This window comes from Mastacembelus armatus, unplaced genomic scaffold (assembly GCF_900324485.2).
Source record: "Mastacembelus armatus unplaced genomic scaffold, fMasArm1.2, whole genome shotgun sequence".
NCBI lineage: Eukaryota > Metazoa > Chordata > Actinopteri > Synbranchiformes > Mastacembelidae > Mastacembelus > Mastacembelus armatus.
The window spans coordinates 1-60688 of record NW_022872866.1 but is presented as its reverse complement, the minus strand read 5'-3'; the positions used below and the strand labels follow the sequence as shown (position 1 = coordinate 60688).

At 41.2% G+C, this 60688-nt stretch overlaps 2 protein-coding genes across 2 annotated transcripts; both read right to left on the bottom strand.

Annotated features, from left to right (window-relative positions):
• Nucleotides 1-234: 234 nt before the first annotated feature.
• On the bottom strand, nt 235-25442 carry LOC113140146 (equilibrative nucleoside transporter 1-like). The gene is made up of 13 exons (XM_026323888.1): nt 25332-25442; nt 24553-24600; nt 22720-22801; nt 22341-22513; nt 20157-20296; nt 19949-20083; nt 19637-19734; nt 16532-16604; nt 16034-16101; nt 15470-15578; nt 13545-13630; nt 13169-13368; nt 235-655 (listed from the first exon to the last, which is right to left on the bottom strand). The coding sequence occupies exons 2-13, from the start codon at nt 24576-24578 to the stop codon at nt 544-546; spliced, it is 1302 nt and encodes a 433-aa protein (XP_026179673.1). The 5' UTR covers nt 24579-24600; nt 25332-25442; the 3' UTR covers nt 235-543.
• Nucleotides 25443-26939: 1497 nt separating this feature from the next.
• On the bottom strand, nt 26940-41194 carry LOC113140145 (zinc finger protein 850-like). Its single transcript, XM_033325101.1, is given in 4 exon segments — nt 26940-27039; nt 27041-28074; nt 38067-39560; nt 40982-41194. Coding segments are annotated over 4 exon segments (2820 nt in total). The 5' UTR covers nt 41174-41194.
• Between the last annotated feature and the right edge of the window lie 19494 nt (nt 41195-60688).

Sequence of the window (60688 nt, the reverse complement as noted above, 5' to 3'; positions counted from 1 at the left end):
CATACACATGGTGACAGAAAAGTGAAATGGAAAGAAAAACAACACATCAACAAAAACAAAGATTTTAATTATTTTCAGTGTTAATACTCTTTTCATTGTCAAAGTTCAGCTGTTACTCTTCTGGGTACATACATTTCCAGACGGTGGAATCACTCACAGTTTGTCAGTTTTCAGTGTGTTGACAAATGAATATGAATTATACAATAGATTAGGGGCGGACAATTAGATGATCGTCCTCACAATAAATCCCGCTTTCTCTCACACCACCAATAGGAAAAATTTTAATCTGTCACCAAGTGTTGCTCATAAGGGAATTTTTTTTTTGTAAAGTGCCTTGAGATGAGTGTAGTGTGATTGGGCGCTATACAAGTAAAACTGAATTGAGTGGGTTTGTAAAAGTTCCAGGCTCATCTTGACACAGAAACAAAACTGCTTTAGTGAAACATATGAATATTTGACCGTTATCTGTAAAGTGATTCTCAATTTTGAATCTAGTCCAGACCAATTTTCCAGATAAACCAGTTGTAAACCGGTATTTCCCCGTTAAACCAGTGCTCTGAAGAGGAAGGACAAAGCAGCTCCTGAAGCCAAACCCAGAGACAGAAAGAAAGCCATGATGGCTCCAGCTGTTTCTGCTTCATGAGGGAGAACTTTTCTGTGGAACGAGAGACAATTGTATGACTATAATTAATACAGCATGGTTTGGTTTTATCTCAACATCTACTTTAAACCCTTTATTGTTTTTAGCTGTAAATTCTTAACACAAAGCTGATATTTTTCAGCATCTAGCAGTGAACATTTTACAGAGGGACTTCAATTATTTTAGCACTAAAATAGAAAAATGCTCTTACCGAACTTTCGGATGTCAACTCCATATTTATATTTAAACTACACCCCTCCAGCCAAAAAACAATCACTGCTTTAATTACAGCCTACATTTGTTGTGGCATTGCTTTGGGAAACCAAGGCAAAGTCACAACATTTATTACTGTCCCAACTTCCATAGTTTTTGGCTGAAATCTTGTATTAATGATGGTGGAGTCAGACCCCTGTGTCATGTCTTCTCCAGTAACTCCCTAAAACTTTAAATGGGATTCAGGTCAGGACTGTGGTGGCCGTGCATGTGTGAAAAATATTCTTTGTGCTCTCACAACCAGTTGAGCCTGATGAATCTTGGCAGTGTGGACCTGGATTATTGGATGTCTGTGCATTCAAGGATCCACTGATGGGATAACTTGGTCACTCAGTAAATGCAGGTCATCACCTGACTTCATTTTATTGCCAGGTAACACTGCTAAGCCTGGACCCGATCAAAGACCATAGAAAAAAACCATAGATGATGATATTGACTCCAGTGGCCTGTACAATGCACACTGTTACTTCATGTGCTTCCCTTCTTATGCCCATCACTTTAGAACAGGGTAAATCAAACCACATCACCTTTTTCCATTTAACTTAGTCCAATATTTTCCTCCCTAGCAATCGAAAGCCTTTTATTCCGATTAGTTTAATAAGTTATTAGTAGTAATATACTGGTCCCTTTTGCTGATAAGATCTATAATTTGATATGAAGTTAATAATTAAGGGCCCCTCCCATAATAAAGGGTGTTTCCCTATTAAAAATATAGCCTACGCCCAATTAAAGGCGTTACCCCCTAATTAAAGTTGCCTCCCTTAATAAATAAATAAATAAAAGTTGCCTCCCATATTAATAAAGGGTGTAGTTTAAAATGAGTGTATTTAATACCCTATTAAATATAGCCTACGCCCAATAAAGGGTGTCAATCTAATAAATGATGTTCCCTTAATAATAAATAAATAAAAGTAGCCTCCCATGATAATAATGGGTGTAGTTTTCATTTTAAAATAAAAAAATATGAGGGAGGACTGAAGGGTGTTACCTATAACGATGCAGTAATGCGAGTGTTTTTTAAAGATAAGTAAAAGTTCGTTTTGCTGTGAGTGGGTGTGTGTGACGTATAGGGTGAAAGGGGAGTGACCTTGCCGTTGGAATTATAGACCATTAAATAATTTCTCCTACTAATTTACATTAAAAAACATATAAACCATTAAAATAATTTCCGCTACTCCTTTTTAAAAATCTCGTAGACGCCATTTTAGTGATGCGTCATAGTGACGTCGGTAGGTATGAGCGTGCCTCGCTACCGTTAGCAATGCATTAGCATTCAGACCGCAGTGTCGTTCACACCGTTTGTGCTACACTGAATCGCGTAAAACAGCGGAGAATCATGTTCATCTTTCACAGAGGTAAGTCTTGTCTATATACCATTTTAGCATTATAGAGAGAGTGGTATCTTTTGTATTGAACGAAAATTAATGTTGGCATAATTGGAAAAAAAAGCTTAACATCTAACAGGTGACGATGCAACCAGCCTGCGCGAGAGCAAGTCATTGTCTAAACCTGGTGTGTAGTTTTCTTTACTTTTCAATCATTAGCAATGTTCTTAACATTAATACATGTAGTGATAATGAAAAAAAACGAAATACGTGTTTTCGCCAGGTGATGAAAATGCAGTGACGGGTTTGGTAAATGAGCATGTGGTTGATGACGTTAATAAAGGTGAGAGATTATTTTTGTAAATGTTTCTTTTATGTAGTCGTGAGTCTAGAGTGTTGTAAAAACGGGGACGTTTTAAGGTGAATATAGACGTTGTATGTGATGTTATACGAGGCATTTAGGCCAAAATACAAGATCGTCCTTTTAAAAATGGCGCCTAATGACGTGTTTATTTTTACAGAAAATGTACCGACGAGGCAGCGGCCCAGCAAAAGTCTAAAAAAAAGACCCAGAGAGCTGCTAGCAGGTAGGTAAAATGCTAATATAGAACATTCGATGTTTAACTGGTTTTTTAACGTTTGAGGGTTAATCTACAGAGGAGGGTGGAGTTCATACAAGACACGTCCCAGCTGTAACGGTCAGCTCACGACAGGGAGCGCTTGCACCGCCAGGTCAGCAGAGGGAGCCGCAGGTACCCAGGAAGCGTGCAACATCCAGGGGTGTCCAGCAGAGGGGGCCACAGGTACCCAGGAACAGTGCTATACCCATAGGTATCCAGCAGAGGGAGCCACAGGTACCCAGGAACCGTGCAACATCCAAGGGTGTCCAGCAGAGGGAGCCACAGGTACCCAGGAACCGTACAACAACTAGGGGTGGCAGGCAGAGGGAGCCACAGGTACCCAGGAAGCGTGCAATATCCATAGGTGTCCAGCAGAGGGAGCCACAGGTACCATTGAATAGTACAATATTCATCAGTGAGCAGCACAATGATGATGGAGGTAGGATGAAATAATGTATTTCAATGCTATCTAAATACAATGTGTATATATATATATTTATATACTGTATTTTTAAATATATATGTGTGTGTGTGTGTGTTTGAAGATTTGCTGGGCTTTAAAAGACTGAGATACTCTACAACACCCAGTACTGATGAGCACAAACAGCCTGCTTCTGAGACCTTTCAAGCAACACAGCTCCTGGAGAATCTGAACGCTGCACAAGCTCACGAACTGCAGGACATCTATTCATCATCATCATCATCAGGAGCAACTCAAGGTGATGTGGATTTGATATCCTCAAGTCTGTTATACAGTGGGTCAGGACATAACTTTGTACATACAGCAGCAGCAGACACTCAGGACACGGCCGATGGTGGTGGTTTTGGAGTTGGTATAGAGTTATTTGATATTCTAGATGATTATTTGTCCTCCTTACGAAATACAGCTACAACCAGTGGGACTGCCATCACAGAATCTTCTACTTCATCTGAGACAAATACTGCTTGTGTTTACACAGACATAGTATCACAGCCTAGTGCCGGTGAACACACTTCTTCATCTGAGACAAATACTGCTGTTGTTTACACCGACATAGTATCACAGACTAGTGCTGGTGAACACACTTTCTTTCTGGCCCAGCCCTGTATAGACCTGCTGTCAGACATCAGGGATACTCTCAGAGAGAATGGTAAAAAGCTTGATTGTATACATAGAGAGATAGTGCAGACTCGCTCAGAGGGTGCACAGTTAGGCTTATATTTTGTAAACAGTGCAGAACTATGCCTATCATACATGAACAATACACATAAAGTCATGACTACTTTTTTAGACAAAACACAATAATTTCTTAAAATGGACAGGGCCATCAATCAGAACGACAACACCATGTCTGCACATAGTGAACACCCTAATTTGAACATGTCTGCAGATAGTGAATACCCTAACTGGCCCATATTACATGCTAGATTCCAACACAGGGCTGCAGAGATTCGTGAGAAAGATGCTTATTTCAGACAACTATTGAACATCCCACCATCACCACCACACTCTGAATATCGTAACATTGTACTATCACCATCTGAATTCCTCAATTGGTCTGAAAATACACGTATGAAAACAGAGCAACTCAAAAGAAAAATCAAACAATACCATCAGGCTTCTCTGGCTAAACGGGGGGTCTTAGCAGCTTCCACAGCTTCACCTGCGGGTGCCACAACATTAGCCACAACATCAGCTTCCACAGCTACACCTGTGGATGTCACAACATTAGCCTCAGCATCATTAGCTAGTGAACAGAGTGTGGATGTGCTTGATCAGAGCAGCAGCAGCAGCAGCTCTGATGGTTGTGTTGGTTTGGTCGGTACAGCAAGCTCACAGCTCCCTTCATCTAGTGGTTGTTGTGCTGGGTCAGCAGTCGATAGTTCACAGTGTGGAGCAGGATCCATCAGTGTTAGGAACATTCCTATGTATGATGCCTTGGAGCTAAGACAACCGATTAATTTCAGCGATATTGACATAGACGACAATCCACAGGGTGTGCCAGCTTTAATCAGGGAGAGGTTGGTTGAAGTGATAAATAGAGCTATTGATGTATCGCGAGAGGGCAGTGTCTTAAACATTGTATTGAGGGGTCCATCATTGATTAACGATGTGCAAGTTATTTTGAGGTCAGAAAATGGTTATGACATTGACCATTTTACAGATGAGGTAAGTCAGGTGATACAGAGTAATGATGAGTCGCTGACTGATGATGGCCTCGAGTTTGTTGTGAGTGTGGCGCAGCAACGTAGCGGCGGCACTAGGTTGAAGCTCGGTAGTGTTCCCTATGATGAAATTTTGGCAAGAAAGGGTAGTCATTTGTACACACCAAATAATGACGGCGCAGACAATAATTTATGTTTCAGCATGTGTGTTATTCGTTCAAAAACTCCCTCTATGGTAGATGCTGAAATCTTACACAATGCTAAAGAACTACACGAATCAGTAAGGCTTCACCACACACAGCAGGTATCGTTTAGCCATGTTGCTAAATTTGAGAGAGAATTAGGGGTGAAAATTAAAATTTTCCATCATAGTGGGGGTAGAAAACAACCAGACTGTTTTCAGACACACGTGGCTCCTCATCCAGAGACTATATGGCTGTATCTTTATAATGAGCATTATCATTTGATAGCAAATCCTAGGGGTTTTTTTGGAGCATCGTATGTTTGTGAGTATTGTTATAAGACATATGAAACCCCGCTAAAACATTGTTGTAAACACCTGTGTAATGTTTGCTTTACACTATGCATACAGCATCCAGGCCCTACTGTTAAATGTGATGACTGTAAACGAATCTGTAAATCCCAGCAGTGTTTTGATAACCACAAATTACAAGACCCAGTTCACGGTATCATACCTTGTGACACTATGCGTTACTGTGATGAGTGTGGTATGATATACAGACGCAACCGTCAAAAAGCCGAAAAGCACAAATGTATAAAGCCTCGATGTGATCACTGTAGAGCCCTCATAGGAGACGGGGTACACATGTGTTTCATACAACCTACACCGCCTAAAGAAGATGATGATGAGACATTCCCTCCTAAATATATTCTGTACGACTTTGAAACTAGATACAGGGATGGTAAACATGAAGCCGTTATGGCATGTGCCACTGTGATGGATGAGGTGGATCCGTTTCCGTCTTGTTTCAGAGGTGTTGATTGTGTGGCAGGGTTTGTCAGATCTTATCGCCGTAAAAGATATAGAGGTTATACTTTTATAGCACACAATGCCTCGGGCTTTGACAACTATCTAGTGCTTGAATATTTTGTACGGCAGCGCATAACTCCTTTTGTGATTATGAAAGGGAGCAGAGTAATTCTGATGTATGATAATGACTATAGTCAACGGTGGATTGATTCCTTCAGCTTCCTGCCTATGAGTCTGTCTAAAACACCTGCAGCTCTTGGTTTTGAGAATGAAATAGGGAAGGGCTACTTCCCACACAAATTCAACACTGTAGAGAATGAGTTTTATGTAGGATCTTACCCTGAGCCCAAATTCTATGGTTATGAGCAAATGTCCCAGAGTGAACAGGTGAAATTCATGAGCTGGTACGATATTGTTAAAGACACACGTTTTGACATGCAGGCTGAGATGGCTCGTTACTGTCGCAATGATGTTAATGTGCTGCGTAAGGCCTGCGAGATCTATCGCGATGCATTCATGCAGTGCACCCAGGTAGACCCTTTTGCTTTCACTACACTGGCATCAAGCTGTATGGGTGTGTTTAAGACGCTGTTCCTGCCTTACAATACTCTTGCTCTCACGTACGATGGAATGTATCTGGAGTGCAATAAAGCATTTTCAGATGTATCTATCCAGTGGCTGGAATTTGTGGCTTATTCTGAAAAGCGAGTCATTAGACACGCACTCAGAGGCGGTGAGCATAAGGTAGGAAGTTACTGTGTGGATGGGTTTGATGAGGCTTCAAACACGTGTTTTGAATTTGCAGGGTGTTACTATCATAGATGTATCAACTGCTTCCACTCACACTCCCACATCACAACCACACAGAGACCGTGTCGCTTCCTCAGAGCATCCACCTTGTTGATAAACTGTGCATAAACACCAGTATTATCGGCAGAGGCCTGTGGATAGCACTTTATACATCTATGATAGTAACACCCTGCAAATTCAAAACACGTGTTTGAAGCCTGAGGAAGCGACACGGTCTCTGTGTGGTTGTGATGTGGGAGTGTGAGTGGAAGCAGTTGATACATCTATGATAGTAACACCCTGCAAATTCAAAACACGTGTTTGAAGCCTCATCAAACCCATCCACACAGTAACTTCCTACCTTATGCTCACCGCCTCTGAGTGCGTGTCTAATGACTCGCTTTTCAGAATAAGCCACAAATTCCAGCCACTGGATAGATACATCTGAAAATGCTTTATTGCACTCCAGATACATTCCATCGTACGTGAGAGCAAGAGTATTGTAAGGCAGGAACAGCGTCTTAAACACACCCATACAGCTTGATGCCAGTGTAGTGAAAGCAAAAGGGTCTACCTGGGTGCACTGCATGAATGCATCGCGATAGATCTCGCAGGCCTTACGCAGCACATTAACATCATTGCGACAGTAACGAGCCATCTCAGCCTGCATGTCAAAACGTGTGTCTTTAACAATATCGTACCAGCTCATGAATTTCACCTGTTCACTCTGGGACATTTGCTCATAACCATAGAATTTGGGCTCAGGGTAAGATCCTACATAAAACTCATTCTCTACAGTGTTGAATTTGTGTGGGAAGTAGCCCTTCCCTATTTCATTCTCAAAACCAAGAGCTGCAGGTGTTTTAGACAGACTCATAGGCAGGAAGCTGAAGGAATCAATCCACCGTTGACTATAGTCATTATCATACATCAGAATTACTCTGCTCCCTTTCATAATCACAAAAGGAGTTATGCGCTGCCGTACAAAATATTCAAGCACTAGATAGTTGTCAAAGCCCGAGGCATTGTGTGCTATAAAAGTATAACCTCTATATCTTTTACGGCGATAAGATCTGACAAACCCTGCCACACAATCAACACCTCTGAAACAAGACGGAAACGGATCCACCTCATCCATCACAGTGGCACATGCCATAACGGCTTCATGTTTACCATCCCTGTATCTAGTTTCAAAGTCGTACAGAATATATTTAGGAGGGAATGTCTCATCATCATCTTCTTTAGGCGGTGTAGGTTGTATGAAACACATGTGTACCCCGTCTCCTATGAGGGCTCTACAGTGATCACATCGAGGCTTTATACATTTGTGCTTTTCGGCTTTTTGACGGTTGCGTCTGTATATCATACCACACTCATCACAGTAACGCATAGTGTCACAAGGTATGATACCGTGAACTGGGTCTTGTAATTTGTGGTTATCAAAACACTGCTGGGATTTACAGATTCGTTTACAGTCATCACATTTAACAGTAGGGCCTGGATGCTGTATGCATAGTGTAAAGCAAACATTACACAGGTGTTTACAACAATGTTTTAGCGGGGTTTCATATGTCTTATAACAATACTCACAAACATACGATGCTCCAAAAAAACCCCTAGGATTTGCTATCAAATGATAATGCTCATTATAAAGATACAGCCATATAGTCTCTGGATGAGGAGCCACGTGTGTCTGAAAACAGTCTGGTTGTTTTCTACCCCCACTATGATGGAAAATTTTAATTTTCACCCCTAATTCTCTCTCAAATTTAGCAACATGGCTAAACGATACCTGCTGTGTGTGGTGAAGCCTTACTGATTCGTGTAGTTCTTTAGCATTGTGTAAGATTTCAGCATCTACCATAGAGGGAGTTTTTGAACGAATAACACACATGCTGAAACATAAATTATTGTCTGCGCCGTCATTATTTGGTGTGTACAAATGACTACCCTTTCTTGCCAAAATTTCATCATAGGGAACACTACCGAGCTTCAACCTAGTGCCGCCGCTACGTTGCTGCGCCACACTCACAACAAACTCGAGGCCATCATCAGTCAGCGACTCATCATTACTCTGTATCACCTGACTTACCTCATCTGTAAAATGGTCAATGTCATAACCATTTTCTGACCTCAAAATAACTTGCACATCGTTAATCAATGATGGACCCCTCAATACAATGTTTAAGACACTGCCCTCTCGCGATACATCAATAGCTCTATTTATCACTTCAACCAACCTCTCCCTGATTAAAGCTGGCACACCCTGTGGATTGTCGTCTATGTCAATATCGCTGAAATTAATCGGTTGTCTTAGCTCCAAGGCATCATACATAGGAATGTTCCTAACACTGATGGATCCTGCTCCACACTGTGAACTATCGACTGCTGACCCAGCACAACAACCACTAGATGAAGGGAGCTGTGAGCTTGCTGTACCGACCAAACCAACACAACCATCAGAGCTGCTGCTGCTGCTGCTCTGATCAAGCACATCCACACTCTGTTCACTAGCTAATGATGCTGAGGCTAATGTTGTGACATCCACAGGTGTAGCTGTGGAAGCTGATGTTGTGGCTAATGTTGTGGCACCCGCAGGTGAAGCTGTGGAAGCTGCTAAGACCCCCCGTTTAGCCAGAGAAGCCTGATGGTATTGTTTGATTTTTCTTTTGAGTTGCTCTGTTTTCATACGTGTATTTTCAGACCAATTGAGGAATTCAGATGGTGATAGTACAATGTTACGATATTCAGAGTGTGGTGGTGATGGTGGGATGTTCAATAGTTGTCTGAAATAAGCATCTTTCTCACGAATCTCTGCAGCCCTGTGTTGGAATCTAGCATGTAATATGGGCCAGTTAGGGTATTCACTATCTGCAGACATGTTCAAATTAGGGTGTTCACTATGTGCAGACATGGTGTTGTCGTTCTGATTGATGGCCCTGTCCATTTTAAGAAATTATTGTGTTTTGTCTAAAAAAGTAGTCATGACTTTATGTGTATTGTTCATGTATGATAGGCATAGTTCTGCACTGTTTACAAAATATAAGCCTAACTGTGCACCCTCTGAGCGAGTCTGCACTATCTCTCTATGTATACAATCAAGCTTTTTACCATTCTCTCTGAGAGTATCCCTGATGTCTGACAGCAGGTCTATACAGGGCTGGGCCAGAAAGAAAGTGTGTTCACCAGCACTAGTCTGTGATACTATGTCGGTGTAAACAACAGCAGTATTTGTCTCAGATGAAGAAGTGTGTTCACCGGCACTAGGCTGTGATACTATGTCTGTCTAAACACAAGCAGTATTTGTCTCAGATGAAGTAGAAGATTCTGTGATGGCAGTCCCACTGGTTGTAGCTGTATTTCGTAAGGAGGACAAATAATCATCTAGAATATCAAATAACTCTATACCAACTCCAAAACCACCACCATCGGCCGTGTCCTGAGTGTCTGCTGCTGCTGTATGTACAAAGTTATGTCCTGACCCACTGTATAACAGACTTGAGGATATCAAATCCACATCACCTTGAGTTGCTCCTGATGATGATGATGATGAATAGATGTCCTGCAGTTCGTGAGCTTGTGCAGCGTTCAGATTCTCCAGGAGCTGTGTTGCTTGAAAGGTCTCAGAAGCAGGCTGTTTGTGCTCATCAGTACTGGGTGTTGTAGAGTATCTCAGTCTTTTAAAGCCCAGCAAATCTTCAAACACACACACACACACATATATATTTAAAAATACAGTATATAAATATATATATATACACATTGTATTTAGATAGCATTGAAATACATTATTTCATCCTACCTCCATCATCATTGTGCTGCTCACTGATGAATATTGTACTATTCAATGGTACCTGTGGCTCCCTCTGCTGGACACCTATGGATATTGCACGCTTCCTGGGTACCTGTGGCTCCCTCTGCCTGCCACCCCTAGTTGTTGTACGGTTCCTGGGTACCTGTGGCTCCCTCTGCTGGACACCCTTGGATGTTGCACGGTTCCTGGGTACCTGTGGCTCCCTCTGCTGGATACCTATGGGTATAGCACTGTTCCTGGGTACCTGTGGCCCCCTCTGCTGGACACCCCTGGATGTTGCACGCTTCCTGGGTACCTGCGGCTCCCTCTGCTGACCTGGCGGTGCAAGCGCTCCCTGTCGTGAGCTGACCGTTACAGCTGGGACGTGTCTTGTATGAACTCCACCCTCCTCTGTAGATTAACCCTCAAACGTTAAAAAACCAGTTAAACATCGAATGTTCTATATTAGCATTTTACCTACCTGCTAGCAGCTCTCTGGGTCTTTTTTTTAGACTTTTGCTGGGCCGCTGCCTCGTCGGTACATTTTCTGTAAAAATAAACACGTCATTAGGCGCCATTTTTAAAAGGACGATCTTGTATTTTGGCCTAAATGCCTCGTATAACATCACATACAACGTCTATATTCACCTTAAAACGTCCCCGTTTTTACAACACTCTAGACTCACGACTACATAAAAGAAACATTTACAAAAATAATCTCTCACCTTTATTAACGTCATCAACCACATGCTCATTTACCAAACCCGTCACTGCATTTTCATCACCTGGCGAAAACACGTATTTCGTTTTTTTTCATTATCACTACATGTATTAATGTTAAGAACATTGCTAATGATTGAAAAGTAAAGAAAACTACACACCAGGTTTAGACAATGACTTGCTCTCGCGCAGGCTGGTTGCATCGTCACCTGTTAGATGTTAAGCTTTTTTTTCCAATTATGCCAACATTAATTTTCGTTCAATACAAAAGATACCACTCTCTCTATAATGCTAAAATGGTATATAGACAAGACTTACCTCTGTGAAAGATGAACATGATTCTCCGCTGTTTTACGCGATTCAGTGTAGCACAAACGGTGTGAACGACACTGCGGTCTGAATGCTAATGCATTGCTAACGGTAGCGAGGCACGCTCATACCTACCGACGTCACTATGACGCATCACTAAAATGGCGTCTACGAGATTTTTAAAAAGGAGTAGCGGAAATTATTTTAATGGTTTATATGTTTTTTAATGTAAATTAGTAGGAGAAATTATTTAATGGTCTATAATTCCAACGGCAAGGTCACTCCCCTTTCACCCTATACGTCACACACACCCACTCACAGCAAAACGAACTTTTACTTATCTTTAAAAAACACTCGCATTACTGCATCGTTATAGGTAACACCCTTCAGTCCTCCCTCATATTTTTTTATTTTAAAATGAAAACTACACCCATTATTATCATGGGAGGCTACTTTTATTTATTTATTATTAAGGGAACATCATTTATTAGATTGACACCCTTTATTGGGCGTAGGCTATATTTAATAGGGTATTAAATACACTCATTTTAAACTACACCCTTTATTAATATGGGAGGCAACTTTTATTTATTTATTTATTAAGGGAGGCAACTTTAATTAGGGGGTAACGCCTTTAATTGGGCGTAGGCTATATTTTTAATAGGGAAACACCCTTTATTATGGGAGGGGCCCTTAATTATTAACTTCATATCAAATTATAGATCTTATCAGCAAAAGGGACCAGTATATTACTACTGTTATTTTCTGAACTCATGACATTGTGCATTTCACTATTAAACATAACTGTGATTTCTTACACATTTGTGAATATATATGATTAACTTCACCAAGCTTTTAAGTGATCAGTCATTCAAGAATTTTTCTAAGCACATTTGTTCTATGGTGTTCATCTTTCCTTCAAGGTTTTAGTAATATGTTGGACAGTTCTTACCCCAGTTGCAGCCATTTTAACAATCTCCTTGTCTCAACCCAAGCCAGTGGCATTTCTTTTTTCAGGGCTCTATTTTGTGTAACTTCCTGTCCCTTGGTCACTCCTTGGTTGCCAGTGCCTGTGCCTAGTTAGAGCAGGCTCGGTCACTACTTAAACCCCAGTCACTTCCCATCAGTGGACTTAGGGTGGTTTGTTTATTGTCAGTAATGATTGTGGTTGTCATCCTCGCAATTGCAGCTTTTGTGTCTCTGTTTTGCATTTGGGTCCACACCTGATCTCAGCCAGCCAGTTACACTGCAGTTGTGTTGTTTAATTGAAGCAGGCCAATAATTTGAGCCTTCTGAAGTACAGTAACATAATTTCCACAACTCAAGCATCCTTTGACATGTTTTTACGGAATGAAAAACTACTCACTGTTTGGGTTATGATTTTTTTGTGTGGCTGAAACACATAATGTAGTAATTATTCAATCAGTGGTTCATAAATATTTTTTTATTTACAAGCAGCTTTTTGCCATGCAGTGTATGATCTGAACCGGACACCTCAACATTAATCTACCATGAAGATGACTATTTAAAGACAAAGATGAATGTTTAATAATTGATTCTTACTTTGGTCCATAGCACATGCAGAGGCTTGCCAGGTAACCATTACTGAAGGCAAAGATGATCATGAAGACAATGAAGAAGCCATCATGGTGGAAGAAAACAGGCAAGTGGACACGAGGCTGGACGTTACACAACATGAAGAGAGGGACGAAGACCAGGCGGCACACAATGGACACAGGAAGCAATATGCTGTCTTTTTCTGGCTGTAAACGCAAAAACTGATCAATGAAAAAAATACTATCAGTGCAAATGTTCATTAGATTGAGTGGAGATTTAACTGGGTGCAGTCAGAAGAAGTGTATGTGTGTTTAATGACCATGTGGATCATTAAAACTGAACCAGGACCTGTAGGATGTTTGATGTATGGTGCCAAACATACCCACATAAAGACAGCTGTTAAGCTCCGCCCACCCCAGTCACACAGGTTAAATAGAAGGAAACAGCTGACAGGGATGAAATATAGGTCTGTAAAACAAACATATCACAATATATTATTACAACTGAAGAAATTCAGATTAAAAATGTCTTTGAAAAAATAATTTTCAGACCTACCCTTCTGTATTTCAGATAATTAAAAACATCATCCTTGTTTCAAAACACCAAGAATAAAAGCAGCTCTGACAGCCTGGTGGAAATGTCACCAAAGCACAAATACTCCCAGCATCTAAGTGCCACTCCAAATAAAATTTGGAATAACCTGGTGTGGTGTGGGCTGTCAGACTCATGTCTTCCTTCTGGTTCCCTGCCTCCCATTGCTCTGGTCTTTCTCCCCTGAGCTGGTTCTTTTAATACATTAAACATTACATTGTGTTGCTTTGGGGACCTTGAGACATGCACCACGTTCATCACCAGCTGCACCAGGGAGGCTCTTCTCTATGCCTCTGGACATCCATCTGGCTTCTGTCTCTCTCCACCAAGGATACTGAGTCAACGGATGCAAAAACTCACAAGCACATGCAGCTGGGGCGCGCATACCTGCTGGTGGAGGAGAAACAACGACAGCAGGAGGGGTCGCTGCTTCTATTGTGAAAAAGGGTGCACTTCATCTGTAACTGCCCAGCAAAAGCTTGAGCTCACTAGTAACTGGGAAGGTTTGAATGTTAGTGTTTGTCTGTGTATCCGCCCTGTGATAGACTGGTAATCTGTTCAGGATGGACTTGCCTCTCACCCACTGCATGCTGGGATTGGCTTCAGCCCCCCATGATCCTCAATAGCAGGAATAAGGGTTTTCAATAATGGATGTGGTGCTACAAGGCTTTGGGTGATAGTGTAGGTCATAGGGCATTTACAGCTGGTCCTGCAGTGGTTTTAACCACCAGAGAGCTTCTGTCCTGAGCTGTGCTTCAGTGCAGTTCACACTGCAACCTCAGTCATTTCTGTCCATCAGGTATTGTGAAGTTCCTCTTATATCAAGCTGTTTCCCATTAACTTGAGTGAGGGCTGGTTGCACCCTGAACAGATCACTGACCAGGCATGCTGTTGTAATTAAAGTGTGATATAGGTAAATCTATCTCTATAGATAGACTTGTTTCACTGAGGTTGCTAATCTGCAAGCTGCAATTTAAGTCAGAGAAACCAGATCAACAACTTGATCCAATGAAAAAACAGAAAATGAGCCTAATCTCAGAACTGCTATCAGAGATTATTGCAGCAGCCGAGAAAGACCAATACAAGTCGTCGTGTAATGCAACCGTGATATAACTGAAATGTGTAAACTACTGGCATTTTCAGTTGATGTGCAATTTTTCACATTCTATATCATTAGTACATATTAATCCTGCTGTCATTGCAAACCCAGCCACTTCCTCCTGTCCTCCAGTACCCCAGCTCACCTGCAACTTATCTGCTAATTACCTTCCCACATAAACACACTGGACTGTTAATTGTTTGCCAGATTTTCTCACATGCCTTTGTACCCCTGCTCTCTGGTGATTCCTATTTTGTTTTAATTTAGTTTTACTGACCTTTCCTTGAAATGGTTTTGACTGAACCATTCAGTCTTCAACTTTTTTGTTTGACTGATTCTGCCTTAGCTCAGTTTACCAGTTTACCACTGCTAATCAAGGTAAAGTTGTGGAACTGTATTCTAAGATTGTATATCGTGCTTTTGATTCTAAACATTAAACTTTAGCAAGGCACGCTACAAACAACTATTTTTTTCTCCAAACATCATGCTGCCTGAGTAGACACAAGCTTGATAGGTGACTCTTTTTTTTCCCTCACAGTTTGATAAAGATCAGTTAATATGAACACCTCCAATAAAAACTGCAGAGAAGAAGTAAAACAAATGAGGTGTGGACTGACCCCAGGAGCCTCCTTCAGCAATACTGGATTTGGTGTCAGCTGTGATGGCGGGAAATGTACCGATGGTGACGGTGAAGGTGAAACAAACACTGAGAGCCAACGCCCAAATCTGAAGGTCACCAGACAGATGGGAGTTAAAGGTAATGACAAACATGGTTCATGACAAAACGTTACCTCCAGGTTAATAAATGCACATATATTTGCTGTCACATCTGTTTGTAAAATAAACCAGTGATTTTACATGTTAATACATTAACAAGGCAACCAGTATAATTTCTTCTGGAGAATCAAGCTGTTTATAAGGTTTAATTTAATTTTGATTTAGATTTTAGTCACATGTATTTTTGTTCCTGCGATGGCTCTCAAACTGCTGCTACGCACGCACACACACAAATCTGTAATTGATCTGTTGATTACATCTTGAATTGATAAAGGATTACTTTATGGTTTGAGTTTTTTGAAAACATAGGTCATCAGTATTGCAGTGAAGCTAACTGAGTAGAAACCAGATTGATTCTGTGATCTTATTAATAACAGAAAGTTATTGTTTTATGTGTTTCTGACCTTCTTAAATATTTCCATCATGGAGAAGTTATGTTCTGTGTTTGGATCAGTAGCTTCATCTTTACTCTCTGAAATATAAGAAGTAGATTTGGGTATATGACATTTCCAGAAAGTTGGCCTAAACCAGGGGTGGCCAACACACCTGATCCAGGTAATCAGCAGTGGGTAGAGCAGGGGCAGTTCGAAAACAAGCAGAACAGTGGCCCTCAAGGACCAGGATTGGACACTCTTGGCCTAGACTGATGATCTCAACTTGTCATTTTTTAAATTCTCCACTTAATTTAGTAAAAGAGGAAGAATTTAATAACTAAAATGAATATGGCTGAAAGAGCTTAGACTTCATTAGCTTTTACAAAAATAAATAATTATACTGTACATCAATCACAAGACTGTCACAAGTGTAGACACATCCAAACTGCATATAAATCTACTAAACTCAATGAAACAGTTTTCGTCTAGCAGGTGGTGTTGGTGTTTAAAGTGTAGATGAGTTTGTACCTGTGTTCATCAGATTTATAGAGTTCTTGTCATCTGATTGCTGTTGCCTGTTCTGATAAAACTGGAAAAACTCCTAAAAATATCAGAATCAGAATCAGAATCAGAATCAGAATCAGAATGAGCTTTATTGCCAAGTGAGTGTGCACACACACACACACAAGGAATTTGTTTTGGTACGGGGGGGGGGGGGGTACTCCAGTGCAAACAGACATAAATACAAATGCTACAAAGGGTCAAACAGTAAACATAAATGCTACAGAAATGCTACAAAAAACTAAAAGACTAAGAGAAAAATGCACAGATAACCTGAGAAACAGGATGAAAGGGGAACTAATTGGTGTGCAAAGAGCAAGAAGGTGCAAGTGTCATAGTGCAGGTGGTGGAAGGGAATGGTGGAGAGCTACGAGTTTAAGAGTTGGATGGCCTGAGGGAAGAAGCTTCCTTTGTGCCGGGCTGTCTTGATGTTTGGAGCTCTGAAGCGCCGGCCAGACGGTAAGAGCTGGAAGAGGTGGTGACTCGGGTGGGTGGCATCCAGAGTGATTTTCCGAGCTCTTTTTCTCACTCTGGAGGTGAACAGGACTTGGAGGGTGGGTAGGGTAACACCGATGATCTTCTCAGCGGTCCGGACTGTCCTCTGAAGTCTTCGGATGTCTGATTTAGAGGCAGAACTAAACCAGACAGTGATGGAGGAGCACAGGACCGACTCGATGACCGCTGAGTAGAACTGGGTCAGCAGCGTCTGTGGAAGGTTGAACTTCTTCAGCTGGCGCAGGAAGTACAACCTCTGCTGGGCCTTCTTCGTGATGGAGTCGATGTGGAAGTTCCACTTCAGGTCCTGAGAGATGGTGGTGCCCAGGAACCTGAATGACTCCACTAGTGCCACAGTGCTGTTCATAATGGTGAGAGGGGGGTGGGTGGGGGCATTTCTCCTGAAGTCCACAACCATCTCCACTGTTTTGAGCGTGTTTAGCTCCAAGTTGTTGTGACTGCACCAGCGAGCCAGCTGCTCCACCTCCTGTCTGTATGCAGACTCTTCACCGTCCTGGATGAGACCAATGACAGTGGTGTCATCTGCAAACTTCAGGAGTTTCACAGAGGAGTCACAGGAGGTGCAGTCGTTTGTGTAGAGGGAGAAGAGCAGTGGGGAGAGAACACACCCCTGGGGGGCGCCGGTGCTGGTGATGCGGGAGCCAGAAGTAAATTTCCCCATCCTCACTAGCTGTTGCCTATCCGTCAGGAAGCTTGTAATCCACTGACAGGTGGAGTCAGGAACAGAGAGCTGGGAGAGTTTATTCTGGAGGAGTGATGGGATGATGGTGTTGAATGCTGAGCTGAAGTCCACAAACAGAATCCTTACATAAGTCCCTGGTTTGTCCAGATGTTGCAGGATGTAGTGCAGCCCCATATTGACTGCATCATCCACGGACCGATTGGATCGGTAGGCAAACTGCAGGGGGTCCAGGAAGGGTCCAGTGACGTTCTTCAGATGGGCCAACACCAGTCTTTCAAAGGACTTCATGACCACGGATGTCAGAGCCACTGGTCTGTAGTCGTTGAGTCCTGTGATTTTTGGCTTCTTGGGGATGGGAATGATGGTGGAGCGTTTGAAGCATGCAGGGACTTCACACAGCTCCAGTGATCTGTTGAAGATCAGAGAGAAGATGGGAGCCAGCTGGTCAGCACAGGTTCTGAGGCATGATGGTGAAACCCCATCTGGTCCTGGTGCTTTCCTTCTCTTCTGCTTCCTGAAGAGCCGACACACATCGTCCACACTGGTCTGAAGTATCAGAGCGGGGGAGAGGGGGTTGATGGATGGAGGTGTTAATGGTTGCTCTGGAGGACAATCAGAGCGGGTGGGGGGTGATTCAAATCTGCAATAAAACTCATTCAGATCGTTCACCAGCGTTTGATTGCCTATTGAGGAGGAGGATGGAGTCCTATAGTTGGTTATTGTCCTCAGGCCTCTCCACACTGAAGCAGAGTCGTTAGCTGTAAACTGGTTTTCCAGCTTTTTGGAGTAGCTCCTCTTAGCTGCTCTGATCTCCTTATTCAGTGTGTTCCTGGCCTGATTATACAAGACCCGATCACCACTTCTGTAGGCATCTCCTTTGGCTTTACGAAGCTGTCTGAGTTTTCCAGAGAACCATGGTTTGTCGTTGTTGTATGTTAAGAAGGTCCGGGTGGGAATGCACATGTCCTCACAGAAACTGATGTAAGATGTAACAGAGTCCGTGAGTTCATCCAGGTTTGTGGCAGCAGCTTGAAAAACACTCCAGTCAGTGCATTCAAAGCAGGCCTGTAGCTCCTGCTCTGTTTCCCTGGTCCATCTCTTGACAGTTCTCACTACAGGCTTAGCAGATTTAAGCTTTTGCCTGTATGTTGGTATGAGGTGGACCAGACAGTGGTCAGAGAGTCCTAAAGCTGCTCTGGGGACGGCGTGATATGCATCCTTTATTGTGGTGTAGCAGTGGTCCAGAGTATTCCCCTCTCTGGTGGGGCACTTGATGTGCTGCCTGAATTTTGGCAGTTCGTGGCTCAAGTGTGCTTTATTAAAGTCTCCGAGGATGATAAAAACAGAGTCCGGGTGTTGCTGCTCCGTGTTTGCGATCTCCTCAGCCAGCTGATGCAGCGCGTCGCACACGCGCGCTTGCGGGGGAATGTAAACACTGACCAGAACGCACGAGGAAAACTCCCGCGGTGAGTAGAAGGGTTTACAGTTAATGAAAAGTGCTTCCAGGTCAGGACAGCAGATCTTCTTCAACACTGTTGCATCTGTACACCACCTCTCATTTATATATAAATATGAAATAATTTTTATCATCTTATAAACAATCACCATTTAAAATCAGTCCGTAACTGATGACTAAAAAGTGATTAAATACAAAATATAGAAAAAATACAGAGGAAAAAAAATTGACATTTTAAAGATGGAAACCGTATCAAAGAAGAGCACCTGAATGAACCAAAAGAAGTTTGTCTTTGTAGTTGCAGGAGACTGCAGACTTGAATACTAAATAAATATACTATGACATACAACAATATTATATGTCTCAAGCAACAGTTACAGAAACACATTTTGTTCATGTGACAAAAATGCATATTTACCAATTTAGGCAATATGGTGTAGGATAGGATGGACAGAAAAATAACAACACAGGCTGTGATGAAATATCCAAGTGCTGCATCATCAAGTTCAGATCCACCTACAGGACCAAAGAAAGCAGGATGAAGGAAAGTAAGGAGAATAGAAGAAAGAATGGAATCAAAGAAGGAAGACAAAAATATCTTTTTTGTCATGTCATTTTCACCTCAAGTGTAGAAAATGATTTTTATAAATTTTTTGTAAAACAGAGAATAGCAGTTTAAGTAAATCTGAGCAGAAGATTGATTATTGGTGAGTTACTGATGAGTTCAGACTTGCAATGGCGCAGATCATGGCGAAGGCAGCAAAGGTTCCAGCCAGTCCCTGACCACTCATGATAGGAGTTGTATAAGAAGCAGGCAGCAAACCCGCCATCCCAAATAGACTGCCCTGCAGCACTGCCCCGAAGGCTGTCAACAAGTAAACAAATCAACAAACAGAATGCAGAAGGCTGACAACAAACAGTTTAAGAAATATCCTCACAGTTAATGATGACAATTTTCACCATGGTAATGGAGAAAAATGGCAGCGGCTTTAGAGGAACTTTGACAAGGATGGTGGTGATGATGAAGATGAGCATGATGAAGAGCAGACTGCCCATCACACGGAGACGCTGTGAAATACTAACAGAAACAAGGCCAGGGATTTATTGACAGTTCAGGGTATTAAAAAAAGTATTTAGGGTATTTTAGTAAAGGAAACCTTCCTCCTGTTTACAGTGTATCTTTACTATTTCTAAGGAAAAATTGTGTTATTAAGCTGTTTGCTTAAAGTTAACCAACAAATTGAAATTCTTTGAATTGGTGCAGACCCAAAAGTACCAATTATTTTAATTATTCCCATATTATGAGCCAGTATTGTAGAAGCCTTTTATTTGACAACGGCTTCAGTCCTTAGTTATGTTTGTTAGGATTTGAGCCTGGTTCCACCCAATATTCTTATTTTGAAGCGCGTCCTCAGGTCTGTCCTTTAATAGCAGCAGCTTGGCTCAGATCATTAGCCCTGCAATTACCTACATCTGTTCCCCAGTCACATTACCTTCAAAGCCAGATTGTCTCTTCATGTTATTGTGTCCAAAAACATGTATGTCAGGTTGACTGGTGACTCTAAATTGCCCATAGGAGTGAGTGTGAGTGTGTGAGGTTGTTTGTCTCTATGTGGCCCTGTGATGGACTGGTGACCTGTCCAGGGTGGACCCCTGCCTTTCACCCAGAGAGAGCTGGGATAGGCTCCAGCTGATCCCTGGGACCCTGGTTAGGAATAAGCGGGTATAGAAAATGGATGGATGGGTATTACTGTGAGTGTTTCTTGCCACTTAATTGGCCAACTCTGAAACAAGACTTCATTTCATCTTTTCTGTTCACCAGCATGCAATGGTTCCTGTCTTAACATGTTCCCCACATCCCCCTTCATCTGTGCTGTCTGATCTAGTGATTCTGCTCATCAAATATGCCTCATCCTAACTAACTGCCAGACAGAGCAAAAGTCAAGTCATGAACTCAAAGGAAAGCCGCCTGCAGAGCTCAGAAAGAATTGTTGATAGGCACAAAGCTGGGGAAGGCTAAAGAAAATTTCTGCTGGACTGAATGTTCCCAGGAGCACAGTGGCATCCATAATACTGAAATGGAAGATGTTTGGCCCAACCAGAACCAAGGACTGGTTGCCCAGCCAAAGTGAGCAATTGCAGGAGAAGGGCCTTGGTAAGAAAGATTACCAAGACCCCGATGGTCACTCTGACTGAGCTAAGGACCTCGGACTGGACTGAAGGTTCACCTTCTGACATGACAGTACACAGCCAAGACAACACAGTGGCTTAGTGGAGTGGCTTAGGGACAACTCTGTGAATGTCCTAGAGTGGCCCATCCAGAGCCCTGACTTGAATCCTGTTTAACATCTTTGAAGAGACCTGAAAATCGCTGTCCTGGAGTCTACAAATACAGGCCTTCTAGCTGTTTGCAGTGAAACAAAAAAAAGAAAATAAGCGTTCACATTTAATTTCCTGTATACAGTAATCAGCTCAGCTTTTTTAAATTAATTTTTGTATGCTATTAATCTATATTAATTATTATTATTACCCTAATTAATCTATATTTTAATCAGTTATTTTTCTCCATAAATCTGTGTTTTGATAGGCTGCTGTTTAGATTAACTACACCTTATATCAAGGTTGTAATTCATATGTTCTCAGCTGGATTACTGCTGTCTGTTCTGATTTGCCCCAAACAAAGCCTTCAGATAGTTCAGAATTTAGAATAAGTCCCACTGATGTGACCATGTTTAATATGTTTTAGCTTCATTGCATTGGCTCTTGAATCATTATGGATGTGCTACAAAGCCATTCATGGATGAGCCCCACCATATCTTTCAGAAACTGTTCCCCTATCAATCTTCACATTCACTTTGTTGATATAATACAGATTTACTTGCCCCTTGGTTCAAGCAGAAATTCACTTGTTACATCTCAATAACCTAATAGATATTTGTTGGCCCTGAGGAGCCTTTCTACACCCCTTTACATATCACCAAGCTGCTTCAGATTTCAGTAATATAACATGGTTTCTAACTCTCATGCTGCAGCTCTATGAACTCTGGAAAAAAATAAAACAAAGGCACCTCTGTGTTCTCTTTGTTGTTAGTGTTAATATGTGTGTGAGCTGTGGGACTCACAGTGCGTGCAGGAAGGAGTTGAGGCAGGTACAGACCAACAGTGGCAGCATGGCGCACAAAGTCATTACGTTGTTGAATTTAGCCTCCAGAATGTTGCAATGTTCACATGCTGCCTCAGTCTGATTGGCTGAAGAACCAACCAATGAGGAATTTTTCAAACGGCTGGTAAAGTACTGGATGGGCAGAGTGAGATGGTCTATGTAGTTCAATATAAAATACAATTATTTGTTTCCTTAGTTATTTACAAATGGCTTATTTTTGTTCACATTTTAACATCCAATGTGTAAATAAGGTTTAATGGGTCTCTCTTTCAAAATAAAAGGTCATTCTGAGCAGAAGGCAGTGTACAGATGAAACCAGACATGAAATTATGTCATACCATGGTAGCATTCATGAAGAAGTTCCATGGCAGCAGTGTACCCAAACCAAGTAGGAAGAAGATTAGCCACACACCATGATACCTTTCAAAATAAAGTAAGATAAGAACCTTTATTTGTCTTACAGCAGGGAAATTCACAGTAGAAGATTCAATATAATACATCAGACAAATTATTACTGTTGCTGTAATGTGAATATTAAAATCACCACAAAACTGCATATTATCAAGTTTTAAAATGGCATAAGATAAAAATTCAGAAAACTGTCTGCTACACCTAACCAACAGACTAGACATCATCATAGCAGCTTTCCAGAAACTCAACAAACATATTGCATAGCTTATATCAGGCATCTCAAAGGCTAGCTAAAGGAATTGCTGAAGTTGCATAACTCCATTATACTTATAACCAACCACTGTCTATATGTCCGATTTTGCAGCCTGTTGGAGCGTGTAGAGGCCAGTTACAATCTGTCAGAATGAACATTGTAGAAACCACTCAACATATGACCAGAATGTAGGAATTGTCTTTGAATATCTATTTGTATCCTGAAGCTGCACAAAATCCATTGAGCTGTGAATAATACTGTGAAGAAGTAGTAGTAGCATCTGTTGACATTTTGTACCAACAGCCATAGAAACCCAACATCTGAGTAAGTATAGGATGACTATTAAAGGCTATGGGAATGCCAGTTTGAACAGGTGGGATTTAAGCAGTGATTTGAAAGACTACCAAGTCAGTTTCTGATGTTGTGGAAGAGAATTCCAGAGGGTTGTGGCAGCGGTGAAGGCTTTGTCCACCCAAAGTTCAGAGCTTTGTTCTAACAGCCAGAAGGTCAGAGGGTCAGACCTCTGGAGTACTGACTTGGAGTCAGCAGGCAGGGAAATGGAGGTAGAGGTCAGTAAGATAAGAATGGGAAAGGTTATTGTGGGCTTTGTAGGTGATGTAAGGAGTTTGAATGCAGAAATGGACAGGGAGCCAGTGAAGTTGTTCAAGGATGGGTTTGATGTGATCTCTGGAGTGGGTGTAGGTGAGCAACCGTGCAGCTAAATTCTATATGTATTGCAGTTTTTGGAGACTAGTAGAGGGATGTCCATAAAAATATGCTGTTGCAGTTGAGTCTGGATGTTGATGTGGGACTTGGAGGAGAGGGTCCATTATTATACCAAGGTTTTACACTGTTGATGAAAAGGGAGAAGTCCTAGGCAGAGAGCTTTGGGTCCAATAATTAGTTGTTTTATTGCTGTTGAGTTTTAGCCATCCAGATTTTAATGTCAGTCAGGCAGTTTGTGGTGGTGGAGAGAATGACTGGGGTGATGCAGTTGGTGGAGATGTACAGTTGTATATCATCGGGGTGATAATGAAAATGAAATCCATGGCAGTGTATGACTTGTGCACTTGAATTCAGAAGTTTATTTTTAAAATTGCAGAAAATGTAAAACTAGATATTAAGTATAATGTCTTCAAACAAACTGAAATATTTGTATTATGATAATGAAGTGTAGTTGATGCAACTGAACTGTGTTGTGATTAGGAGTAAGGCGGCAGCTGATTCTCACAAACTCACTTTTTTTCTTTCACTATGTACCATGAGAATTCAGTTTGAAAATATTCAAAATGATGTTTAATAATCTTCATTTTTATATTATGCAGTCTGATATCAGCCTGATTAGATCAGTTTTTGTGTTAAAACTTCAAAGAAGTCTGTAACATCCTATATATCTATTATTATACATCTATTGACAGGGGAGGAACATCAGAACAAGTGTAATTAATAACCTCTAGTATTGATTGATTATTAAATCTTGATATATCTATAAATGAACAGGACTCACTTGTCTCTTGGAGAGCTGATCACCATTTTCCTCTAAAGAACTGGTAAGCTGTGCGAAACAGGATTTAAAGCACTCGCTGTGAAATCAATGAATTGATTAGTTTATCAGATTAATAAACATAGGTAATAGTTTGCCAAAGCCTTGGTAGAAAGACTCAAACTAGCTCTACATTACTTTGTACTGTGTTTTTTATAGTAAACATCATGTATTAAAATGTTTGTTTCCTCACAATAATTTTTATAATACAAAAGATCAAGCCTACTTATTGTTACTGTACACAATACTGTTTGAGTACTATAGCAGTACATCCAGATTTTTACTTCAAATTGGGATGAACTTCAACGATGGCCCATTACCATGGCAACAGCCCATATAGGTACTACCTGCCAGACCTTGAGCAAGTTTGCTGTACTGTGAGATGGTCAGGGACAGTGTGAAATTTTAGCATTTCAGCTCCAAAACAGCACAAACTATTTTGTGCTAATGTTCTGGTTTATTTTTTACAGAGACTTTAGAAATAAAGAAGCTGTGATGTATTTGAAATATGTAGAGGAAGTAATATATTATATATAGTGTATAATTTCTGTAATAGCAGCTGAACTCAAGAAATCTGATCTAAAATTAAACTTTTCTGTCCTATAGCTCGACACAGGTGGTAACTCTAACAACCAAATAAGAGTTGAAAAAAAATGGTAGAAATATGCATAAAACATTAAAACAAAAATATAAAAGCACGAGATGACGTTTTCCATTAAAAGAATATTGTACCAGGTGTTTACCTTCAGTGTGTTTGTAGATCACAACAGGTTCTGCTTCAAAATCTTCAGTGTTATCCAAATATTTTATGTTCTGTAGAGATTTTTGTCGTCAGAGAGTACAACTTTTAGTAAAATCACAGCAAACAGCTTAATACTTTGTTGAATCCTCATTCATAGTGTCTCAGGAATCAGTTGAATCCTTGTTTATGTTTTAGGCAATTTGTTAAATAAAATCATTTAGTTTCTGTTACATTGAAACTATTTTCCTGTCAGAGTGCTAACTCTAATCAGCAGTTTCTTTATGCAGTATCAGCTGAATCATTCCACAGCCTGCTGTGAGCTTTGACCTCTAGTATTAGTTGACTGAGTGGACTTTGCATCAGTGTAAATGATGAAGTGATAACAACATAGAACACCACACTGTATTTACCAAGCTTATGAAATGACAACTTCTAAAGTAATTTATATGCAACAAGTGGAATATCCTGGTAGGAAGGTGCTACACAGGTGAGAGGTTGTTTTACAGAATCCTGAGTAGCTGATAACATGAAGAACCCATGAAGATAAGATGAAGAAGCCTGACTAGCCTTAGGGCCCAAATTAATCATGAAAATATTAATATATTCATATTTCTGAAAAGTGTTCTGTGAAGTTTTTGGCTGCTAGGGCTAGGGTTTAGGGTTAGGTTATAGGGACATAGCCACGATTATCATTTGATAATCCTCTGGAAAGGAAGTGAAAGCAAGACTTATAGTCTCATATACATGCATAGAGGGTTAGGGTTAGGTATAGAGGGTGAAAGTCACGATGACTCTCATTAGAATGACTCTCATTTGCATACCTGCTGTGATTGGTCAGAAGGAAGTTTGAAAATCAGCAGACAGGGAGTTCAGAGGACAGGCAGGCGGAGTTGCATGTGAATAGGAGGCACTGTGTGAATTGAAAAGCAAGCAAAAGAACAATATGTACTGAAGAAAAAATGAATTAAAAAAATATGTCAGATGAAGTCAACCCATGAGATGAAGTAAATCAGAAGAAAGAATTTAAAAAATGTGTAAGCTTGTGGCATTAAAACTGGAATATAGCTGGAATATATAAATTGTTTATGAACCCAGAAACACCAGGGTTCTAAAAGTAATTTTCTATTAGTAAAACTGTGGAGACAGTTTGTGTTAATAAAGACTCACACACCAGAGAAATGTCTTTCCGAGTTTTATTCACACACTGACTGACATCCAGCTACATCAAATGAAGATGATCATGTCAGAGTAGGATTTTTACGCCACATTTCCCCTTTGAGCATTTCAGTGAATTTCTAATACATCATCCATGAGCTGAATAACTATTTAAGACAAACTGACCAATCACCACCAGTTTAAACAAGTGACTTAATCCATTTTAACCACATCATCAATTGATAATTCAAATCAGAACCATAGTTGACCTGCTCTAACCTCCTAAGCCACAGTTTCTCCCACAGACTCTACCAGCAATAAGAGGCCCTTGACTATCAAAATGCTGGACATTTTCAAGGGTTTTGGACCTGTGGACATGTTCTGTTTACAGCAGTGTAATCTCTTGGTGGGTCCTTATGCTTTCTGATATAGACTTCAACCACAGTGGTCAGTTTTAATGTTTCTTCTTTGTGTGAATGCGCTGATGGGCTGTTAGAGCACTTGAACTAATGAAAGTTTTTCCACATTGCTCACACCAGTATGGCTTCTCTCCAGTGAATACGCTGATGGTTTTTGAGGGAGACTAACACTGTGAAGGCTTTTCCACACTGGTCACAGCTATAGGGCTTCTCTCCAGAGTGAGTACGCTGATGTGCTTTCAGGGAGCCTAACTGTGAGAAGGCTTTTCCACACTGGTCGCACCAGTACGGCTTCTCTCCAGAGTGAATACGCTGATGTGTTTTGAGGGAGACTAACAATGTGAAGGCTTTTCCACACTGGTCACAGCTGTATGGCTTCTCTCCAGAGTGAATACTCTGATGTCTTTTCAGGTGGCCTAACAGTGAGAAGGCTTTTCCACACTGGTCACAGCTATAGGGCTTCTCTCCAGAGTGAATACGATGATGTTTTTTCATGGTGCCCAAATCTGTGAAGGCTTTTCCACACTGGTCACAGCTATATGGCTTCTCTCCAGAGTGAATACGCTGATGTCTTTTCAGATGGCCTAACTCTGTGAAGGCTTTTCCACACTGGTCGCACCAGTACGGCTTTTCTCCAGAGTGAATACGCTGATGGTTTTTCAGGGTGTCTAACACTGTGAAGGCTTTTCCACACTGGTCGCACCAGTACGGCTTTTCTCCAGAATGAATACGCTGGTGACTTCTGAGGGAGCCTAACTGTGTGAAGGCTTTTCCACACTGGTCACAGCTGTACGGCTTCTCTCCAGAGTGAATACACTGATGTGTTTTCAGGGAGCCTAACTGTGTGAAGGCTTTTCCACACTGGTCACAGCTATAGGGCTTCTCTCCAGAGTGAGTACGCTGATGTGCTTTGAGGTGACCTAACCGTGTGAAGGCTTTTCCACACTGGTCACAGCTATAGGGCTTCTCTCCAGAGTGAATACGCTGATGGTTTTTCAGGGAGCCTAACTGTGTGAAGGCTTTTCCACACTGGTCACAGCTATAGGGCTTCTCTCCAGAGTGAATACGCTGATGGTTTTTCAGGGTGCCTAACTCTGTGAAGGCTTTTCCACACTGGTCACAGCTGTACGGCTTTTCTCCAGTGTGAACATGTCGATGGATCTTTAAGCTCTGCGATGTTGCAAAGGTCTTGTTGCAGTGCTGACAGCAGTGAGATTTGAGATGCTTTCCTCCTTTCTGTTTTTATAGAAAAAATATATGGAAAGTCAGTGTGAAATAACATGATAGAACAACCTAAAACTCACAAAATACATTTAAATGTCTATAAATCATAAGACGTGGCAAATTCAGTTCTATCTTAAGAAAGATGCCTCTTAAATTGGATGACATCTCCATTTCATACCTGCAAAAACAAGGTGACAGTAATGGAGTATGATGACCAAAATATTTACGTCCCCAAAATGGGCTGACCTCCTAAGAAAGATCAATTTATTTGACAAAAAAATAATAGAAGCCTGTCAGATGAAGATACTTTAAGTGGACTGGGTTTCTGCACAAGGGACAGTACTGCATTCTGTAGGTACCACCACTAAGACCCACACAGATTACAAGTATACGTGTTCGTCAGGGACAAAGGGGGAACAAATGACATTAAACAAAATGGTGTAGCATAGACGAGCCGAAGAGATTGAGAGAATTCTGAAAGGACCCTGCATTATCTCAAATGAAGGACCTTTGTTTTTTCTTTTCACATTTACCTCAGTGGCAAACGGGTAAATCCTGGACCTTGTGATTCAAAATCGAACTGAAACTGAAAACTCAGCTCAGAAGTTCTGAGCAGTTCTGCAAAAAAACAGTATTATAAAATAAAAAGGACACTGGGGAAAACAAAAATAAAATAAGACACTGGGGAAAACAAAAATAAAATAAGACACTGGTGTTGGAAAAAAAAAATCACATTTTAAAATAAAAACCTTCAATTTAAAAAAAGGTTTTGCAATAAACTTACTGTGAAAACAAACAAATTAAATAATTTTTCGTATTAATGAATTTTAGTTATTTTAATAATGTGTGTAAATGAGAGGGACTCAAGTAGAACAGTGAGGTTACAGGGAGTAGAGGTGAAGAAGGAGGAGGATTTTAAGTACCTAGGATCACACACACACATGCATGTACACACACAGACATATACACATACCCCCCCCCCCAAATAAATATTTAATGGGGATTAGTAAAGTACTTCTTCTTCAACAGTCCAGAGCAACGGAGAGTGTGGAAAAGAAGTGAAGAGACGTGTGCAAGCAAAAAAAAGAAACAATACATTTCCCAGAATTTCCAGGAAAGATGGAGTAAACAGAGCTTCACAGAGAACATTTCAATATCATTCAACAGTTCTACTCTGTAATTGCAGCTGTAGTTTTATACTGTATTTCATTTTTCTTCCGATTTAATTTGGTTCAAAAATTCCTAAATTCACAATCATTTTGCCACTAAATTGATTTAATCACATTCCTTCATATAATCTCTGAATTCCTTGTCTCAGCAGCTGAGTGTTTTTAACAGCGTCTGTTCTGGATATATCTGCAACAAAATGGTCGTCCAAAAACATTTTGACGAACATTATTTAGGTTTTTAGGACCTGCTTTTGGCAGTCTTCCTAAGATCATTCTGTTGTATTTGTATAAATATAATCAACACATGTAGAATTACATCATTGTTGAACCATATTCTTCACTGTAACTGTGCGGTCTCGGGTATTTAGTTTATGAAGTGAAATTTAAAGCCTGAACACTGACCTGTTGATCGCTGGGAGCAGAGGACAAGCTGGACTCATTGCTCTGGTTATTCTTGTTCTCGCCCGGGTCGATCAAATCTGGGTCCGGGTCCTGATGTTTAATTTTATTTTTAAACGCATAATTCTCGCCTTTAAATCCATGCTTGTAATGGTCTTGGTGAGTAAAATCCGGGTCCTGGTTCCCGTTTATCATCCCGCTGCTGTAGTGGTCCTGATCGATCATTAATACTGTGATTATCACGTGTTTTTAGCGTCCACGTTGTTGCTCTTTGTTCTCCTGTTCTCAAAGAATCACAACTCACAGAGGCCACAGTCACTATGAGCCCGTTAATCTCCGCCCCTTAGTTACGGTTCCTAAGGAGTCAGATTTCAGGAACTGTGAAACAATGGCGACTGAGTTCAGACGGAAAATAAAAGCAGCTTCATGTTTTCAGCAGCTCACTTTGATTTTCTTCACTAACTTCATGTTTCAGTAAAAAGGAGAGAGTCTCGGTGAAGCAGGAAGGTGGTGAACAATGAATCAAGGGGGAGGACGCTCTTTTTCCTTACAGTCTGCAGCTGGGACATACTGTATACATGTAGTACAATGATTACATGTGTCTGGTTTGTCTGCCTCACAGTCAGACAAGTTCCACAAGTTACTTTGACATGAACAGAAATAATCCAACCAAGTCAATGGAAAAGGATTTTGTCTCTTTTTGCTACAGTGACAGTGTTTTCCAGGTGACATATTAGGCCAAGAACTAACAAATTCACCTGTTGTACTTTGACGTTGTTTAAACTCTGGTACTGTTATTGAACACTTACATTAACTTAATGAATCACCACAGGTTCCTTAAACATGGTGTCTATTTTAATATTGTTCTCAGCCATATCCACTGGCCCCACATCACACATAGACCTAAGTTCAACCACAACATAACTAATGGCATTTACAACACTGCTAACTGAACAACTTGTCAAAGTCAAAGAAGCTTTATTGTCACTTCAACCATATATAGCACACGCTGTACACAGTGACGCTTAACAACGTTCCTCCTAGACCAGCGGTGCTACACAGATGGGTGTAGGCTCATTAGCATTTCAGCTTTCTGTGCTTTGAACAAACCAGTCTAAAAACAGAACACAAAGTGCAGTGACACAGACAAACATAGAGCTATGACAAAAAAAACGAAATTATAAAAAAAAATTTAACTATACTTAAGGTGCATTTTAAGAACTTAAACAACGGAAGTGCACAGGAAGACAAGGCAGGACAGGACAGTGCTGACAACAACATATAGGCCGACTTTGTGCAAACACAATAACATGCACATACACAATTCATTGAACATACACAATAACAACTGTTGGTCCCATGAGTCCTGAATCATGTTAACTTTGACAGCCCTAATTCCTATTTAGAGATAAGAATGCATTGGCATCAGTTCTGTCACACAGCACACACTGGTTCAAACTTTGGGATAACACCTCCACTCTATCAGATTTAATTCCCATCTAAGCACTTCAAGCCCATTAACTGGTACAAAGCAAAGTGGTACTGCCTGAGGTTAAAAAAGTCACTTTACACAGAAAATAAAGCAAATGTCAGAAATCCAGGTCAAGAACTAACAAATTCACTTGTTGTACTTTGACACTGTTTAAACTCTGGTACAAACAGATGAATTCAGTTTAGCTATAACATGTTTAGACATGAGCAGGAATGAACTGATTTTATTTGAACTGGATCTGAAATGTGTTTTTCCAAGTAATGACATTCTGCCAACCCCTTCCCAAGTCTGAGAGCCATCACCCATGATGGTGCAATTCTCAGCTTTAGTAACTATGCAAATAGCCTGAATGCAGCCCACTGATGTGTGAATGAATGGAGCTGATTGTTGCAAGTCTGTTGCTGTTGTTTTTGACCAGCCCCATTAAAAGAACAATATTGTGCGTCCAGTGGACACTTAACACTTCCAGTGAGCTGTTGGATTCACTGTAATCATGAGTTAATGAGGACTGAATAGAATCATTAGCATTCTTTCAGACATGGGGCAAGTTTGGGTGTAGGCTCATTAGCATTTCAGCTTTCTGTGCTTTGAACAAACCAGTCTAAAAACAGGTCTGATTTGTGACTGAGCTGAAAAAGAGATAAAATGGAAATATTGATTTAAATGACACATCAAATTGTCTTCTATCAGTAAATTTGTCTGATAACTTAAGTTTATTTTCAGAATCACAATAATCAAACAAAATACAATACAATCATGAAATTTTATTGAAATTATTGAAATACCTCATTCAGACCCCTTTAAATTTTTCACTCTTTGTGTCATTGCAGCCATTTGCCAAAATCAAAAAAGTTCATTTTATTTCTCATTAATGTACACTCAGCACCCCATCTTGACAGAAAAAAACAGAAATGTAGAATTTTTTGCAAATTTATTAAAAAAGAAAAACTGAAATATCACATGGTCATAAGTATTGCCATGGAGGCAGATGATTCACTGTGGTGACCCCTGAAGGGAGCAGCCAAAAGGAGAAGAAGTTAAGGTTAGACCTTGTGTAACAACAGGTGCACTAGAAACTTCAGATCTATGTTGAAAGCTGAAAGCTGGACAGTGCAGTCATCATCATTTATCATAAGTCTGAGAGGTTTGTGTCATTATGATGTACGTACTTGCTAGTGCTGAACTTAAATAAGGTAATAAATACAGCGGCTGCGATTGTTTCCAGGCTGGTACCATATACTGCCTAAAGTGTTAAAGGCAAGGCAAGGCAAGGCAAGGCAAGTTTATTTATATAGCACAATTCATACACAGAGTAATTCAAAGTGCTTTACAGAAATAAAAGACAGGTTAAAAATACATAAGCAAGAATAAAAAATAAAAAGGCATGCCACCACTTTGTCACCATATTTGCCCCTTATGATATCGACTATCGGACCACGCTGACCCATATTTGTGGGTCCCCTACTTTCAGTTTGTCCCATGCCTGATGGACTAAAAGTACCTCAACACAGACTATCTGTGGAGACGATCCTGAGTCCCGGACTCTTACGTCTAGGATCGAGTAGACTACAGCTGGAGGTTCCAAGCCCCTTATTTAAGTCTACAGCTGTTTAGACCCGTATTCTAAGGATAACACTAAAGCGCCAGGGTTCCTAACCCCTGAGTCCCTGACCCAATTGGCTTTAGATCGAAAGGTTTCCAACCTAATCAACTTAGAGTACTGACCGTGAGTCCGATTGTCTCCCCCAACTGGACAAAAGTAGTGACAAGACAGTTTTAAAAACGAAAAAAAATAAAAATAATAATAAAAATGTTATATAATGCATATGTTATGTGCCACACTAAAAAGAAAGGTTTTTAGCTTGGACTTAAATATTGCCAGAGATGAGGCTTGTCTAACACCATCAGGAAGACTATTCCAGGTTTTAGCTGCATAGAACTGAAACGCTGCTTCTCCCTGTTTAGTCCTGATTCTGGGCACGAGCAGAAGGCCTGTCCCTGATGTTCTCAGAGTTCGAGATGGTTCATATGGCATCAGCATGTCAGAGATGTAATGTGGTGCCGAGCCATGAAGAGACTTATACACAAGCAGTGCTGTTTTGAAGTCTATTCTCTGAGAGACAGGAAGCCAGTGCAGAGATCTGAGAACAGGAGTAATGTGGTTGTACTTCCTGGTTCTTGTCAAGACCCGAGCAGCAGCGTTCTGAATGTACTGTAGCTGCCTTACAGCTCGTTTTGAGAGCCCTGTGAACAGGCCGTTACAGTAATCTAACCTGCTAGAGATGAAAGCATGGATGAGTCTTTCCAAGTCTGGTTTAGACATGATCCCTTTAATTCTGGCAATGTTTTTGAGATGGTAAAATGCTGACGATGTTATTGATTTAATGTGGCTGTTAAAATTCAAGTCTGAGTCCATGATTTTTATTATTATTATTATCCCCTAGATCATGTAAAGATTGAACAAAAGGGGTCCCAAGATGGACCCTTGGGGGACCCCACATGTCAACACCATTTGGTCTGAGACACAGTTACCAACTTCAATGAAATACTTCCTGTTTTCAAGATAGGACTTAAACCATTTAAGGGCAATACCAAAGATGCCTATCCAGTCCTCTCACCTTTGTAACAGGATCACATGGTCCACTGTGTCAAAAGCAACACTTAGATCGAGCAGTACTAAGACAGAGACTCTGCCAGCGTCGGTGTTCAGACGAATGTCATTTGTCACCTTGACGAGGGCAGTTTCAGTGCTGTGATGGGGCCTAAATCCTGACTGAAAATCATCAAAGCAGTTGTTTAGCATGAGAAAGTCAGTAAGTTGTTGGTAAACAACTTTTTCAATGATTTTTCCTAAAAACGGCAGGTTTGATATGGACCGGTAGTTGTTCAGTACCATGGCATCAAGACTGCTCTTCTTCAGGAGAGGCTTGATGACAGCAGTTTTCAAAGCCCTTGGAAATGTTCCAGACTGTTATTAACTAATTGAGTGAGTTGTGGTAACAAACTGCTTAGTACTGATTTCAGAAACTTAGTGGGTAAAACATCAAGGCAACAGGTGGATGAGCTCAGACTTGAGATGGTCTCTTCAACTGTTATGTCATTTACTGGTGTAAAGTGTTTCAGTTCTACCAAGTGTTTCCTGGATGGCTGCAGAGTTGGTATCTGCCTTGTGCAATTTATTGTTTGTTTAATACCCTGAATCTTGTCATTAAAAAATAATGCAAATTCATTACATTTAGATGTTGAAATTAGTTCCAGTGGCAATGGAGATGGAGGGTTTGTCAACCTACTCACTGTAGCAAACAGGACACATGAGTTGTTACTGCTGTTGTTGATGATTTCAGAAAAATACATTTCTCTCTTTCTATGTAGAGTTTCATTGAACACACTCAGCATCTGCTTATAAATGTCATAATGAACCTGGAGCTTTGATTTACGCCATCTTAGTTCGGCCTTGCAGCACTCCCTTTTCTGTGCCCTGACCGAGTCATCACTTCTCCACGGTGGCTTTTGCCTGCACCTGATTAATTTATCCTTAACAGGAGCAATCACATCTATGACATTTAGAACACTTGAAGTATATGAAGTCAACAAATCTTCAACATGAGAGAAAGTGGTATTTTCAAACCTAATCATCTCCATAAACAGTTTCCTGGTGTTATCATGTATGTGTCTTTTCTGAACAAGTGTAGGTCCAGTTGCATCTTTGGGAATTATGGACAAATCAAAAAAGACAAAAATGATCAGACAAAGCAACATCAATCACAGTGATATTAGAAGCGTTAACAACACCCTTAGTAATGACAAGGTCCAGAGTGTGACCTCTGGTATGGGTCGGCTCCCTAACGTGCTGACTAAGGCCATACGTTTCAAGGACGGCAGAGAGTTCTTTAGCATATCTGTCACAGGCCTTATCCATTGAAATCACCTGTAATAACCAAACAGTCAAACTCTGTGAGGACAACTGAAAGCATCTCAGTAAATTCATCAATAAAATTTTGACAGCATTGGGGAGGTTTGTAGAGGATAATAAAAAGTATAGAGGGAGATAATTTCTGCTCCATTTTAAAAGATACATACTCAAATGATAAGAACTCCCCAAATGACAGCCTGTGGGTAACCACATTATCCCTAAAAAAGGCACAAACGCCACCACCCTTTTTGTTTTCTCCTGTTTCTAAACAGCTACAGTGGCTAACAATGTCTAACTATACAGCTAAAACACTGTCACATCGTCAACATTTTTACTGTGTAAGATAAGATAAACACGTAACTCAGCTGCTTCTTGCTTGTGACCATTAACATTATAGTGTCATTAAGAATCATGACTGTTAGAAAATTAGCTATTAACTATGGACAGAAATTAAAGTTTAGTCTCTGTTACTTCATAGCTTACCTTGCTTTGACCAGGGCCAAAAGGAAAGCAGGAAGGAGAAAATTCTTTCCTCCTTCTACTGTTAAGGAAAACGTGATTGTGAATAAAACATGAATTTAGTAATATGCAGTCACAACAAATTTCTTCCCAACAACAGATGGTGTGAATTTCATTTCATGCTTATTTCATGAGATTATAATAACATGTCTCGTTCTGCAACACTGACAATCAGTTCATTAACTTCCCTGCCACAGAATACAGAACTTTAACTTTAAAACTTTCAGTGCCATGTCCCCCATCTACCGATCAGACCACAGGCTGGTATTTCCCACCTCCACCTACACACCCATTACCCAGCAGCAGCCAGTTACTTCAAGAACAGTACAGAGATGGTCACAGGAAGCTAACAGACACTGCAAAGTTGTTTTGACACCACAGACTAGAATTTACTCTGTGAACCCTATGAAGAGACATCAAGTCTAGCACACACTGGGATCTTTTCTGGACAAGTACACAGAGGCTGAGACAACCAGCATCAGTTTCTCTGAGGACTGCTTTGTATTGTCACCGACCAGGGTGAATTACAACAACAAACATTCACTTATGTTCTTTTTATGTTCCAATCTGTCACTTATAAAACAAACATTCGGATTATGAATTCATATGACTGAGTGGAAAACAAAACAAGGGACAAAGCAGGCACTTCTTATATCCATTATTCTGTATTATCCTTCACTGTAACAACTGTTTTCTCATGTGCCTGCTGAGGGAATGGTACCCATGATAGCTTAGCGTGAGGAGCCTGAACAGGGGTTTTCACATTGCAACTTTATTCCACTGTTCTAAACATCAAACACAAAGCCATGTCTCCATGGCACAACATGCACTAGTCATAGAAGAACCGTACATTGTAATAATATTAATAATAGTGCACAATTTTTCAATTCAATTCAGTTTCCGCTGTTCTGCAGAGAGGATTTGGACTTTGGATGGTGAAATATAATATAACAATAACTTTTGGTTTATTTTCATTTACCTGGATGTGTTGTATGAACTGCTTCTGACTACAGCACACAAACAAGTTGTTTATGTCCGATTGCAGTCGTGGGAAAGTAGCACTATAGAATTACAAAAGTTTACCAAATGATAATACAAAATAAATAAATGTTTAAATGAGTTTCCTGGAGCTGGTCATCAAGTTTACACCACACCTGAATTCATGAAGAGAACCTACAAGGATCAGCTCTTGAGGATAAATGGAGCAGGCTCAGTCTGGAAAGATGGCACCAAATAAATGAAAATTGAACGATTCCTTGGTCAACACATTCTTCTCCTGATGGCCTCTAACCGCCCAGCGTCCCCTTTTTTACTGTAACTGTAACTCTGTCTACTTACATTCTAATGTTACTGCACTGATTCATAATCTGTCACCATGGAACCACTATATGAACATAATTCAGGTTAAACTGAGCTCTGCCCTGTAACTGTGATTAGTTGTATGACCTGCATAAAATCTAAATCCCAGTATTTCCTGTTTGACATAGATTTGTCTCAGAATAGTCCATGATGGTGTTGATTGTTCTGGTCACTGAATCAATGGCACTGACCCTACATCATTTTGTACCTTTTTTATTTTGGAACAGATTTTTAGAGATTGACTTTTACTGGAGAATTTAGTTCACCGAAGAGGAGCTGACAAACATGAATCCTTTATGAAACTGGAGAATGGAGCAAGCAGAAAGGAAGGAAGGGTCAGTCCTGACAATGTGGAATAATGGATATATTTTAAACTTTGCCAAAGGTGGTGCTGTGGCTTAGTTGGTGTTTGTCTAGTAAGCAGGAGATCCTGAGTTCAAGTCCCACCAGTGCCTCAACGTTAAACAATAAACAGGATATAGCCTCTGATTAAGAAAGTAGCTGGAATATATAAATTGTTTATGAACCCAGAAACACCAGGGTTCTAAAAGTAATTTTCTATTAGTAAAACTGTGGAGACAGTTTGTGTTAATAAAGACTCACACACCAGACAAATGTCTTTGTGAGTTTTATTCACACACTTACTGACATCCAGCTACATCAAGTGAGGATGATCATGTCAGAGTGGGATTTTTACACCACATTTCCCCTTTGAGCATTTCAGTGAATTTCTAATACATCATCCATGAGCTGAATAACTATTTAAGACAAACTGACCAATCACCACCAGTTTGAACAAGTGACTTAATCCATTTTAACCACATCAATTGATAATTAAAATCAGAACCATAGTTGACCTGCTCTACCTCCTAAGCCACAGTTTCTCCCACAGATTCCACCAGCAATTAAGAGGCCCTAGACTATCAAAATGCTGGACATTTTCAAGGGTTTTGGACCTGTGGACATGTTCTGTTTACAGCAGTGTAATGTCTTGGTGGGTCCTTATGTTTTCTGATATAGACTTCAACCACAGTGGTCAGTTGTAACGTTTCTTCTTCATGTGAAAGCGCTGATGGGCTGTTAGAGCACTTGAACTAATGAAAGTTTTTCCACATTGCTCACACTAGTATGGCTTCTCTCCAGAGTGAATACGCTGATGGTTTTTCAGGGAGGCTAACACTGCGAAGGCTTTTCCACACTGGTCACAGCTATAGGGCTTCTCTCCAGAGTGAATACGCTGATGGTTTTTCAGGGAGGCTAACACTGTGAAGGCTTTTCCACACTGGTCACAGCTATAGGGCTTTTCTCCAGAGTGAATATGCTGATGTGTTTTGAGGTGATCTAACCGTGAGAAGGCTTTTCCACACTGGTCACAGCTATAGGGCTTCTCTCCAGAGTGAGTACGCTGATGTGCTTTGAGGTGACCTAACCGTGAGAAGGCTTTTCCACACTGGTCACAGCTATAGGGCTTCTCTCCAGAGTGAGTACGCTGATGTGTTTTGAGGGAGCCTGACTCTGTGAAGGCTTTTCCACACTGGTCACAGCTGTATGGCTTCTCTCCAGAGTGAATACGCTGATGTCTTTTGAGGGAGACTAACAATGTGAAGGCTTTTCCACACTGGTCACAGCTATATGGCTTCTCTCCAGAGTGAGTACGCTGATGGTTTTTCAGGTTGCCTAACACTGTGAAGGCTTTTCCACACTGGTCACAGCTGTATGGCTTCTCTCCAGAGTGAATACGCTGATGGTTTTTCAGGTTGCCTAACACTGTGAAGGCTTTTCCACACTGGTCACAGCTATATGGCTTCTCTCCAGAGTGAATACGCTGATGGTTTTTCAGGTTGTCTAACACTGTGAAGGCTTTTCCACACTGGTCACAGCTATAGGGCTTCTCTCCAGAGTGAATACGCTGATGGTTTTTCAGGGTGTCTAACACTGTGAAGGCTTTTCCACACTGGTCACAGCTATAGGGCTTCTCTCCAGAGTGAATACGCTGATGTGTTTTCAGGGTGCCTAACGATGAGAAGGCTTTTCCACACTGGTCACAGCTATATGGCTTCTCTCCAGAGTGAATACGCTGATGTGTTTTGAGGTGGCATAACCGTGAGAAGGCTTTTCCACACTGGTCACAGCTATAGGGCTTCTCTGAAGTGTGAATACGCTGATGTGTTTTCAGGGTATTTAACCGTGAGAAGGATTTTCCACACTGGTCACAGCTATAGGGCTTCTCTCCAGGGTGAATACGCTGATGTGTTTTCAGGGTGCCTAACAATGAGAAGGCTTTTCCACACTGGTCACAGCTATAGGGCTTCTCTCCAGAGTGAATACGCTGATGTGTTTTGAGGTGGCCTAACCGTGAGAAGGCTTTTCCACACTGGTCACAGCTATAGGGCTTCTCTGAAGTGTGAATACGCTGATGTTTTTTCAGGTGGCCTAACTCTGTGAAGGCTTTTCCACACTGGTCACAGCTGTACGGCTTTTCTCCAGTGTGAACATGTTGATGGATCTTTAAGCTCTGCGATGTTGCAAAGGTCTTGTTGCAGTGCTGACAGCAGTGAGATTTGAGATGCTTTCCTCCGTTCTGTTTTTATAGAAAAAATATATGGAAAGTCAGTGTGAAATAACATGATAGAACAACCTAAAACTCATAAAATACATTTAAATGTCTATAAATCATAAGACTTGGCAAATTCAGTTCTATCTCAAGAAAGATGCCTCTTAAATTGGATGACATCTCCATTTCATACCTGCAAAAACAAGGTGACAGTAATGGAGTATGATGACCAAAATATTTACGTCCCCAAAATGGGCTGACCTCCTAAGAAAGATCAATTTATTTGACAAAAAAATAATAGAAGCCTGTCAGATGGAGATATTTTAAGTGGACTGGGTTTCTGCACAAGGGACAGTACTGCGTTCTGTAGGTACCACCACTAAGACCCACACAGATTACAAGTATACGAGTTCGTCAGGGACAAAAGGGGAACAAAATACATTAAACAAAATGGTGTAGCATAGACGAGCCGAAGAGATTGAGAGAATTCTGAAAGGACCCTGCATTATCTCAAATGAAGGACCTTTGTTTTTTCTTTTCACATTCACCCCAGTGGCAAACGAGTAAATCCTGGACCTTGTGATTCAAAATCGAACTGAAACTGAAAAGTCAGCTCAGAAGTTCTGAACAGTTCTGCAAAAAAACAGCATTATAAAATAAAAAGGACACTGGGGAAAACAAAAATAAAATAAGACACTGGTGTTGGAAAAAATCACACTTTAAAATAAAAACCTTCAATTTAAAAAAAGGTTTTGCAATAAACTTACTGTGAAAACAAGCAAATTAAATAGTTTTTCTTATTAATGAGTTTTAGTTATTTTAATAATGTGTGTAAATGAGAGGGACTCAAGTAGAACAGTGAGGTTACAGGGAGTAGAGGTGAAGAAGGAGGAGGATTTTAAGTATCTAGGATCAACAGTCCAGAGCAACAAGGAGTGTGGAAAAGAAGTGAAGAGACGTGTGCAAGCAAAAAAAAAGAAACAATACATTTTCCCAGAATTTCCAGGAAAGATGGAGTAAACAGAGCTTCACAGAGAACATTTCAATATTATTCAACAATTCTACTCTGTAATTGCAGCTGTAGTTTTATACTGTATTTCATTTTTCTTCCGATTTAATTTGGTTCAAAAATTCCTAAATTCACAATCATTTTGCCGCTAAATTGATTTCATCACATTCCTTCAATAATTCCTTGTCTCAGCAGCTGAGTGTTTTAAACTGTTCTGGATATATCTGCAACAAAATGGTCGTCCAAAAACATTTTGACGAACATTATTTAGGTTTTTAGGACCTGCTTTTGGCAGTCTTCCTAAGATCATTCTGATGTATTTGTATAAATATAATCAACACATGTATAATTCCATCATTGTTGAACCATATTCTTCACTGTAACTGTGCGGTCTCGGGTATTTAGTTTATGAACTGAAATGTAAAGCCTGAACACTGACCTGTTGATCGCTGGGAGCAGAGGACAAGCTGGACTCATTGCTCTGGTTATTCTTGTTCTCGCCCGGGTCGATCAAATCTGGGTCCGGGTCCTGATGTTTAATTTTATTTTTAAACGCATAATTCTCGCCTTTAAATTCATTCTTGTAGTGGTCTTGGTGAATAAAATCCGGGTCCTGGTTCTCGTTTATCATCCTGCTGCTGTAGTGGTCCTGCTCGATCATTAATACTGTAATTATCACGTGTTTTTAGCGTCCACGTTGTTGCTCTTTGTTCTCCTGTTCTCAAAGAATCACAGCTCACAGAGGCCACAGTCACTATGAGCCCGTTAATCTCCGCCCCTGAGTTATGGTTCCTAAGGAGTCAGATTTCAGGAACTGTGAAACAATGGCGACTGAGTTCAGACAGAAAATAAAAGCAGCTTCATGTTTTCAGCAGCTCACTTTGATTTTCTTCACTAACTTCATGTTTCAGTAAAAAGGAGAGAGTCTCAGTGAAGCAGGGAGGTGGTGAACAATGAATCAAGGGGGAGGATGCTCTTTTTCCTTACAGTCTGCAGCTGGGACATACTGTATACATGTAGTACAATGATTACATGTGTTTGTCACAGTCAGACAAGTTCCACAAGTTGCTTTGACATGAACAGAAATAATCCAACCAAGTCAATGGAAAAGGATTTTGTCTCTTTTTGCTACAGTGACAGTGTTTTCCAGGTGACATATTAGGTCAAGAACTAACAAATTCACCTGTTGTACTTTGACGTTGTTTAAACTCTGGTACTGTTATTGAACACTTACATTAACTTAATGAATCACCACAGGTTCCTTAAACATGGTGTCTATCTTAATATTGTTCTCAGCCATAGCCACTGGCCCCACATCACACATAGACCTAAGTTCAACCACAACATAACTAATGGCATTTACAACACTGCTAACTGAACAACTTGTCAAAGTCAAAGAAGCTTTATTGTCACTTCAACCATATATAGCACACGCGGTACACAGTGAAGCGAAACAACGTTCCTCCTAGACCAGAGGTGCTACACAGATGGGTGTAGGCTCATTAGCATTTCAGCTTTCTGTGCTTTGAACAAACCAGTCTAAAAACAGAACACAAAGTGCAGTGACGCAGACAAACATAGAGCTATGACAAAAAACCAAATTATAATTAAAAAAAATTTAACTATACTTAAGGTGCATTTTAAGAACTTAAACAACGGAAGTGCACAGGAAGACAAGGCAGGACAGGACAGTGCTGACAACAACATATAGGCCGACTTTGTGCAAACACAATAACATGCACATACACAATTCATTGAACATACACAATAACAACTGTTGGTCCCATGAGTCCTGAATCATGTTAACTTTGACAGCCCTAATTCCTATTTAGAGATAAGAATGCATTGGCATCAGTTCTGTCACACAGCACACACTGGTTCAAACTTTGGGATAACACCTCCACTCTATCAGATTTAATTCCCATCTAAGCACTTCAAGCCCATTAACTGGTACAAAGCAAAGTGGTACTGCCTGAGGTTAAAAAAGTCACTTTACACAGAAAATGAAGCAAATGTCAGAAATCCAGGTGACATATTAGGCCAAGAACTAACAACTTCACTTGTTGTACTTTGACACTGTTTAAACTCTGGTACAAACAGATGAATTCAGTTTAGCTATAACATGTTTAGACATGAGCAGGAACCAACTGATTTTATTTGAACTGGATCTGAAATGTGTTTTTCCAAGTAATGACATTCTGCCAACCCCTTCCCAAGTCTGAGAGCCATCACCCATGATGGTGCAATTCTCAGCTTTAGTAACTATGCAAATAGCCTGAATGCAGCCCACTGATGTGTGAATGAATGGAGCTGATTGTTGCAGGTCTGTTGCTGTTGTTTTTGACCAGCCCCATTAAAGAACAATATTGTGCGTCCAGTGGACACTTAACACTTCCAGTGAGCTGTTGGATTCACTGTAATCATGAGTTAATGAGGACTGAATAGAATCATTAGCATTCTTTCAGACATGGGGCAAGTTTGGGTGTAGGCTCATTAGCATTTCAGCTTTCTGTGCTTTGAACAAACCAGTCTAAAAACAGGTCTGATTTGTGACTGAGCTGAAAAAGAGATAAAATGGAAATATTGATTTAAATGACACATCAAATTGTCTTCTATCAGTAAATTTGTCTGATAACTTAAGTTTATTTTCAGAATCACAATAATCAAACAAAATACAATATAAGAGAGAGACTTTGTGGAGTGGTCCCTGCCTAACCACCTACTCCTGAATGTGGACAAGATGAAAGAGCTCATTGTAGACTCCAGGAGGTGGAAGTAGTGGACCACTACAAGTAGACTACAAGCTGGACTGGAAGGACAACAGCAAGAGTATGTATAAGAAGGACATAAGTAGACTCTACTTCCTGAGGAAGCTCTGATCCTGATGTCTGCAGCAAGATGCTGGAGATTTTCTACCAGTCTCTGGCTGCAAGTGCCCTGTACTTTGCTGGGGTCTGTTGGGGGAACAACCGCAGTAAAAAGGACATCACAGGGATTAACAAACTGATCTGGGAGACTGGACATGTTATCAGCAGTGATAGGGAGATTTTTGATCCAGGGAGGAACAGGAGAACACTGGACAAACTGTGCTTCATCAAATTGGACATGTAGAAGATCAGGAGTCATGCTGCACATCATATTCCAAGAGCTCCCAATGCATTGGTGGTTCAATGGAAGAATTTTTGCCTGCCACTTGGGAGCCCTGGGTTTGAATCTTGGCCAATGAAAAAGCTGCTGTAAATTGAAATGTGGCTGCACTTATCTCCTAACTTTCAAGGCTGGTGCAGGGGCCTTCTGCGTGTGAAGCAAACGTGTTAACATCTACACTACAGGAACACAACTGTATGTTTTCAAGAAATCTCTCAGGTCTCCTTTGTGATTTCCTAAAGACCACACACAGTTGGACCATTTGACTGTAGATTCTCCAAACAAAGTGTCCTATGGGCTTAGTGTACGATGCTGCATTTCCCAGTGTCATATCTCAGCATTTTAGCATTTTTCTGTAGTGTAGTGGTTATCACTTCTGTCTCACATGCAAAAGGTCCTTGGTTCAAAACCACCCCAAAGCAGAGCTTCTCTCTCTTCCTTCCTTAGGTGTTCTGTCTGCACAATTGAGGCCTACACTTGTATTGGTACTATCCACACAGTGACAAGAGCTGACTCTGCAGAGAGAATTCTTTGTCTGAGAGGCTTGTAGTTTGTATGGGGTCTGTCATGGGGAGGATTTCAGTTTTCCTGCCTTAGTTTACAACCTTAATGGCAAGTCCTTGACCGCCCCATTTTTGTCTTGGTGTTTTTGGACTTTTGGTGTTTGTTAGTTTTGTTTAAATACAGTCTATGGAGGCAGAAATGCTCCTTCTGAAAAAATGCTGATGTTAGAGGAAGGTGCTACAAACAATGTCTAAAAAAATGATCTACTCTCATAGAACAGACACTGGCAATATTAACTGCATTAGTTTGGTTCCACCTTTTTGTAAATGCAGAATGAATGAAGAGCTTCATAATTACAAGGACAGCTTAAAGAGCATTTTTCACCCTAGATATTGTGATGTGCAAATGGGACTACCCTTAATGGGGAATTTGTAGATGGTTAATTACTGATTCCTGATTCCTCAGCCAAGATGGCGCCGCAGACGGCTGCCTCGGTCTGGAGCTCTCCAGTTGCTTTGTTATTTTTGTTAGTTTGTCCTGCACTTTGTTTCTGTAACTTATTAAGTTTCACTCGGGCTGAACTGCTAAGCATTCGGCAGCACTCCCAGGATATTTTTTCTCCAAGTTTCGTACATTCGGACGCTTTGTGGAGCGTTTTAGTTGGCGGAGCAGCTGCGCTTCTCAGAAAGCGCAAACGCGGAACGCGCGCTGGTGAAACTTCGTCAGCGCGGCCTCAGGACAGCGCTGCCCAGCATACATCTGGCGAATCACCGCTCGCTACCCAACAAGATGGACGAAATACACCTGCTTATCCGGATAAACAAGGACTTTTCAAACTCTGCTGCTCTGTGTTTCACGGAGACCTGGCTTAATGGAGCCATACCGGACAGCGCGCTCCATCTGCCCGGATTCCAGCTGATCAGAGCGGACCGCAACTCAGATGCAGCAGGGAAATTGCGCGGTGGTGGGACATGCTTTTACATCAATGAGAGGTGGTGTATAGATGTAACAGTGTTGAAGATGATCTGCTGTCCTGATCTGGAAGCGCTTTTCATTAACTGTAAACCCTTCTACTCGCCCAGGGAGTTTTCCTCGTGCGTTCTGGTCAGTGTTTACATTCCCCCGCAGTGCAACGCGCTGCATCAGCTGGCTGAGGAGATCGCAAACACGGAGTAGCAGCACCCGGACTCTGTTTTTATCATCCTCTGAGACTTTATTAAAGCACACTTGAGCCATGATCTGCCCAAATTCAAACAGCACATCAAGTGCCCCACCAGAGAGGGGAATATTCTGGACCACTGCTACACTGTAATAAATGATGCATATCACGCCGTCCCCAGAGCAGCTTTAGGACTCTCTGACCACTGTCTGGTCCACCTCATACCAACTTACAGGCAAAAGCTCAAATCTGCTAAGCCTGTAGTGAGAACTGTGAAGAGATGGACCAGGGAAACAGAGCAGGAGCTACAAGCCTGCTTTGAATGCACTGACTGGAGTGTTTTTGAAGCTGCTGCCACAAACCTGGACGAACTCACAGATTCTGTTACATCTTACATCAGTTTCTGTGAGGACATGTGCATTCCCACCCGGACCTTCTTAACATACAACAATGGCAAACCGTGGTTCTCTGGAAAACTCAGACAGCTTTGTCAAGCCAAAGGAGATGCCTACAGAAGTGGTGATCATATGTTGTATAATCAGGCCAGGAACACACTGAATAAGGAGATCAGAGCAGCTAAGAGGAGCTACTCCAAAAAGCTGGAAAACCAGTTTACAGCTAACGACTCTGCTTCAGTGTGGAGAGGCCTGAGGACAATAACCAACTATAGGACTCCATCCCCCTCCTCAATAAGCAATCAAACGCTGGTGAACGATCTGAATGAGTTCTATTGCAGATTTGAATCACCCCCCACCCGCTCTGATTGTCTTTCAGAGCAACCTTTAACACCTCTAACCATTAACCCCCTCTCCCCCACTCCTATACTTCAGACCAGTGTGGACGATGTGTGTCGGCTCCTCAGGAAGCAGAAGAGAAGGAAAGCACCAGGACCAGATGGGGTTTCACCAACATGCCTCAGAACCTGTGCTGACCAGCTGGCTCCCATCTTCTCTCTGATCTTCAACAGATCACTGGAGCTGTGTGAAATCCCTGCATGCTTCAAACGTTTCACCATCATTCCCATCCCCAAGAAGCCAAAAATCACAGGACTCAATGACTACAGACCAGTGGCTCTGACATCTGTGGTCATGAAGTCCTTTGAAAGACTGGTGTTGGCCCAACTGAAGAACATCACTGGACCCTTCCTGGACCCCCTGCAGTTTGCCTACCGATCCAATCGGTCCGTGGATGATGCAGTCAATATGGGGCTGCACTACATCCTGCAACATCTGGACAAACCAGGGACTTATGTGAGGATTCTGTCTGTGGACTTCAGCTCGGCATTCAACACCATCATCCCATCACTCCTCCAGAATAAACTCTCCCAGCTCTCCGTTCCTGACTCTACCTGTCAGTGGATTACAAGCTTCCTGACGGATAGGCGACAGCTAGTGAGGATGGGGAAATTTACTTCTGGCTCCCGCATCACCAGCACCGGCGCCCCCCAGGGGTGTGTTTTCTCCCCACTGCTCTTCTCCCTCTACACAAACGACTGCACCTCCCGTGACTCCTCTGTGAAACTCCCGTGAAGTTTGCAGATGACACCACTGTCATTGGTCTCATCCAGGATGGTGAAGAGTCTGCATACAGACAGGAGGTGGAGCAGCTGGCTCGCTGGTGCAGTCATAACAACCTGGAGCTAAACACACTCAAAACAGTGGAGATGGTTGTGGACTTCAGGAGAAATGCCCCCACCCACCCCCCTTTCACCATCATGAACAGCACTGTAGCATCAGTGGAGTCATTCAGGTTCCTGGGCACCACCATCTCTCAGGACCTGAAGTGGAGCCTAGCCTAGTACCGCCCCCTGTACCTAAACAAATTCCTTGTGTATGTGTGTGCACACAATAAAGCTCATTCTGATTCTGATTCTGATAAAGCTCTTTCTGATTTTGGCTCAATAGCCTCCAGGTCATGTGAGCTTTTGCTCAATAGCTTCCAGGTCATGTGACCTGATGACTCCAAACTATGTCCAACTTATAGGCCTCGTCTGTCCCCACCAGACACACCTCGAATATTTTAATATGTCACTTCTTTGATTTTTTATGAATTTTTTTATGTTTAATATTGATGCTTTGATTTTGGCTCAATAGCCTCCAGGTCATGTGAGCATTTGCTCAATAGCCTCCAGGTCATGTGAGCTTTTGCTCAATAGCTTCCAGGTCATGTGACCTGATGACTCCAAACTATGCCCATCTTATAGGCCTCATCTGTCCCCACCAGACACACCTTGAATATTTTAAGTTCGTCACTTATTTGATTTTTTATTAATTTTTTTATGTTTAATATTGATGCTTTGATTTTGGCTCAATAGCCTCCAGGTCATGTGAGCATTTGCTCAATAGCTTCCAGGTCATGTGACCTGATGACTCCAAACTATGCCCATCTTATAGGCCTCGTCTTTCCCCACCAGACACACCTCGAATATTTTAAATATGTCACTTATTTGATTTTTTATGAATTTTTTTATGTTTAATATTGATGCTTTGATTTTGGCTCAATAGCCTCCAGGTCATGTGAGCATTTGCTCAATAGCTTCCAGGTCATGTGACCTGATGACTCCAAACTATGCCCATCTTATAGGCCTCGTCTGTCCCCACCAGACACACCTCGAATATTTTAAATATGTCACTTATTTGATTTTTTATGAATTTTTTTATGTTTAATATTGATGCTTTGATTTTGGCTCAATAGCCTCCAGGTCATGTGAGCATTTGCTCAATAGCTTCCAGGTCATGTGACCTGATGACTCCAAACTATGTCCAACTTATAGGACTCGTCTGTCCCCACCAGACACACCTCTAATATTTTAAATATGTCACTTATTTTGTTTTTTATGAATTTTTTAATGTTTATTATTGTGGCTTTTGATTTTGGCTTAATATCCTCTAGGTCATCTGAGCTTTTGCTCAATACCTTCCCGGTCATGGGTTAGGGTTAGGGTTAGGGTTAGGGTTAGGGTTAGGGTTAGGGTTAGGGTTAGGTTTGGGGTTGGGGTTGGGGTTTTTTTTTAGTACCTTATTTGGTCTAATGGCACAGGCCTATAGAGGGTCACTAAACCTAGCTACATGTTGTTGTTTATTATTTATTTTTACATATCAATCATTGAAAAAGATCTAAGAAATAAGTAGGCTGTGTTTGTGTAAAAATGGAATGTTAGGAAAAATATGAATTTAAAACAGTGGGAATCTAGGTTCCACATGTATCCCAAGATATGTCCTTGTACCTTGTCCAGTCCTAGCGGGGATCGAACCTGGTCCTCCCAGGTGCCTGGCACATGTCCTTGCCTGCACACCATGCCTGATATGGCCTAATATGGTGTCTGGGTATTATATGGAATGCATGTGAGAAGAAAATATCTACCAAGTAAAACCAACTCAAAAGTAAGGGTGGATTTAGGTGGATTCAAAATGGAATTGAACCCAGAGCTCCCACTTCCAAGGCCTAGGGTTTCCCACTCGACTACTGATTTGCACCATGTTTGGAAAAACATAAGACCAGACTGCAAACACGCTCTAATAGTATAAAAAGAATATAAAACAATCCCTCCCAGGGTACACCGTTATTTATTTAAACATGTACAATTCATTTTAAGTGCTGTATGTAAATAAATAATACTAAATAAGTGCTATGAGATATGACCGGGGAGCTGGGCTGGACACTACCCAGTTCTCCTGTCTTAAGTGCATAAAAAGATCACACAATGACACACAAATATAAATAACATATAAAAGTTATATTTAAAAATATTAGAATATGTAAATCCAGCATGCATCAAGAATATATAAGAAATAGAATAACAAACAATGAATTATTTATTTACATATATACAACAAAGGAAAATTAAGAACATATTAAATCCTTCAAAGGTTAAAAGAACGTGGTTACATTCCTGCATGTTTGGCCATGGGAGATCCGGGTACCCACCTAAAACCAAAGGTCTGAAGGTCAAATCTGTGACTCTCCATCGCACTTGTGTTGTTCTTTTTCTGAGGGGGGGGGGGGGGGGGGGGGGTTTGGGAAGGAAGAGGAAAAAGGGAAAAGGAAAAGGGGGGGAGGGGGGATGGGAAACCAGGATTTTCAGGCCAAAATTTGGTGAATGAATCGGGTTAGGGTTAGGGGTTAGGGTTAGGGTTAGGGTTAGGGTTAGGGTTAGGGTTAGGGTTAGGGTTAGGGTTAGGGTTGGGGTTTAAATTGCCTCTCTGGGCCTTGTGGCACAGGCCTATGGAGGTTCGCAAGATCCAGCTTTCATTCCTGTGGGACCTATATTGAATAAAAATAAGTTAAAAACAATTATTATTCCAATCCTGAATATCTCTAATAAAATCATGTACCATTGGTCCTGTTTGGGTGGGTATAGTTACAGTTCAGGTGCTGTCCCTATCTGGGATCGAACCCTGTCCTGTTGCGTGCCAAGCTCATGTCCTAACCTGTTCACCAAGGCCAGTGGGATTGAGGACTGTATCCAAGTCAATCCGTGAAGTAAAAAAAATGGGAGATGATAAACTTTAGACCTGTAGAGGGTTAGGATTAGGGTTAGGGTTAGGGTGGTTAGGGTTAGGGTTAGGGTTAGGGTTAGGGTTAGGGTTAGGATTTAAAACAGGTTTTAAGTAAACCTTTAGTGCACGGGCCGACTGTTGGGCTCTAAAGCAATAAAGAAAAAGGAAAAAGAGAGAATTCTTCTTTTCTTGGGGGAAATATAAGTGGAAAAGGAAATGGTGTCTGTATGTTTTTTTGTGTATTGCCTGGGAGAATACCAGGATGGCTCCAGGGAACAGAGGCCGACCAGAAAACAGAAGTCCCGGGTTCAATCCCCAGTCCCAGCAGTGGGGAGGAGAACGGGGAAACACATCCCCACATTTCCTCCCCGTATGCAATGAATTTAAAAGCCATTGTGTGTGAAAAGTGATAATAAAAAAAGGGAGAAAGAAAAAGGAATTTTGTGTGTTATTGAGTGGGAATTTGTTTATTTTAGCAATTTTCCAATGTCGGGGAGGAAACTTATGTGTTACTGCTTTATTGGATTAAACCAGAAAGTATACGAAAGTGTGTTAAGGGTAATAGTACAGGGGCAGGGCAGCCGTCTGTCAATCGGGCGGCACAGGTTCAAGGCCCCCTGTCCAGAGCGCGGATCGGCGAGACCGGAGCTTCGAGGAGACGAACCGGGGAGAGGGAGCCGGGGCCGCCACGAAGAGACGGCCACCCGTTGGGTCAAAATTATTGGAGGTAAGGATGAAAATAATTACTGTGGAGGCCAATAGAAGCCTGGGGATACTGGGGAGGGCTGCCTTAAAAACTGTGGATAGAGGAAAATTAAGAATTCACATATTAGAGGGGATTCCCTGAGCTACTGAAGTGCTTATTTTTATTGGGAAAGTGCATGCAAGTTTCATAAATGGAAAAGAAAAATGTAGGTAAAACATTTTTAAGAAAAACATTTTTTTTAGAAAAAGAAAGTGCCATGCAAATTTCATAAATAGAGGGAAGATGTAATTAAAACGTATGGGGAATGAAAGCCATGCACTAGATTAAAAACCATAAATAACATATAGAACACATAAAAAACACTCACAAAAAAAAACACACAGTGATTTCATAGATACCAATTATAATTTTGGTATAATAAATATTATGAATATAAATTCAGTAAGTGCTGTACAAGTTGTGCAGGAGGTCAGGGAGTCCCCAATTTCATGAATGAATAAAAGAAGTAATGTAAACTGGTAGCCCCAAATCTCAGTACTAAGGTTCCAAGTCATTGGTCTCCAGGAGTAGCTTCCATGTTTCCCAGGACTTTTCTTTAATTAGGTTGCTTTAGGTTCCTTCCAATAAAACTGAAATAGGAGAGAGAAACTTTTATAAAGGAAATTAAGGTCAAGGCCTGGGGTAAGGGTTAGTGCTAGTGGATGGAGTTTGAGTTTAGGGTTAGGGTTGGGGTCTGTGGAAGGAATAGGGGCGGGGGTTAGGGTTAGGGTTAGGGTTAGGGTTAGGGTTAGGGTTAGGGTTAGGGTTAGGGTTAGGAGTTAGGGGAATTCCTATCCCAGACCACATTGTAGCCCAGGACAAGGATGGGCACTGTCCTAACCTGGCTAAGGAGCCCCTCCTCCCTCGGCCCACCCAGGCACCCAGGTGATTTTTTTTAAAAAAAACAATTTTTATTTTTCTGGGGTTGTATATTTTTTTTGTGTGTGTTCCTTTGGGGGGGTATATTTTTTGGATTAGGGTTAGGGCCAGTATCTGGGTCAGAGTGTTAGTTATAAGAAGGTTAGTTTTAGGGTTAGAAAGTTGAGGTTTAGGGTTAGAAAAGTGGGATTAGAGTTAGAAAGTTAGGGTTAGGGATTGAACGGTTAGGGTTAGAGTTAGGAGGTTGGGATTAGAATTAAAGGGGATAAGGTTAGGGTTAGGAAAATATTGTAGTGGTTAGGGTTAGTGTTAGATGGTTAGGGTTAGAGCTAAGGAGGTGAGGTTAGGGTTAGTGTTAGATGGTTAGGGTTAGAGCTGGGTTAGTGTTAGATGGGTTAGGGTTAGAGCAGGGTTAGTGTTAGATGGTTAGGGTTAGAGCGGGTTATGGTTAGATGGTTAGAGCTAGAGCGGGTTAGTGTTAGATGGTTAGGGTTAGAGCGGGTTAGTGTTAGATGGTTAGGGTTAGAGGGTTAGGGTTAGGGTTAGGGTTAGGGTTAGGGTTAGGGTTAGGGTTAGAATTAGGGTTGGGGTTCGATTGGTTTTTGTAAAAACTCGTGTGCACGGGCCTACTGTCAAGAAACCGGGTAGTAGAGGGGAAAGAGAGCCGCATCCTCCACCCAGAAGACCCGGGTTCGAACCCAGGACCCAGCGCCAGCCACCTCCAAGGAACCTGGACCCCAGCAGAGGCAATGGATAAACTTTAATAAATTATAAATAAAAGTCTCCAAATCAAAATAATTGTGGGGTTGTTTATTTTATGCAAGTTTTATATGGTTTGGCTGTAAAAGAGGAAAGCCATTGTAATCCCGCTATATTCAAACAGAGGAGGGGGGAGAAGGGAAAAAGGGAAACGGGGAATGATGAGAAGGGAAGGGAAAAGGAAGATGGGGAAGGAAAAAAAAGGGGGGGGGGGGGGGGAAGAAGGGAAGGGAGAAGGGGTCAGATACTCTCACCAAAAAGCAAAATAATATAACCAAACAAAACCAGTGTATGACTTAACAGGGAGAAGTCCAGAGCAAGATCTTGCTAAGAGCTCGATTCAATAATATTATAAAATTTAAAATTTTTAATATATGACTTATTTATTTATTATTTATTTATTCATATAAAATTTACAATTATAGGATGCCCCTTGAGTACCTAAGTGCTAAATGTTAGTAAGTGCCACAAGAAGAAAACTCTCAAAATCATAAAATACAAACATAATCCATGCAAAATGTTTTTAATATAATCAAAAGAAACCTTTAATATATGAAATAATATCCAGGTAGTCAGGGAGCCCCTAATAAAATTCATATAAATCCGTCCAGAATGACAAACAGTTAAATATATAAGCCCAAAGTATACAAGATTATAACTCTAATGGACTAAGCCCCGAAGTCATTCACTATATAATATATATTCTCTGCACTCCCTGCAATAGAAAATAAATCTTGGGGCAAGGGTCAGTGTATCCAAAGTAAATTCAGGATAGAATTTCTGTGATTGATAAAAAAGCACATGGGAAACAGGAAATGGAGTGAGAGGGAGAGGAGGGAGGGAAAAGGGAGCTCCAAGGAATGGGGAGATTTTTGGTTCGAAGTAAATTCTGATTAGAATTTCTTCGACTCCAAGTTTAGGATTACAATTACAATTAGGGCCTAACAAAAACTGAAAGAACAAAATAGTGGAGTGGGGGGGGGGGGGGGGGGGGGAGGTTTCAGAGGAGTAGGGGATATTGGTCCAAAGTAACTTCCGGTTAGAATTTCTTTGGCTCCAATATTAAGGTTGAAGCCTGATAAATTAATAAGGGAGACGAGGAGAAAGCAAAAGGAATTTCAAAGGCACACGGTCCAAAGTAAATTCAGGTTAGAGTTTCTTTGGCACCGATCCCTAAATTAGGGTTAAGGCCTGATGAAAACTGAAAGGGACGGGAAGTGAAGTACAAAGGGATGGAGAAATTTAGGTCCAAAGCAAATTCTGGTTAGAATTTCTTCAGCTCCATTCCCAAGGTTAGGGTTAAGGAAAAAATAAAACTAAAAAGGGTGGGGGAAATTTGGGGAAAAGAGGGGGGTTAGGGTTAGGGCCGGGGAAGGAAAAGGTTAGGGTTAGGATAATATATAGGTAGGGAGATAAAGAAACATCCTTATTAAAAGGGGGGGGGGGGGGGTTTAGAGAGAGTGAGAGGGGGGTTAGGGTTAGGGCCGGGGAAGGAAAAGGTTAGGGTTAGGATAATATATAGGTAGGGAGATAAAGAAACATCCTTATTAAAGGGGAAGGGGGGGGGGGGGGGGAGGGGAAATAGGGGGAATGAGAGGGGAAGGAATAATGGAAGGGGAACGTGTGGGGAGGGAAGAGGAAAGGGGGAGAAAAAAAACAAGTGGGGAAGAAAAAAGGGGAAGGGAAAAGTGAACACTAGGAGAAAAAACTTTTAGATAAATGAATGATCAAGACTTTGCTCTACATTGCCTCTGCTCCGTAGTCCAAGGTCCATCGGTCCCGACTCCTGGTTCTAAAAACTGTTAAAATTAAAATCCGACATGTGTATCTATAACTTAAGACATTTGTACCCATTTCAGGGGACACCATTGCTGTGGCTGAGGTCCACTATTGTTCCCTAAGGATTTCATACAATCAGTAGAAATTAAAAGTACAAAATTAGAAAAGGGGAGAGACAAAATGGAGTCCTAGGCCCAAAGTTTTAATCGCTGCACAAACAGGAAGCGAAAAATTGGAATTCCATTTTTAGTAAGGTGAAGGATTCAGGCGTTGTCCTTTTAATGGTCATTTTTGACTTTTTATTGGACCCGTCATCATCTGTTCCATCTCACCTAGCAGAAGTGGCATCAGAGGTCCAAGTAGGATTTCTCTTTATAATGCCATTCCAATCCGGAATTTAGTATTACTTGGGCTAAAATCTCCTATGTTCTCTCCCCTTTTGGATAGGTGAATTCTGTTGCAATGGCTGTAGATACAAACAGAATAAACTATTTTAATTAGTATAGTGAAGTATAAAAAAGTTTGTTTAATAATAAGTAGGAATGTGGGAAATAAATTCTAAAATAAAAATTAAAATATCAAAATCTACTTAAATAAGGAAATATACTGGAGTTTGTAATTATTTTGTATTATATATTGAGGCATCTTCCAATCTATTGACCAACCGGGCACAATGAGAATCTAAAAAAGGAAAAAGACTGAAGGACCCACCTGGGAGAAGAAGGAGAAAGTTCAGCTCCAATCGCCATCCGGAGTCTGCTCCATTGGAGGTGTACCAGAAATCCTGCTTCATATAAATGTCTGAATCCAGTCATTAAAAATTGAAATAGTCTTGGACTGTGGTTGATTCTCTTCTCCTGTGTAAAGGAAAGATTTTTCTCTTGGCCTTCCGGCCTGTGAGTGTAATAGTTCTATGTTCGCTCCTTACCTTATTCGGAAAAGGACCGGGTTAGGTCGTTCCAAGGTAAGGAAAAAACAAACATGGCTGTATTCTTTCAGTCAAAGTCCATATCAGTGATCCAGGCTGGAGAACATGACATTCTTTGCTCCCCTCCTTCAGGTGGGGCCCAACGCCAGTAATGAGTAAACTTAAAATTGAATAAAATCTCCTATTTGAATTAAACAATTCTTAGGATTAGTATGTAAAATGAATAAAATTCACAATGTGTCCGACGAGTCAATAGTTCCCTGACGTTTCGCAGCTGTTACTGCTTCTTCAGAGGGAAAAAAAACGGAAGTGCCCCAAAACTCTGATATTTAACCGGTGGAAAGGGGGGGGGGGGGGGGGAAGAGTTCCTTCCTACCCAAGCTGTAGGGTGTCCAATCAAAACATACTATCCTGATATTCAGGGTCGCCACTGGTTGGGCTTTTGTATGAGCGTTTTAAATTTTGGAGGGAAAGGAAATCCTCCATCATGATTGGAGGAATGAAATTGGGCAGTCCTATTTGGGGGAGTGGGTAAATGATAAACCCAAAGGGGAGGGGAACGGAGGGGAGGGGGGGGGGGACAGCAAGGCATCGTGCTTTCCAGCCACCTGTTTAGGTAAGCTCTTGGAAGTACATATATCTATGTGGCTCAGCCAGCTGCAAAAGGGGGACAAGGAGCAAAGAGACCAGGAAGCAAGGGTTCGATCCCGAGGCCAAACACCGGAGGGAAGGAGGGACAAATCCAATACCCCACCATTCTTTGCTAAGATTTATAAATCCTTTTGTCTTGACAGTGGCTCTGGCAAGGTTAGGTTTAGAATTAGGGTTGGGGTTCAGTTTGTTTTTATTAAAAACTTATGTGCACGGGCCTACTGTCAAGACACCGGATAGTAGAGGGGAAAGAGAGCCGCATCCTCCACCCAGAAGAACCGGGTTCGAACCCAGGACCCAGCGCCAGCCACCCCCAAGGAACCTGGACCCGAGCAGAGGCAATGGATAAACTTTAATAAATTATAAATAAATATCTCCAAATCAAAATAATTGTGTGGTTGTTTATTTTATGCAAGTTTTATATGGCTTGGCTGTAAAAGAGGAGAGCCATTGTAATCCCGCTATATTCAAACAAAGGAGGGGGGAGAAGGGAAAAAGGGAAACGGGGAATGATGAGAAGGGAAGGGAAAAGGAAGATGGGAAGGAAAAAAAAGGGGGGGGGGGTGGGGGGAAGAAGGGAAGGGAGAAGGGGTCAGATACTCTCACCAAAAAGCAAAATAATATAACCAAACAAAACCAGTGTATGACTTACCAGGGAGAAGTCCCGAGCAAGATCTTGCTAGGAGCTAGATTCAATAATATTATAAAGTTTATAATTTTTAATATATGACTTATTTATTTATTATTTATTTATTCATATTAAATTTACCATTCTAGGATGCCCCTTGAGTACTTAAGTGCTAAATGTTAGTAAGTGCCACAAGAAGAAAACTCTCAAAATCATAAAATACAAACATAATCCATGCAAATGTTTTTAATATAATCAAAAGAAACCTTTAATATATGAAATAATAACCAGGTAGTCAGGGAGCCCCTAATAAAATTCATATAAATCTGTCCAGAATAACAAACAGTTAAATATATAAGCCCAAAGTATACAAGATTATAACTCTAATGGACTAAACCCCGAAGTCATTCACTATATAATATATTCTCTGCACTCCCTGCAATAGAAAATAAATCTTAGGGCAAGGGTCAGTGTATCCAAAGTAAATTCAGGATAGAATTCCTGTGGTTGATAAGAAAGCACATGGGAAACAGGAAATGGAGTGAGAGGGAGAGGAGGGAGGGGAAAGGGGGCTCCAAGGAATGGGGAGATTTTTGGTTCAAGGGTTAGGGTTAGGGTTAAGGGTTAGGGTTAGGGTTAGGGTTAGGGTTAGGGTTAGGGTTGGTTAGGGTTAGGGTTAGGGTTAGGGTTAGGGTTAGGGGTTAGGGGTTAGGGTTAGGGTTAGGGTTAGGGTTAGGGTTAGGGTTAGGGTCAGGGTCAGGGTCAGGGTCAGGGTCAGGGTTAGGGTTAGGGTTAGGGTTAGGGTTAGGGTTAGGGTTAGGGTTAGGGTTAGGGTTAGGGTTAGGGTTAGGTTTAGAATTAGGGTTGGGGTTCAGTTTGTTTTTATTAAAACTTATGTGCACGGGCCTACTGTCAAGACACCGGATAGTAGAGGGGAAAGAGAGCTCCATCCTCCAACCAGAAGAACCGGGTTCGAACCCCGGGACCAGCACCAGCCACCCCCAAGGAACATGGACACGGGCAGAGGCACCGAGAACAATGAATAAGTTTTGTTAAATTATAAATAAAAATCTCCAAATCAAATTAATTGTGTGGTTGTTTATTTTAGGTGAGTTTTATTTGGCTTGGCTGTAAAAAAGGAGGAGCCATTGCAATCCTGTTATAATGAAACAAAGGAGGGGGGAGAAGGGGAAAGAAGGAATAGGGGAACGGGGAATCGTGGGAAGGGAAGGGAAAGGAAAGGTGGGGAAGGAAAAAAAAGGGGGGGGAAGGGAGGGAAGGGAAAGAAGGGGAAGGAAAAGGGGTCAAATACTCTCGCCCAAAAGGCAAAATAATATGGCCAAACCAAGCCAGTGTATGACGTGCCAGGGAGAAGTCCCGAGCAAGATCTTGCTAGGGGCTAGATTCAATAATATTATAAAATTTATAATTTTTAATATTTAACTTATTTATTTATTATTTATTCTTATTGAATTTGAAATTATAGGATGCCCCTTGAGTACCTAAGTGCTGAATGTTAGTAAGTGCCACAAAAGAAAAGAAAAACTCTCAAAATCATGAAATACAAACATAATCCATGCAAATGTTTTTAATATAATCAAAAATAACCCTTTAATATATGAAATAACCAGGTAGTCAGGGAGCCCCTAATAAAATTCATGTAAATACATCCAGAATAACAAACAATTAAATATATAAGCCCAAAGTAAACAAGATTATGACTCTAATGGACTAAACCCTGAAGTCATTCACTATATAATATTCTCTGTAATCCCTGCAATAGAAAATAAATCTTAAGGCAAGGGTCAGTGTGTCCAAAGTGAATTCAGAATAGAATTCCTTTGGTTAATAAAAAAAGCACGGGGAACAAGAAGTGGAATAAAAGGGAAAGGAGGGAGGGAAAAAGGAGCTCCGAGAAATGGGGAGATTTTTGGTTCGAAGTAAATTCTGGTTAGAATTTCTTCGATTCCAAATTTAAGATTACAATTATGGCCTAACGAAAATTATAAAAAACCAAATGGTGTAGTGGAGGAAGGGAAAAAGAAGGAGGGGGGAAGGAAGAGGGAGGAGGTTTCAAAGGAATAGGGGATGTGGGTCCAAAGTGACTTCCGATTAGAGTTTCCTTGGCTCCAATATTAAGATTGAAGCCTGATAAATTGATGAGGAAGACAAGGAGGAAGCAAAAGGAATTTCAAAGGCACAAGGTCCAAAGTAAATTCAGGTTAGAGTTTCTTTGGTACCGAACCCTAAATTAGGGTTAAGGCCTGATGGAAACTGAAAGGGACGGGAGGTGGAATACAAAGGGATGGAGAAATTTAGGTCCAAAGCAAATTCTGGTTAGAATTTCTTCGGCTCCACTCCCAGGATTGGGGTTAAGGCCAAATGAAAACTAAAAAGGGAGGGGGGGGGGGGGTTTATTTAGGAAAGAGAGGGGGGTTAGGGTTAGGGCCGGGGAAGGAAAAGGTTAGGGTTAGGATAATATTTAGGTAAGGAAATAAAAAAACATCCTTAAAAAAAAAAAGGGGGAGGGGAGAGGGGAATGGGGGGAGGGGGGAGGGGGAAGGGGGGGGGGGGGTTTGGAGGGAATAAAAGGGAAAGGAATGATGGGAAGGGAATGTGTGCGAAGGGAAGAGGGAAGGGGAGAAAAAAAGAGAGAGGGGCAGATAGGGAAAACAAAAAGGGGGGAGGGAATAGTGAACACTAGGAGAAAAAAACTTTTTTTGGATAAATGAATGATCAAAACTTTGCTCTACATTTCCTCTGTTCCGTAGTCCAAGGTCCATCGGTCCCGACTCCTGATTCTAAAAAGCTGTTAAAGTTAAAATCCGACATGTGTGCCTATAACTTAAAACATTTGTACCAATTTCAGGGGACACCATTGCTGTGGCTCAAGTCCACTATTGTTCCCTAAGAATTTCATATAATCAGTAGAAATTAAAAAGTACAAAATTAGAAAAGGGGAGAGACAAAATGGAGTCCTAGGCCCAAAGTTTTAATCGCTGCACAGACAGGAAGCGAAAAATTGGAATTCCATTTTTAGTAAGGTGAAGGATTCAGGCGTTGTCCTTTTAGTGGTCATTTTTGACTTTTTATTGGACCCGTCATCATCTGTTCCATCTCACCTAGCAGAAGTGGCATCAGAGGTCCAAGTAGGATTTCTCTTTATAATGCCATTCCAATCCGGAATTTAGTATTACTTGGGCTAAAACCTCCTATGTTCTCTCCCCTTTGGATAGGTAAATTCTGTTGCAATGGCTGTAGATACAAACAGAATAAACTATTTTAATTAATGTAGTTAAGTTAAAAAAGTTTGTTTAAAAATAAGTAGGAATGTGGAAAATAAATTATGCATTAAAAGTTAAAATATCAAAGTCTGCTTAAATATGGAAATATACTAGAGCTTATAATTATTTTATATTATATATTGAGGCATCTTCCAATCTATTGACCAACCGGGCACAATGAGAATATAAAAAAAGGGGAAAAAGGCTGAAGGACCCACCTGGGAGAGGAAGGAGAAAGTTCAGCTCCAGTCGCCATCCGGGGTCTGCTCCATTGGAGGTGTACCAGAAATCCTGCTTCATATAAATGTCTGAATCCAGTCATTAAAAATTGAAATAGTCTTGGACTGTGGTTGATTCTCTTCTCCTGTGTAAAGGAAAGGTTTTTCTCTTGGCCTTCCGGCCTGTGAGTGTAATAGTTCTATGTTCGCTCCTTACCTTATTCGGAAAAGGACCGGGTTAGGTCGTTCCAAGGTAAGGAAAAAACAAACATGGCTGTATTCTTTCAATCAAAGTCCATATCAGTGATCCAAGCTGGAGAACATGACATTCTTTACTCCCCTCCTTCAGGTAGGGCCCAACACCAATAATGAGTAAATTTAAAATTAAATAAAATCTCCTATTTGAATTAAAACAATTCCTAGGATTAGTATATAAAATAAATAAAATTCACAATGTGTCCGACGAATCAATAGTTCCCTGACGTTTCGCAGCTGTTACTGCTTCTTCAGAGGGGAAAAAAAACGGAAGTGCCCCAAAACTCTGATATTTAACCGGTGAAAAGGGGGGGGGGGGTGTTTTCTCCCCACCCAAGTTTAAGGGTGGCCAATCAAAACATACTATCATGGTAGTCAGAATAGCCACTGGTTGGGCTTTTGTATGAGCTGTTTGAATTTTGGAGGGAAAAGAAATCCTCCATCATAATTGGTGGAATGAGATTGGGCCGTCCTATTTGGGGGAGTGGGTAAATGATAAACCGGGGGGGGGGGGGGGGGGGGGGGGGGGGGGGGGAGGGTGAACAGCAAGGCATCGTGCTTTCCAGCCACCTGTTTAGGTAAGCTCTTGGAAGTACATTATATCTATGTGGCTCACGCCAGCCTGCAAAAAGGGGGACAAGGAGCAAAGAGACCAGTGAAGCACAGTGTTCGATCCCGGGCCAAACACCGAGGAAGGAGGGACAAATCCAA

Bases quoted from the DNA above. Each gene is read 5' to 3' on its own strand.
- LOC113140146 (XM_026323888.1), bottom strand. From the start codon at position 24,578: ATGGTGATCAGCTCTCCAAGAGACAA. The intron at 22,802-24,552 runs GTGAGTCCTGTT...TTATTTTGAAAG, and splicing joins ATCAGCTCTCCAAGAGACAA to GTATCATGGTGTGTGGCTAA. The intron at 20,084-20,156 runs GTGAGGATATTT...ACTTGTTGACAG, and splicing joins GAAAATTGTCATCATTAACT to CCTTCGGGGCAGTGCTGCAG.